This window comes from Anser brachyrhynchus (assembly GCF_964034855.1).
Source record: "Anser brachyrhynchus genome assembly, contig: SCAFFOLD_120, whole genome shotgun sequence".
Taxonomy (NCBI): Eukaryota; Metazoa; Chordata; class Aves; order Anseriformes; family Anatidae; genus Anser; species Anser brachyrhynchus.
Window position 1 is genome coordinate 260,067 of NW_027663910.1, and position 67,640 is coordinate 327,706.

Genomic DNA, 67,640 nt, shown 5'->3' on the forward strand with positions numbered 1-67,640 from the left:
GGAGCATGCTGAGGCCCCTCGGGACAGAAGGCTGCTGCGTTGGGTTGCAGAAGCAGCCACTTGTGTCAGCCTGGCCCCGTGTGGGGGCTCATCGTCCCAACCTCAGCAGGATGACTGCTCTGAGTAGAGTGCTCCTGCAGCTGAGGCAGCCCCGCGCTGGCTGGCCTGGGGCCTGGCATTGACCTCTACCTGGCACAGCAGGAGATGCCTTTGAGCGGACACCGGTGCCGCTCTCCTCGTGCTGCACAGTCCAGGGGCTGGCCAGAAGCGCTCAGGGGCCGATGAAGAAGGCAGTGAGAGCAGTGGAGCCACTACCGCCCCTCCCGATTCCTGGCAAAGTCCAAGCAAGCCTCTGCGGGCAACAGCGCCTGCAGGCCAGCCCCAGGTGGGTGCCGCCACTTGGCCCAGATGCCCCCACTCACTGTCTTGGGTCTCGTAGGCAGCACGACGACGCTTGTGACCGCCATCCTACGCAGCACCAAGGACTGACTGTGCATGTGTGACTGAAGAAGGGTCAGGATGCAGTCATCGATGTGCTGCTCAAAGTCTACGCAGTCCAGCAACTGAAAGACACTCAGCAGGCCCGTGAGAGCCTGGCCCAGCCGGCAGGACTCCTGGCAGTACGCTGAATCACCCCTCCCACACAGCTCGGGGCAAGGGCCCCGGAGCCAGTCACAGCTCTGCCTCGCGGCACGCAGCGCAGCTCCCTCGCCTGCTGCTTCTGCCCGCTGAACCACTTGCAGCCTTTTGCTCCCCGGACTTTCGGAAGAGGTTGTGTGCAGGGAGCTGCCCCCCAGGACGGACAAAATGCAAATGCTTCAGGCCCGGTCCCTCAGTGGAAAAGGCCCCAGTGACTGGGAGGAGAGCGCAGTCACCAGCCCAGCTCCATCAGACTGGCAATTTGGCCCCTCCCCTATCTGCCAGACAGCCCAGAGTTTCAAGACACCTTGGAGAGGCACCACTTGCCGCTAGGCCCTACCTCCGTGAAGACAGCCATGGCGACGATCTCCTTGTGCTTCCGTCTCTGGCAGAGACCCGTGACTGCCTCTTCAAACATCGAGGCACAGTAGAGTGGTGCTTTGCTTCGCAGAGCCCTGGCCAGGGGAAGAACGCATTGGTAGCACCAAGCTGGGCAAACGAACCTCCTTGGGACTGCGCTGCCAGCGCTAGCTGCTATCCCATGGGCCAGGCCAGGGCAAGGCTTGCATTTCTGCGCTCTGCTTCAGCAGCTGGTGCTATCCGCTTGAGGAGAGGCCGCCCGCCCTTCGCCATACACCTTGCCTTTGCAAGCATGGAGGGTGACGAGCATAGATGTGCTCGGTTTACTGAGAGACGCCCCGCCTACACGCAAGTTGTGGCCTTCCAACAGATGCCATTTCCTGACCGCTTTGGATCCCCAGGCCCCCGGGCCTTCCCATGCTCGCTGGCCACCCTTCCGGCTGCTCTGCCACACAGCTGCAGCGCAGGCTGCGGCACTGCCTGCAGAGCCAGCCCCAGCACTCTCCTGTCCCGCTGGTCTCCGAGGAAGGGGCGCTTTGGAAGGTGACACGTCCTGCGAGTCCTCCTCCTGCACCGGGCAACAGCAGCCCTTCTCCCAGGAACTCTCAGAGGCAGCGGCATGGAAATCACAGAATGGACCATAGAATGGCTCGGGTCGGAAGGGACCTTAAAGATCAAAGCGGCCACTCCCCCTGTCGGTCTCTTCTGAGATCCCTCCGTCACCAGCGCTCAGGGTCAGCGTTGTCCCTCGGACCCCTGGGCACACCCCAGCAGCCACGAGGAAGGGGATCACGTGGGGCCCTCCACCTCCGGGAGAAGAATGCCAGGGGAGACAAGGACAACTGATGAGGCGCTCACCTAGTCAGCACAGCGACACCTGTGTGGAAGGTCTCAGGGCTTAAAAGCATGTCCCAGCCACCCTGCGTCTGGATGTCTTCAACCAAAGCGGCACCCTTCAGGTGCTGGAAAAGCGCTCTCGTGGTCATCACAGCAGTCCTGCATGCAGAGCACAGCGTGCGTCACATGTGGAGCCCCGGCCCTGGCTCTGGCCTGGGGCACAGACCTGGCAGTGGGGATGGAGCACCTGAGAAAGCTGCCCGGGGGCCACATGCGCTCCCCCGTCTGACTGCTGCTCATGCTGAAGTCCTGCAGCGTGCACTCGTGGGTGAAGGAGATCTGGAAGAGCACGGCAACGTAGAACTTGTGGAACAGGGACTGCGCAACGCCTTTGCTGGAGGGCAGCTGGAAGATCTTGTGCATGGCACTGGTTACCTGCAGAAAACAGCCAGGCGCAGCTCTCAGTGCACGGATGTCCCTGCAGCACTGTCAGAGACACCAGGGCAGAGCCTGCTGCCTGGCTGCCTGGCCTGGGGCCCAGCCCCAGCGACTCTCTGGGGTCGGCTCTGCTTTGTGTCACGGGCAAGCCAGCTTTTCGTATCCAGAGCAAAGGCCCCAGCAGTCCCCGGGGGTCCTGCCAGCTGCCCTGGGCTCCCTGGGCCACACCTTGCAGCCTGCTTGGGCCAGGGAGCCGCCCGGCCCCGGGCTGCCCAGCAAGGCAGGAGCAGGTGGGGAGGGAGGAGGACGGAGAGTGGCAGCGCCGGGGCGGGCTCCGTGCCTGTGCGCAGTGGGGCCCCAGCAGTGCACGTGGCCCTGCTGGGCTCTGGCTCCCGGGCCTCCTGACTGGGGAGCCCCAGGGGAGGCTGTCGTTCGGGAACAGGGGAAGAGTGGAGGAGGGGACGGGGAGGGGAGTGCAGCCCCGCTGGGGGTGAGCGAGGCCTGCTCCAGGAACTCACAGCCCAGGAGCGGACGCAGCTGTGCTGTGGGCCGAAGCCATCGTGCTCAGGCCCTGTGTGTTGCATCAGCAGGCTTCTCAGCACGTCCTCTGCAACGCGGGGCTCGGAGACCATCGTCTGCCACATGGCCGTGGCAACCCTGCAGAGACAAAGCATGCTGTCGGTGGGGCCACCCCAGCCACCGCCCCTCGGCCTGTGCCGGCCCTGGGCGTCCTGAGCTGTGCCAGAGGTGGATGGGTGGGCCCCATACCCATCGCACCACGGGAAGGCCTCCAGCAGGCCCTGGACCGCATGCTCGGGGTCCAAGGAGGTGATCTGGAAAAGGGTCCTGTTCAGGCTGTCCAGGAGTGACTCCTTGCTGACCGACACCAGGCAGTCATGGATGATCTGCATGACCCATGGCACCTGGACGAGAGACGAGGGAGAATGGAGCAGAGCACAGCCATGGCCCCAGCTGCCACCAGCAAATGCTTCCCTCCTGTGGCTCTTTGCCAGCCCCACCTTAAATCCCCACCTGAGCCACACACTGGTTCTAGTCATGCAGGTAGAAGAAGAGGGGGAGGAGGGTGCTCTGCACTTGCTTCTTGCAAGGTACCGCAGGGCGGTACCATGGGGGCACTTGCCCCCGGTACCACAGGGCGCTGATCATGGCATCTGCCTGGGAGAGGAAATACCTGTACTCTGAGCTGGGGAAAAGAGCTGTGCTCCTCCCCGATCTCCGTCTTTCTGAGGACTTCATCTGGGACAACTTGGTCCCCAAGGTTATCGTGGAAGTGCTGTTCTTAGCGGATTTTGCAGGTGGGCTGGGCACGGTGGAGCCTCCACAGAAACGAGCCATTGGGGCACACCAGGCCCTCGGGAGCCCTGGCCCGTAGATGGCACAGCTATCTTGGCACCGTTGAGGACTCCTGCTGTGATGGCTAAAGAGAGCATGGGTTGGCTTCTCTTGCGATGCAGCGACTGACGGGCGCTTGGGCTTGGCAGAACGGGACTGGCTGCCAGGTCCTTTGGCCCACGTAGACATGTCCTGATCTCTGTGTGTCCTTCCTGCAGGTTTCACTGCGTTTTCAGAGAAGTGCGTCCAGCAGAGCGGCGCAGACAGAGGTGCTGACGAGCTGGCGCAAACGCTCAATGACTACAAGTGTGACGTTTTGGAGGGTAAGAGCCATGCTGCCAGGCTGTTGGACATCGTGCCCTGAGGCTGCTTGCCGAGGGCAGAGGCAGCCTTGCTGCTCCGCCTGCTCCTGCCTCCTTGGAAGGGCTGTGGAGCTCACTGCGGCCTGGGGGGACAGTGGGAGCCGTGGGGCTGCCGTGGCGAGGCAGGAGCGCAGCAGGTCTCTTCTGCTGCCCACTGTGACCAGGGAGGCCCAGCGGACTGGAGGCTGGCAGACGTGCCTCCAGGCGACAGGAAGGGCTGGAAGGACTTTCCAGGGAATTACAGACCTGTCAGTCTGACGTCGGTATCAGGGCAGGTTACGGAGCAGGTGATCCTGAGTGCTGTGACACGGCACGTGCGTGTGCCTCCAATGGAGGGATCAGAAGCAGCCGGCATGGGGTTTTGAAGGCTCGGTCCCTCCTGACTACCCTGATCAACTATGACAAGGTGACCCGCTTAGTAGAGGAGGGAGAGGCTCTGGACGTTGTCTGCCTGGCTTTTTATAAAGCGTTTCATACCGCTGCCCACAGTATTCTCCCGGAGAAACTGGCTGCTCATATATATGCTGCCTGGGCGTATGTACTGTTTGCTGAGTAAAGAAGTGGCTGGATGGCTGGGCTCAAAGAGTCCTAGCAAGTGGCATTCAATCCAGGTTCAATCCAGTTGGTGGCTGGACACCAGTGGCATTCTCCAGGGCTCTGTACCAGGGCCTTTTTTGTTTAACATTTTCATCAGTGACCAGGAGGGAGGAGGGGATTGAATGCACCCTCCATCAGTAAGTTTGCAGACGATTCCAAGTTAGGCACGATGGTTGACTGGCTTGAGGGTGGGAAGGCTTTGCCGAGGTGGGCTGGGCCAAGTCCAGCCACGTGCCACTGAACAAGGCTAAGTGCTGGGTCCTGTGCTTGGCTCACAGCAACCTAATGCAGCCGCATAGGCCTGGGGAAGGGTGGCTGGAAATGTGCCCAGTAGAAAAGGATGTGGGGTTGCTGGTCGGCGGCCAGCTGAACATGTGCCAGCAGCGTGCGCGGGTGTCTAGAAAGGCCGATGGCATCCCGGCCTGCATGAGAACTAGTGTGGCCAGCAGGGCTAGGGAAGTGATAGCTCTTGGACACGGCAGCGGTGAGCCCGCACCTCGAATACTGCGTTCAGTTTGGGGCCCCGACCGCAAGAAGGATGTTTGAGTCGCTTGCGTGTGTACAGAGAAGAGCATCAAAGCCGGTGAAGGGACTAGAAAACAGGAGTTACGAGGAGCGGCTGAGGGCATTGTGGTTGTTTAGTCTGGAGAAGAGGAGGCTGAGGGGAGACCTCACTGCGCTTTCCACCTCCTTGCAAGGAGGCTGCAGCGCGGAGGCAGTCGGTCTCTTTTCTCAGGTGAGAAGAGATAGGCCATTAGGAGAGGGTCTCAATTTGGGGCAGGTTGTGCTTGGGTCGGGTATTAGGAAGAATTTCTTCATGGAGGGTGTGGTCGAGCATTGGAACAGCCTGCCCAGTTAAGTGATGGAGTCCCAGTCCCTGCAGCTATTTAAGAGATGCGTGGACATGGCACTAAGGTACATGGTTTAGTGCTGGGGACTCAGTAGGCCAGGTGGATGGTCGGACTTGATGATCTCGAAGGCCTTTTCCAACCTAGATCGTTCTCTGATTGCATGAGCAAGGGGACACCCTCTTTCTCAGCATCTGCCTCTGTGCTTGCAGAGAGACAGTTCCAGTTCCACGATGGAACACCGCTTTGGTGCCATTAGGACCCCGGGCAGGCTGGGGGCATCCAGTGAGTGCCAGCGTGCCAGTGACCTAGGGATGCTGGCACTGACATCTGTGTGTGGCCCTCATGAGCCCCTTATCCTGGGGGATGTCTCTGACCGTGAGCATGTGGTGGCCACCACTTTGGCAGCATTTGCAAGTGTCCCCGCTCAGAGACCTTCACCAGGCATCTGGACGTGGCCCCAGGCAGGTGGCTCTGGGTGGCTCGGCTTGAGTGGAGACGGGGGTGCGGGACTGGAGCAGATAATCTCCAGAGGTGCCTTCCAGCTTGCAGCGTACTGTGCTTGTGTAGCATCCCACGGCACTGCCTCCCAGCTCGCTGTGCAGGGGCCAGGGCTGTGGCCACAGTGGCTTGCACCACGGCTTCCAGAAGAAGGCACCCCCATAACTCTGCCTTCCCTTCTCTTTCTCCGCAGATGTGCTGGATTTTGGAGGAGACATCCTGAAGTTTGGAGGTGTGTCCTTAGGAGGAGGCTGCCTCCGTGTCCTGCTGCTGTGCAGTGTTTCCCGCGGGAGCCGCTTGCTCTGTGCTCTGGCGTGATGGAGCAGCTCTCTGGCCGCTGCAGCTGCGGAGGAGTGCCGGGCAGAGGGTCCCCCCGCCACCCACCCTCTTCCTCTGCCGCCCTGGCTGGTGCTGTGGCTGGCCCGGCAGAGGGGAGGGGTCCCTGTGGCCAGGGTGCCGTCCCTCAGGAGGATGCCCTCCCACAAGCCCATCTTCCTCTGCACGCCGGCTGGCCGCTTGCTGCTGTCCCTCAGGAGAGCCTTCACCTTCCCCTCCCTTTCCCCAGGGGATGCTGTGCTGGTGCTGTGGAGAGCATCGGAAGCTCAGCTGCCTCAGACCATCGGCCTGGTGCTGCAGTGTTGCCAGCAAATCCAGAAGAAGCATGGCACTCGTGACACGCACGTGGGTGTGAAGCTCCAACTGAAGATAGGTATGGGCGCTGCTGGGTCAGCTGTGCCACGTGCACAGCCCTGGCACTCTCCAGTGCTGCTGGCTGCTTCTTGCCTCCAGAGCAAGGCCGGCACCTCTGCAGGGGCCAGCGCCAATGGAAAGCCTCCCCTGCCAGCATTCCACACCGAGTCCCTGCACAGGCACTTTTGCCCTGCCTGCCGCTTGGGTAAGGCACGCGTCGGCTCTGGGAAGCTGCCTCATGTTCCGGCAGCCAAGCAGCCAAGGGTTGGTGTTGCTGAGAAGGATTGTCGCAAATGAGCAGGCGACAGCAGCGGACTGCAGCCTTCCTTACATCACCTGTGTCTCCCTGCTTGCTTTTGTTCCACCTCTTCACCTCATCTTCACCTCAAGCTCCACCCTTCCCCACTATCTGAGAGCCTCCCATCTTTCCTCAAGCAGACAGCTACAACCTGCGTGCCATCAAAAAGAGCAGGCACTGATCAAACCTGCTGTTCTGCTGGGCTGGTGGCACAGGCAGCAGGGTGAGATGCCCGGCAGTGCCAACACATCGTCAGCGTCGACTTCTTTGGTGTCTTTGCAGACACCAATTCTAATTTACAGTAGAATATCTAATGTAAATCTCCTTCTTTTTAGTCTAAAACCATTACTCCTCCCCCCTCCCTAATGCCCGTCTCCAGGCTGGGTTTCAGCTGAGCTGCTGGCCAGCTGAGGTGCTGGGGGGCCATAGAGGTCAAAAGCTCCCCGGTGTCAGTGCTTCTTCTCGCTCTCTCCCCAGGGATCTCCGCAGGGCAAATGACCTTACTGACTGCCGGAGACAGGGAGCAGCATTACTTCATCTGCAGCCAGGCCCTGGATGAAGTTATGGAGGCCCAAAACCTTGCGGTTAAAAGTGAAGTGATCCTCTCACCCACCTGCTGGGAGCTGTGTGAGCAGGAACAGATCCAGACCAAGCTTCTTGGTGGCAAACGGTCTCTGAAGGTAGGTGGACGGGTTGGCCTCTAGAGCCTTTCTGAAGACCCGCACCCGGAAGGGAAGGAGGCAGGTGCTAGAAGGCTGAGGCGCTGGACGTGGAGAGAGTTGTAGCCGTAAGGGTTGGTGGAGAGCTGAAGCAGTTGCCCTTCCACCTCAGGGGTATCTCTGGGTTGTGTTTGCTTGGCGTGAGGGGCCGAGGGAAGCACGGGAAGGGTCTGGGCCCCACCAGCAATGTCCCCCGTGGGTCGCCGCAGCTGTCCTTGAGAGCTGGGGCATGCTTGGGTGATGCCTGCGTGGCTCTGGTCCTTCTGAGGAGGCACTTCTGTCCCAGCTGAAAATCCAGAGAAGTGGGCTTGCTGCACCAAGAGCTTCTGCCCTTCTCTGGAAAGTGAGAGTGGAGGGGCCGGCTGTGTCTCCTGGGGCTCCTTGGGGCGGCCAGTGGCAGTACTTTCCTTCTGCGTGTCTGCAGGTTCTGAGGATGGAGCACAGGTCTGGATCGGAACGCCAAGATGCTGCAGGCCGCTTTGACCAACACGCGAAGATGCGGCATTTGGAAAGGATAAGTGAGTCCCTGCTTCACCGTGTTCTGGGACTGGCGGGAAAAATGGGGCCTGCCTGCTTCAGAGTTCCAGGGAGGAACTCCCTCTGCCCTCTTCCACCTTTCAGTCGACGTTCGTGCCTTTGGCCCTCCTGTGCTTCAGCTGAGGCTGTCGCTGCCGCCCCCTCCTGCCAGGGGACGGCTCCGGCCGAGCAGCTGCAGAGGGGAGCAGGAGGAAACACCAAAGAATCTCTGCTCTGCTTTGCCCAGCGCCAGCCCCGTCTTTCAGCCCCCTTCTAGTCCCGTCCTGCCAGTGAAGGCCTGCGTTTGCTTCCCTTAGGGCAACGAAGGCCAGCTCTTATCATGTCCAGTGATCGAAAAGTGGCAGCAAGGCTGAAGAAGCACATACCGGCAGCCGCTCTCAGGAAGGTAAGGCCACCGCTGCTGGAGGCTGCATTTTGGGAGGGCAGAAGAAGGTGTGCATTGCAGGGGTGGAGCTCTCGTGAAAACAGACAAACGAAAGGAAAAGCAGCCTGAGGCGGGAACCCAGGGGAACTGACGCCAGGGCTAGTGGTGCTGCATGTGCCAGGAAACTGCCCGTTTTGTGCTGCTCCTCAAAGAGGCGCGGGTGGCGGGAGGTGGCCTTCCCTCTGCCTTTTCCACGACTCTTGTTCTGGACGTGCTGTGGGCACGAGGCGAGGACAAGCGGGCGAGTCTGCTCAAGTCCCTGGGACGTGCCAGAGGGTCGCCCCTCGCGGCCGTACTTGTCACAAGATGGGGTGTTGCTGGAACATTCCCCTCCTTTGTCGTTTGTGCTATGACTGTGCTATGACCTGCCTGCCGCGGGCTGGCCTGCGATTGGCACCGAGCAGAGGACTTACCCTTCCTCCAGTAGTACCTGGTATTGCGAGCACGCCTGCTCTCCCTTGGTGTATGGCACGGGCCCAGAGGAACCCCCGGGAGAACAGGCTGGCAAAGCTGTCGTGCTCTTCCCTTCCAGATGGATGAGGATGTGCCGCTGCACCTGTGGTCTGAGCTACGGCCAGTCACCAGCCTCTTTGTCCAGCTGCAGTTTTCTGCAGAGGCCAACTTACTGGATCTTAGGAGGGGCCTCTCTAATGCCAACAGGATCATTTCAGCAATCCTCAGTCCTCACAAGGGCGAAATCAACAAAAGCCTCCTGTTTGATAAGGTGAGCGTGGGGGAGCAACCCCACCCCCAGAGGGTGGCCCTTGTCTGTTTAGTGGAGAGGGACTGAGAAGCAGCTCTGCCTTGCCGGTGGGATCAGTCCTCTGTGGCTTTGTGTTGACCTGCAGCTGTGCTGGTCTCCCTGGCGACTGCAGCGGAACGACATTAGCTGCTGGCCATGGGCACTGTAACCAGATGTGTTGCATCCGTCCTCTGCAGGGCTGCACGTTCCTCTGTGTGTTGGGACTGTCTGGAGCAAAGCTGCAGCACGAGAGCATCCATGCCTTGGAAAGCGCTCTTCAGATCGTCAGCATGTGCTCCGCGTCGCTGAGGAAACTTGAGTGAGTGTGTGGCAGCGTTGCAGGGCGTGCGTGCTGCCTGGGACAGCGCAAGGGGGCTGACCAGCAAGAGACGTGGCCTCCTGGCTTGGCCTCCTTTGTCCCTGGCAGGATTGAGGCAGCACCCTGAGAGGCAGCAGGCGGCCCCTGGGCTTAGCTCAGGGCAGCCAGGCGCAGGCCCTCCAAGCAGAGCCTGCCAGTCGTGGTGCTGGAGCGAGCCCTCACCAGGGCACGAGGCTCCTTGGTGCCAGAGGCAGGCCCCTCTGGGCAACAGGGCCAGGAACAGGGCTCGGGCCCAGCCCCGTGATCTCAAGCCGCTGGCATTGTAGGTGCTCTGTGGGCAGCACCTGCTTTCCTCCACTAATGAGAGGGGCTGTGGCCTGCTGCAGGTCGCAGCCATCGTGCCTCAGGGGAAGGGTCCAAGCCATCTTGCGTGCACCCTCCCCGTGTCCCTTGTGAGCGGGGTGTGTTGCGCCCCGAGCTCTCCAAGTCCCCAAGACACGCACTGGCTGTGGGACAGCAGGTGGCCCTGGCTGGCGCCAAGGGGAGATGTGGGAAGGGGCGGAGCGGGGCGAGCAGGTCTGCGCCTGGGGCGCCACTGACTTTGCGCTTCTCTCCCCGTGTGCCAGGGCAGTGTCCGTTGGGGTCACCAGCGGGACGGTGTTCTGCGGCCTCTGTGGCCACCCTGAGAGGGCCGAACATACAGGTACCGCACCTTAGTCTGAAGAGTGGGAGGCTGGCGTGGGTGCGCTTAAGGATGTCAGTCATGAAGAGACGGGCAGGCTGGGGCAAGCACATATGCCACAGGCTGCCGGTGGCGGCCCAGATGGCACCGGTCTCCACCTGAGGTGGGAGAATGGGCTCAGAGACTTGTGGTTCCCGCTGGGTCCGCTTGCCCTGCCGCTGGGTTGACCTGTGCCTGAGGGTGTAGTCCCAAAGCTGGGGAAAAAAAAAACACAAGGAAACCTTGAGGAATATAGGGAGGCCCGCAGCTTGTGTAGTCTTTTCTATAGCTCGTATAGTCTTTTAGCTGAGAAAATAAGGGAGCAGAGAGACAGGCAGCCTTGAGCTAGCAGAAGCAAGGAAGATATGGGATAAAAGGTAAAAACAAGAAGGAGAACAACAGCTCCAGACTGACCTATAGTAACCTTTTGCTCATTAAGGGTCATAAACATATTAAAAAACATACCCATCAAAATGCTAATGTATGCTGATGTGGGATTTGGTGTCCCCTCCTCCCCCGCTCTTCCTCTGTAATGTGCAAACTCCGTAGACATAAGTTAGGTGAGCTGTAATAGCCAATCAAAAGTAGCCAAAGAGATAGCTTTCACAAGTTTGCTGTGTATAAATAACGGTGATTCAAGTCTGAAGTGTGCTGGCTTTGCAAAAGATCGCCAAGCACCTGACTCTGCAGAGTTATATAATTAGTTATTTAATTAAAAGACCTTCGTGTGGATTTCAGCTCTGTGTGCTTATTGGTGCAGTCCACTGGGCATGCACCTATGGACAACAAGGGGAAGTAGCCCTTGGCCTTGAAGGGTGGGGCAAGGCCGCTTTCCTAACCATGTCAACGTGTTCTCTCTCTGTGGCAGTGATTGGCCATAAGGTGAACTTGGCTGCACGCTTGATGGTGCACTACCCTAGGCTGGTGTCCTGTGATGAAGCCACCTCCGCAGCCTCTCGCCTGCCCGGTTGCTTCTTCAAGGAGTTGCCGGAGACAAAGCTGAAAGGCGTTACCAATCCCGGCCATATCTATCAATATGTGGGAATCGCCGAGAAGTGGTGAGTGTCTTCCGAGCCATCTGGATGGGGGCACAGGGACCCCAAGGGTGCAACCTTGGCCGGCAAAGAGGAGCTGTGCAGCAAGAGACCAGCCTGGTCTCCCGCAGACATCCCTTCCCCGTGGCCAGGAAGATTCAAAGGCCTGGCACGGGTCTGCTTTGTACCTCTCTGCCTTTCTGTCTCCTGCTGCTAAGAGAGCCGGGAGTGATGCCAGTGGGGTGGGGAAGGTTGTCCTGGCTTTGGAGACGCACGCTAGCCGTGCAGGCTTTGTCCAAGCGGCTTTCCGCTGGGCTCCCTGCGCTGTGCTTGCTCCACTACGTGCAAGGCTACGGCAGAGGTCATTCTGACGCAAGGAGGAATTTTTTCCCAGCTCCTTCTGCGCAGGAAGCTTTGGGTCAGTCATGTCGCCCTGGGGAAAGGTGGGCCACTGGGCCACTCTTCCTCCTGTCTGCCTGCTCAGTTCTCAGGTGTCCCTCTGGGCCATGGTTGGAGGACCTTTTGAATGTTAACGTTGCTGTCTCTTGAAAACTATCAAAAGACTTGAGCCAAAGGTGCCAGATGCTTGGTGTCCTGAGCCACTAAGTGACACAGGTCCTCCTTTCCAAGAGGCTTCTTTTGCTTGTCCAGGGTGGCAAAGCAGTCTACTAGCCTACAGCACACCCCGGCTTCTTTGCCCCATCTGGGTTTTCTTTGGTTTTGGCCTCTGGCGAGGCCTCTGGCCTCTGGCCTGACGTTCGTGGAAGACTGCGATGCCTCTGCCCTGTGCCTGGCCCTCCTCCCCCACCCCCGGGACTGCGCACCCTGCGTTCCTTTGCAGTAAGAACCAGGCGGCGTGAATCTCTAGCTCTCCTGTCTTGGCAGGCGTGGGCTACTGGGGGCCTTTTCTGCAGCTCAGGTGCCTTTTGCTTTTGCACCGCAGGGTTGTCACCGTGGAACTGACCGAGGCCAACGTGAGGCAGCCCTTCTCTGCCATCCGTATGCTGGTGGCCAGGGCTCTGGGCCTGCAGGCGGGTGAAACGTGCGAGGACAGGCAGCGCACCCTGCAGGCCAAGCTCCAAGGGGCGATAGAAGAGAGCAGATATTGCCTCCTCAATGACATTCTCCTCGTCAAGGTGGGAGCGAGAGGGTGAGACTGCCTCCTGAGGTAGTCTGGTTGTTGTCTGGGTGTTCCGCTGGGCAGGCTTAGCTCCGGGCTGGGAGCCGCGGGGCTCATAGCACCGCGTTCTGATTCCTGGGTCCGGGGAGGCTCCCTGTCTGTGGTGACTTCATGTCCTGCGCATGAGCCAGGTGTCTTGGTCAGCACCCTGGAAAGGCCAGTGAAGAGAGGCTCGTGTTGACCTCATGCAAAAGCAGAGGCGCTTTGTTCTGCCGTCGAGCTTGGTGGATAGGCATGCCTGGTCCCAGGATGATGTTTCTTTCTGACTCTGCTTTCCCGTCCAGTTTGCCGTCCCGGACAAGATTCGCAAGATGCATGACACTCCAAGGAAAAGGGAGTTGCACCTGACTTGTATGCAAGTGCTACAGAAGGTGAGCGTTCCTCCTTCCACCTGGGTCAGAGAAAGAAAACAACCCTGCCCGCTGCAGGCTCCACATCAGAGCGGCCTGAGTGGGCAGCAGGACGATGTGCCAGGGTCATCGCCCTTCAGGGCCCAGGAGCCCCTCCTCCCAGAAGCCCCTCTCGAGCCCTCCCCATATGCCTAGTAGCTCGCCTCCTGTTAAGTTGGAGGGTATGTGCCCTGGAGGAGGATTGACGCCTTCTGCGTTCCTTTGCCCAAGTTCCCTCCTTCAGAAGGGCAAGTGGTGCTTGAGGAGACCTTAAAGTCTCGCAGAAATGAACAGCCAGTAAGCTTCTGAAGAGGGAAGCGGCTGGGGAGAGACTTCTGAGTATTCTCCGTCTCCGGAGAGAGGGGCTACATTTCCTCCCCTAGAAGACGCTTGAGAATCCACCAGACCCCACACAGAACCGTCTGCTTTTTTCAGACCCTTGGAGGAGAATTCGGCATATTTGTCATCGACAACGCCCACTTCATCGACCCTGCCTCCTGGATTATCATGTGGCCCGTGCTCCAAAGCGTCACGCTCTTCATGGTCATGAGCTTAGCTCCTGGCCACGAGAGAACGGAGAGCTTTTTCAAAGCTGCAGCACAATGTCTGTGAGCACAATGTCCCAGAGAATCAGCTGTCTTCATCTGGAAGAGCTGAAACCTGCAGCTGTGGTGCAGAAAGCCTGCCAGGACCTTGGAGTGGTCAGCATCCCCAGGGATCTAGCAAGGTATGTTGCAGGCCAGGGAGTTCTTCCGGAGGGGCTGGACCTACGCTGCCCACGGAAGGAAGTCGCCCCGCAGGAAAGGAAGCACGGGGCCTTCTGGCAGCATCCTTGACTCCGGCAAGGACCTGGGTTTCTCCTTAAGACTCACCACAGCAGGCGGGAGCTAAGAATAGGCAGCTCCCAAGATGCAGCACGCGGGCAGTGACAGCCCTTTGCTGTTGCAGAGGAGGGAGGGCAAGGCAGGGAGGAAAGGGGAGAGAAGAGGAGAGAGGAGAGCAGAGGGAGGTGGGTGCCCAAGCCTTAGCGTGGCTGAGGCGTGCAAAAGGCTTTGACCTATGTGGCCAGGCTGCAGGAGGGATTCCCAGGAGCAGGGGTCCAGCCAGCTGCCAGAGCAGATCTGGGCTCCTGAGGACAGGGAAGGTCAGGCTTGCTGCGTTGTGCTTTGGACATTGTCCACGACCATTTCCCCACGGACTCCAGCAAACGGTGTAGGGTCAGGGGGTCCCAAACGCCCAAGCCAGTGGGAGGACCGCCCCCTTCTGAAGTGCGCCGTAGCTGTGACGAAGAGGCTGGTTACCCTGTGAGGCTGAGTGACTCGCCGCCCGCCCATCAGAACTGTGTCGCACCGTACTTCCCTGGTGTTGGTCACTGCTGGCTCTGCTCCTGCCCAGGTTCCTGATCCAAAGAAGCTCTGGCATCCCATATTACTGCGAGGAACTGCTGCGCTGCCTGCGTTGCAACAACATGCGCTTGTTCCGCACTGGGAGGCAGGACAAAAAAGCAGAGGACGACTGGGAGGGCTTGATCGGTAAGCACTCTTGTTGCGCACTGGCTAGATGCTGTTGCACCTCCCTCCCCCCCGCACGACCGTGTCCTGTGGCTCTCCAGTGAGTCTGGGCAGAGTCCGATCTGGCAGCAGGACAGAACTTGATCTGGCTGAGGCGTGGGCTCCCGCACACCTTGCTGTCACCTTGGCAAGCCACCAGCTCCCTTGAGAAGAAAGCCCTTCTGCAGGAGAGGGACAGACCTGGGAAACTGTAATCCAAAACCATAAATGCCCGCAAAGGCGCTGGGAACTGAGGAGCTTGGCAGTAATGCAAGAGCACTAATTGCAAGAGCAATGCCAAGCAGAGTGCTGTTGCCCTGGGGACAGCCTGCATGGGCTTTGCTTTTTGGATTATCACCGGCAATTTCCCTGGCTGTGGGAGGTAGCGCGGTCAAAGGCAGCAACTACTGCGTTCTGTCGCGGGACGTTCATTCAGTACAGCTGGGCAGCTGGTGTGAAGGCGGAAAAAGAGTTGCAAGGGCGATGCAAACAAAAACACTGCAGTGGAAACCGGTTTGCCCCGCTCACTGACCGCATTCGGTGCGGGCCATGAAGCGCACCCGACCGTGACAGGTTGGACTTGCCCCACCTTGTTCATGCGCTCCCTCTCTCTCTCTCCCCAGCTTCTGCAGTCGAGACTTCACACCTCGTCTCAGCCACCTCAAGCTCCAGTGCTGGGAATAACAGCGGCAGGGTCTGCACCATCAGACCAGACGTCAGCCTGGAGACCACCGTGCTGCCGGCCACCTTGAAAGGTGAGCGGCTGAGTTCGCGGCTGTGCTGGGGTCCTTTCCTGGGGTGCACATGAGAGAGGGGCTGGGCATCGGCATGCTGTGGAGTCACCCGCTCAGCCGGGGGGTCCGTGCCAGGAAAGCGACTCCGGTCTGAGCAGAAAGAGCTCTGTGCTTAAGGGCACAGATGTCCCCCTCCGGGCTGTGGACCAGCTGTGAGCCTACCTGTGAGGCGCACAGCAGTTGCGGGGAGCTCCAAGTCCAGCTCTGAGGTGGTGAAAGCGCTCTCTGTTCTCTGTGTGCACTGCTGGGCGTCAGCCTAGTTCAGCTCTGCTAGGTCGCATCGCGGGTCGCATGTACCCGCAGGATCGTGCCCTCCCCATCCTTGGTGGAGGAGCGCTTGTCTGGGTCTCTCTTATCCCTGGGCCTTGTGGCCTGTGGTTGCCGGAGGAGTGGAGCCATCCTGAAGACATTCCCCTGGGCTGCGATTGCCCAGCAGGTGCCATCTTGAGGAAGAGAGGCCAAAGTCTACCCTGTTTCCCGTGGTGGAACTGTCCAGCCTCTCCAAGCTCAGGCTCTGGGACACAAAAGAGAGAGACGTTTTGCTTCTTCTTGACAGAGATTGCGCTGGCTGAGCTGGACCGGATCACGCTGAAGAAGCAGATGGCTTTGAAGTTTGCGGCCATCACAGGGCCGGTGTTTACCACCCAGCTGCTGGCTCACATCCTGCCCACCTGCATCAGGCAGCAGATGAATTACTTGTTGGACGTGCTGGTGAGCGACAACATCATTAAGTGGCTGAAGGACACAGGGGTGCCCAGAGACGTCCAAGATGCTGGAGAGGAGCCGTCCACCTCTCAGCAGGCAGGGAGCGGTAAGTGGTGGCAGTAACGTAGACCCAGGAGCGCTGTAGCTGAAAGGGGCCTTCCCCCACCAGCTTTGCGCAGAGGGAAATTCCCAGCGGCTGTTGAGAATGCCTCTACCACTCTGTCTGAGGCCACGATCCATTGCCTTGCAGGGGCGGAGAGGCCGTCTATGAGCGAGGAGACCACAGAGTGGCGGGCTGGCGTCCTGGCCTTCTGTGCCCCGCTGCTGCGGGAGGCAGCCTACGAGCTGTGGCCCGAGAGACAGAGGGCCAACGCGCAGCGCAAGCGTGCTGCGTTCCTGGAGAAGCACGCGCACAAATGCCGGAGCTGCCACGGAGGGGACTTTGTGGCCTTCCACCGCTTTGCCGTCCCCAGTCCCCAGGATGGGGAAAACTGCCAGGGCTCTGCGGACGAGGATGACTGGCACAGCTGGGAGGCCTTGGTGCTCGCTGGAGAACAGCTGAAGAAGGACAGGAGTCACACCCCTGAGGGTAGGCTGTGTGCGTGCTGCGGAGCCCCCTCCCTCTGGAAGCCCAGGCCCATGTGCTGGGGACCTGGTGGGCCCCAGCTTGCCAGGGATGAGCCAGGGGACGAGGATGATCACCGCAGCTCTTGTGCCCTGGGTCTGCTCGGCAGGAGCCTTGCAAGCCCGCAGCTCTTAGCCCGGGCTACGTGGGGAGGTCCTTGACACGCTCTCTCTTCTTCCCAGGTAGTGCAAATGCCCTGCAGCAGCAGCAGGCTTTCTCGGAGGAGGAGTTGAGGTGAGGAGACAAGGTTCTGATGATTGTGGAAACCAGTGAGCTCCAGAGCAGACAGATGGAGCTCTGCCGTTTGGCTGCTGGCTGGGACTCCAGCTCTGGGACGAGGAGGCTGGCTGTGGGGTGGGAGCTGGGATGAGACAGCAGGAAACTGGGCTTTTGTTGCTACCTGTAGGGAGAGCAGGGTCATCTCAGGTGATGCTCATCCGCTCTTTGCTCTCTTCTTTTCCTGGCATCCTGCCGCTGACCAGAGCGTCAGAGCGGTTTCCACCAGCGGGCGAGTGGACAACTGCGCAGCCCAGCAGGACCGAAGAGAAGGACGGTGGCGAGTGTTCCTGCAAATGCGAAGCCATCATCGAATCAGTGCTTGTGCCTTTGGCTCGCCACTATGTGGCAATAGGCAACGCTTCCCAAGCCTTCTATTACCTGCTGGAGTGTGCGGCTGCCTACCTGCACGTCTCTAACAGCTACATGGTGAGTGGCCCTGCTTGCCAGCACGCACCGCACCTGGAGTCCACTGCAACAGGACACGCCGGCTAAGGGGCCTCCCAAAAGAAACAGCGGGGGCAGAGCCGGACTGTTTCCTGCGCTTTGCCTCTCCCGCAGCAAGAGACACGGGGCACTCAAGCAGGCCCGTCAGCACAAGCTGCATTACCTGGGAGGCGGTCTGAAGGCTCCCTTGGTGCCTGAGCTCCGAGCCCACGGGGCACTGTGCTAGGGCAGGGATCGCGTGGGGAGATGCGGGCCCTCCTAAGGCAGGTGCCACAGGAGGCAAGAGGGAAGGACGGAGCTGGCCAGGGGCTCTGCACCGATGCTCACCTGCTGCCTGTGTGCTTGCTCGAAGGCCCTTATGAAGCTGAACGAAGCGGAGGCCCTGAGGAACTCCATGGAGAAGACAGCAACTGCGTTAGACTGCTTTGAGGAGGCGACCTTCTTCAGCCTCAAAGGGGAGGTAAAGCGGCAGGGTGACGCAGAGGGGTGTCCTGGAGGATGGAGCCGGATGCTTTCCCTTCTTGCAGGGGGCGTCCCTGCTATAGGCAGCCCCTGGTACATTTCTGCAGCCTCTGCAGGAGGAGAGGCTTGGGAAAGCGGTCCGTGTCTGCCCGTCTCCCTCTTCCTGTGCAGGTCTGCTGTAATCTAGGATGCGTGAGGCTGGCCAAGAAAACGACCAGGCGGGCGCTGAGCCTTCTGAAAAAGCAATTCCCTCAGACGCGTGCCGGAGCCTTTGTCAAGTCTCTGTGGGAAAGGTTTCAGGGTGCTCTTTGTGCCCCAAACAGAAGAACACCCTCCCTTCCGCCAGAGGCTCGGTAAGCAGCAGAAGGGAGCACATGGGAAAGGAAGAGTATTCTGGTGCCAGGCATTCAGGCCCAGGCCTGCCTGGACTTCAGGCCATACCTACGCTGTCCCATAGCTCGTTAGCAGGACCGAGGCATTAAGGCACGACGTGTGAGTCAAACAGCGGGCAGTGCAGCCTCACGCTGCCCCCCTGTGCGGTCCCTGGGCCTTTGGGTAGAAAGCAGCTTGTGCCGAGGGATGCACCTGCTGGCACGTTTCGGATGAGGCCAGGGGTGCCTGGGAACAGAGAGATGTGAACAGGGAGGACGGGCTTAACAAGGGAAGGAAGGCAGTCTGGAGTGACCTCCAGGGACGGGATGGGGTTGGGTTAAGGTGTGCGTGCGGGGCGGGGAGCGTGATGATGAGGAGGCGCAGAGTTGCGATAGTCCTTCTCCTGCTGGTGCCTGGCATCACTTCCCCCCCCCCCCAGTCCCGTAGTGCCAGCACACCCTCTGTAGCGGTCGGCTGCCCCTGGCAGCACTTCTTCATTTGCGCACTTCCATGCCGGCAGCCCTTCCAGCACCAGCTCCCTTCCTCTGAGGAGGCGGACGTGTCTCAGCCGCCACCCCACTTTCCCCTGCCCAGCCTGACTTGGTGCTCTACAGCCGTGCCTCTGGGCTCAGCAGTTTCTCTTGTGTGCCAGGAGGAAGAAGCTCGCCTGGATGCTTCAGCAGACCCGCTGCCTCTCCTTACTGGGGCACCTCTACAGCCTGGAGGGCACATCAGGAGGACGGAGGTTCTCCCGCCTGGCAGCTCTCATGAAAGCCAACAGGGACGGGAGAATGGACTCCTCTCAGGAAGAAGACTCCCTCTCCGCCAACTGCCTTTGCGTCCCTCCTCTTCTTAGTGTGTCTTAATAAAACATCTGTTGTCTTACGGTGGTGGTTGTCGGGGCTCGCCAGGGGAGGTTCAGGTTGGAAATAAGAAGAAAGTTCTTCTCAGAAAGGGAGAGCTCGCTCCCACAGCGAGAGATGCGGGGCACTGAAGAAGGCCCGTCAGCACAAGCTGCATTGCCGGGGAGGCGGTCTGAAGGCTCCCTTGGGGCCCGTGTGGGCACCTGGAGGGAGACGGCATGGTCAGGGTGGGACACGGGCAGCTGCCAGGGGCTGGCACCGGTCTGCAGGGCAGGCAGAGCGCTGCTGCCACCGTGCCAGCATTGGCCTCAAGACCGGGGCGGGGAGCCACGGGCCAGGCTGCTCTGTGCCCACAGAGGCCCGTCCCACCCCCACTGGGGGGCACAGAACCCCCAGCGCTGTTGCGACCGCTGGGCTGGTGCCCGGGCAGCTCAGCCTTCCCCCCCTCCCCGCCCCACTGGGTGTCCCCTCGCCTTCTTCTCCGCTCCCAGTTTGCCATCGGGCAGGTGCCTCCCCTCCAGCCTTGCTCAGGGCAGGTATTTCCTCCCCGAGACGGCGTGGGGTGCGTTTTTCTGCCGTTTCCCTTTGTGGGTTTCCGGGAAAACGGTTTGGGAAGAGGGAGAGGCACAGGCACAGGGAGAGGAGAGGAACGGCACGGGGGGGCGTTCCGGAGTCCCCGCGGGGTCAGGTGGGCTGCTCCGTCCCGAGGCATGCTGGGAGCTGTAGTCCTGTCTGCAGCTCCCTTCCCAGGCTGGTGGGGCTGGAGGCCGTGCTGGCTCCTGCAAGCCCTGGCAGGGGCTGCACCCCTCTGCGTGGCCCAGGGCACTGTGCGGGCCAGGGTTTCTGCAGTGAGCACGCTGGCAGCTCCAGGGTGCTCATGCCCAAGAGAGCAAGGGAGCATTCAGCCTAGACATCTGGCGGGTCCCTGTGCGTAACATGGGGTCGACAACTGTTGGGCGCCACACCACTGGCCTCAGACACCTGCACGCACAGCTGGGATGCCCGTGAAAACTCTAGTGCCTAGGTATCCGTGGCTACGCACCACTGCTGAGCACTGCTGGGAGCAGGCAGGGCGGGCCTGGAAAACGCCCGTGCCCACCTTCTCGGCCCCTGACAGCTCTAGGGCTGCAGGAAGCCTCCCAGCGGGCTGTTCTGTGGAGGGCGGCGTGTGGGGCTGGATGTGGGGCAGGGAGAGGCCCCTCCGCTCTGGCCCTTTGTGTGGGTGGAGGCGCAGCAAGGGCAAAACGGCTGTGGTGGGCCTGGTGCACGCACGGAGGGGCTCCGCACCTTTCTTCTGGATTCAGGAGCTTCGGCCCCAGGGTGAGGCACGTTCAGAGGGAGCCTTGCTAACAGCCCGTGCCCCTGATGCGCAGGCCCTCCTGAGGGGTGTTGCCCCCTCAAGCGACCGCTCAGCTTAGAAATCCCCACCTGAGCCACACACTGGTTCTGGTCATGCAGGTGGAAGAAGAGGGGGAGGAGGGTGCTCTGCACTTGCTTCTTCATCTCCGTTTCATGGGTGCCCTCTGCCACCTCCATGGCATCCTTGCAGAGAAGGATGGAGAGCTCTCTCACGCAGCTGGACTCCTGGTGAGACAGAACAAGTGAGGACCTCAGTCCAGGCTCTTCCGAGCTCACAGTGAGCAAGGGGTCGGTGTGGCTGATAGGGAGACACGCTCCTGGCTCCCACTCTGCAGTGAGCTGTGGTAGGTAAGGCCGAGCGTGCAGGCAGTGCAAAATGGCTCAAGACGCAGGAAGGGCAAGGCAGTGGGTTGCAGATGCTCCACCCTGGGGCTGGCAAGGGGACACGTGGCAAGGGGAGAAGCTGCCACGGGCAGCGAGGGGCCGAGGAGAAGTTGCCGTTGTGGAGCACACGTCTGCAGGGCTCTGCACAGGGAGGGACTGCCCCAGCCGGAGAGCCCAAGAAGCACCAAGCAAAACGTTTCCAGCACGTGCCCAGGGGTCGTGGTGGGAGAAGAATTCGCAGGCCAGTGAGACATGCGGAGAGGGACGCACCACCCCCAGGCCACGTTCACGTGTCCCGTGGCCACGCTGGCCAAACCTCCGGCTTGCCCACCAGCCTTACGTTTTCAAAGAGGGGCAGGAGCCTCTCCGGCAGCTGCAGAGCGATGGGGCCAGCCACCTGCCCATCTGCCAGGCGGAGTGCGTTGCGGAGGACAGTCAGGGCCTTCATACTGATGGCGCCGTCGGCATCCTGCAGTTGCTGCATGACCTCTGGCAGCAGGCCTTGCAGAGTTACTGCCTGCATGAAACACAGCAGTTCTTTTTCAGGATCACCGAGGACCACTCCAGCAGAAGCCCTTTGCTTACAGCGGGCGCAGCCCAGGGCAGAGGTCTGTCTCCAGGCCAGCACGGAGCATGCTGAGGCCCCTCGGGACAGAAGGCTGCTGCGTTGGGTTGCAGAAGCAGCCACTTGTGTCAGCCTGGCCCCGTGTGGGGGCTCATCGTCCCAACCTCAGCAGGATGACTGCTCTGAGTAGAGTGCTCCTGCAGCTGAGGCAGCCCCGCGCTGGCTGGCCTGGGGCCTGGCATTGACCTCTTCCTGGCACAGCAGGAGGTGCCTTTGAGCGGACACCGGTGCCGCTCTCCTCGTGCTGCACAGTCCAGGGGCTGGCCAGAAGCGCTCAGGGGCCGATGAAGAAGGCAGTGAGAGCAGTGGAGCCACTACCGCCCCTCCCGATTCCTGGCAAAGTCCAAGCAAGCCTCTGCGGGCAACAGCGCCTGCAGGCCAGCCCCAGGTGGGTGCCGCCACTTGGCCCAGATGCCCCCACTCACTGTCTTGGGTCTCGTAGGCAGCACGACGACGCTTGTGACCGCCATCCTACGCAGCACCAAGGACTGACTGTGCATGTGTGACTGAAGAAGGGTCAGGATGCAGTCATCGATGTGCTGCTCAAAGTCTACGCAGTCCAGCAACTGAAAGACACTCAGCAGGCCCGTGAGAGCCTGGCCCAGCCGGCAGGACTCCTGGCAGTACGCTGAATCACCCCTCCCACACAGCTCGGGGCAAGGGCCCCGGAGCCAGTCACAGCTCTGCCTCGCGGCACGCAGCGCAGCTCCCTCGCCTGCTGCTTCTGCCCGCTGAACCACTTGCAGCCTTTTGCTCCCCGGACTTTCGGAAGAGGTTGTGTGCAGGGAGCTGCCCCCCAGGACGGACAAAATGCAAATGCTTCAGGCCCGGTCCCTCAGTGGAAAAGGCCCCAGTGACTGGGAGGAGAGCGCAGTCACCAGCCCAGCTCCATCAGACTGGCAACTTGGCCCCTCCCCTATCTGCCAGACAGCCCAGAGTTTCAAGACACCTTGGAGAGGCACCACTTGCTGCTAGGCCCTACCTCCGTGAAGACAGCCATGGCGACGATCTCCTTGTGCTTCTGTCTCTGGCAGAGACCCGTGACTGCCTCTTCAAACATCGAGGCACAGTAGAGTGGTGCTTTGCTTCGCAGAGCCCTGGCCAGGGGAAGAACGCATTGGTAGCACCAAGCTGGGCAAACGAACCTCCTTGGGACTGCGCTGCCAGCGCTAGCTGCTATCCCATGGGCCAGGCCAGGGCAAGGCTTGCATTTCTGCGCTCTGCTTCAGCAGCTGGTGCTATCCGCTTGAGGAGAGGCCGCCCGCCCTTCGCCATACACCTTGCCTTTGCAAGCATGGAGGGTGACGAGCATAGATGTGCTCGGTTTACTGAGAGACGCCCCGCCTACACACAAGTTGTGGCCTTCCAACAGATGCCATTTCCTGACCGCTTTGGATCCCCAGGCCCCCGGGCCTTCCCATGCTCGCTGGCCACCCTTCCGGCTGCTCTGCCACACAGCTGCAGCGCAGGCTGCGGCACTGCCTGCAGAGCCAGCCCCAGCACTCTCCTGTCCCGCTGGTCTCCGAGGAAGGGGCGCTTTGGAAGGTGACACGTCCTGCGAGTCCTCCTCCTGCACCGGGCAACAGCAGCCCTTCTCCCAGGAACTCTCAGAGGCAGCGGCATGGAAATCACAGAATGGACCATAGAATGGCTCGGGTCGGAAGGGACCTTAAAGATCAAAGCGGCCACTCCCCCTGTCGGTCTCTTCTGAGATCCCTCCGTCACCAGCGCTCAGGGTCAGCGTTGTCCCTCGGACCCCTGGGCACACCCCAGCAGCCACGAGGAAGGGGATCACGTGGGGCCCTCCACCTCCGGGAGAAGAATGCCAGGGGAGACAAGGACAACTGATGAGGCGCTCACCTAGTCAGCACAGCGACACCTGTGTGGAAGGTCTCAGGGCTTAAAAGCATGTCCCAGCCACCCTGCGTCTGGATGTCTTCAACCAAAGCGGCACCCTTCAGGTGCTGGAAAAGCGCTCTCATGGTCATCACAGCAGTCCTGCATGCAGAGCACAGCGTGCGTCACATGTGGAGCCCCGGCCCTGGCTCTGGCCTGGGGCACAGACCTGGCAGTGGGGATGGAGCACCTGAGAAAGCTGCCCGGGGGCCACATGCGCTCCCCCGTCTGACTGCTGCTCATGCTGAAGTCCTGCAGCGTGCACTCGTGGGTGAAGGAGATCTGGAAGAGCACGGCAACGTAGAACTTGTGGAACAGGGACTGCGCAACGCCTTTGCTGGAGGGCAGCTGGAAGATCTTGTGCATGGCACTGGTTACCTGCAGAAAACAGCCAGGCGCAGCTCTCAGTGCACGGATGTCCCTGCAGCACTGTCAGAGACACCAGGGCAGAGCCTGCTGCCTGGCTGCCTGGCCTGGGGCCCAGCCCCAGCGACTCTCTGGGGTCGGCTCTGCTTTGTGTCACGGGCAAGCCAGCTTTTCGTATCCAGAGCAAAGGCCCCAGCAGTCCCCGGGGGTCCTGCCAGCTGCCCTGGGCTCCCTGGGCCACACCTTGCAGCCTGCTTGGGCCAGGGAGCCGCCCGGCCCCGGGCTGCCCAGCAAGGCAGGAGCAGGTGGGGAGGGAGGAGGACGGAGAGTGGCAGCGCCGGGGCGGGCTCCGTGCCTGTGCGCAGTGGGGCCCCAGCAGTGCACGTGGCCCTGCTGGGCTCTGGCTCCCGGGCCTCCTGACTGGGGAGCCCCAGGGGAGGCTGTCGTTCGGGAACAGGGGAAGAGTGGAGGAGGGGACGGGGAGGGGAGTGCAGCCCCGCTGGGGGTGAGCGAGGCCTGCTCCAGGAACTCACAGCCCAGGAGCGGACGCAGCTGTGCTGTGGGCCGAAGCCATCGTGCTCAGGCCCTGTGTGTTGCATCAGCAGGCTTCTCAGCACGTCCTCTGCAACGCGGGGCTCGGAGACCATCGTCTGCCACATGGCCGTGGCAACCCTGCAGAGACAAAGCATGCTGTCGGTGGGGCCACCCCAGCCACCGCCCCTCGGCCTGTGCCGGCCCTGGGCGTCCTGAGCTGTGCCAGAGGTGGATGGGTGGGCCCCATACCCATCGCACCACGGGAAGGCCTCCAGCAGGCCCTGGACCGCATGCTCGGGGTCCAAGGAGGTGATCTGGAAAAGGGTCCTGTTCAGGCTGTCCAGGAGTGACTCCTTGCTGACCGACACCAGGCAGTCATGGATGATCTGCATGACCCATGGCACCTGGACGAGAGACGAGGGAGAATGGAGCAGAGCACAGCCATGGCCCCAGCTGCCACCAGCAAATGCTTCCCTCCTGTGGCTCTTTGCCAGCCCCACCTTAAATCCCCACCTGAGCCACACACTGGTTCTAGTCATGCAGGTAGAAGAAGAGGGGGAGGAGGGTGCTCTGCACTTGCTTCTTGCAAGGTACCGCAGGGCGGTACCATGGGGGCACTTGCCCCCGGTACCACAGGGCGCTGATCATGGCATCTGCCTGGGAGAGGAAATACCTGTACTCTGAGCTGGGGAAAAGAGCTGTGCTCCTCCCCGATCTCCGTCTTTCTGAGGACTTCATCTGGGACAACTTGGTCCCCAAGGTTATCGTGGAAGTGCTGTTCTTAGCGGATTTTGCAGGTGGGCTGGGCACGGTGGAGCCTCCACAGAAACGAGCCATTGGGGCACACCAGGCCCTCGGGAGCCCTGGCCCGTAGATGGCACAGCTATCTTGGCACCGTTGAGGACTCCTGCTGTGATGGCTAAAGAGAGCATGGGTTGGCTTCTCTTGCGATGCAGCGACTGACGGGCGCTTGGGCTTGGCAGAACGGGACTGGCTGCCAGGTCCTTTGGCCCACGTAGACATGTCCTGATCTCTGTGTGTCCTTCCTGCAGGTTTCACTGCGTTTTCAGAGAAGTGCGTCCAGCAGAGCGGCGCAGACAGAGGTGCTGACGAGCTGGCGCAAACGCTCAATGACTACAAGTGTGACGTTTTGGAGGGTAAGAGCCATGCTGCCAGGCTGTTGGACATCGTGCCCTGAGGCTGCTTGCCGAGGGCAGAGGCAGCCTTGCTGCTCCGCCTGCTCCTGCCTCCTTGGAAGGGCTGTGGAGCTCACTGCGGCCTGGGGGGACAGTGGGAGCCGTGGGGCTGCCGTGGCGAGGCAGGAGCGCAGCAGGTCTCTTCTGCTGCCCACTGTGACCAGGGAGGCCCAGCGGACTGGAGGCTGGCAGACGTGCCTCCAGGCGACAGGAAGGGCTGGAAGGACTTTCCAGGGAATTACAGGCCTGTCAGTCTGACGTCGGTATCAGGGCAGGTTACGGAGCAGGTGATCCTGAGTGCTGTGACACGGCACGTGCGTGTGCCTCCAATGGAGGGATCAGAAGCAGCCGGCATGGGGTTTTGAAGGCTCGGTCCCTCCTGACTACCCTGATCAACTATGACAAGGTGACCCGCTTAGTAGAGGAGGGAGAGGCTCTGGACGTTGTCTGCCTGGCTTTTTATAAAGCGTTTCATACCGCTGCCCACAGTATTCTCCCGGAGAAACTGGCTGCTCATATATATGCTGCCTGGGCGTATGTACTGTTTGCTGAGTAAAGAAGTGGCTGGATGGCTGGGCTCAAAGAGTCCTAGCAAGTGGCATTCAATCCAGGTTCAATCCAGTTGGTGGCTGGACACCAGTGGCATTCTCCAGGGCTCTGTACCAGGGCCTTTTTTGTTTAACATTTTCATCAGTGACCAGGAGGGAGGAGGGGATTGAATGCACCCTCCATCAGTAAGTTTGCAGACGATTCCAAGTTAGGCACGATGGTTGACTGGCTTGAGGGTGGGAAGGCTTTGCCGAGGTGGGCTGGGCCAAGTCCAGCCACGTGCCACTGAACAAGGCTAAGTGCTGGGTCCTGTGCTTGGCTCACAGCAACCTAATGCAGCCGCATAGGCCTGGGGAAGGGTGGCTGGAAATGTGCCCAGTAGAAAAGGATGTGGGGTTGCTGGTCGGCGGCCAGCTGAACATGTGCCAGCAGCGTGCGCGGGTGTCTAGAAAGGCCGATGGCATCCCGGCCTGCATGAGAACTAGTGTGGCCAGCAGGGCTAGGGAAGTGATAGCTCTTGGACACGGCAGCGGTGAGCCCGCACCTCGAATACTGCGTTCAGTTTGGGGCCCCGACCGCAAGAAGGATGTTTGAGTCGCTTGCGTGTGTACAGAGAAGAGCATCAAAGCCGGTGAAGGGACTAGAAAACAGGAGTTACGAGGAGCGGCTGAGGGCATTGTGGTTGTTTAGTCTGGAGAAGAGGAGGCTGAGGGGAGACCTCACTGCGCTTTCCACCTCCTTGCAAGGAGGCTGCAGCGCGGAGGCAGTCGGTCTCTTTTCTCAGGTGAGAAGAGATAGGCCATTAGGAGAGGGTCTCAATTTGGGGCAGGTTGTGCTTGGGTCGGGTATTAGGAAGAATTTCTTCATGGAGGGTGTGGTCGAGCATTGGAACAGCCTGCCCAGTTAAGTGATGGAGTCCCAGTCCCTGCAGCTATTTAAGAGATGCGTGGACATGGCACTAAGGTACATGGTTTAGTGCTGGGGACTCAGTAGGCCAGGTGGATGGTCGGACTTGATGATCTCGAAGGCCTTTTCCAACCTAGATCGTTCTCTGATTGCATGAGCAAGGGGACACCCTCTTTCTCAGCATCTGCCTCTGTGCTTGCAGAGAGACAGTTCCAGTTCCACGATGGAACACCGCTTTGGTGCCATTAGGACCCCGGGCAGGCTGGGGGCATCCAGTGAGTGCCAGTGTGCCAGTGACCTAGGGATGCTGGCACTGACATCTGTGTGTGGCCCTCATGAGCCCCTTATCCTGGGGGATGTCTCTGACCGTGAGCATGTGGTGGCCACCACTTTGGCAGCATTTGCAAGTGTCCCCGCTCAGAGACCTTCACCAGGCATCTGGACGTGGCCCCAGGCAGGTGGCTCTGGGTGGCTCGGCTTGAGTGGAGACGGGGGTGCGGGACTGGAGCAGATAATCTCCAGAGGTGCCTTCCAGCTTGCAGCGTACTGTGCTTGTGTAGCATCCCACGGCACTGCCTCCCAGCTCGCTGTGCAGGGGCCAGGGCTGTGGCCACAGTGGCTTGCCCCACGGCTTCCAGAAGAAGGCACCCCCATAACTCTGCCTTCCCTTCTCTTTCTCCGCAGATGTGCTGGATTTTGGAGGAGACATCCTGAAGTTTGGAGGTGTGTCCTTAGGAGGAGGCTGCCTCCGTGTCCTGCTGCTGTGCAGTGTTTCCCGCGGGAGCCGCTTGCTCTGTGCTCTGGCGTGATGGAGCAGCTCTCTGGCCGCTGCAGCTGCGGAGGAGTGCCGGGCAGAGGGTCCCCCCGCCACCCACCCTCTTCCTCTGCCGCCCTGGCTGGTGCTGTGGCTGGCCCGGCAGAGGGGAGGGGTCCCTGTGGCCAGGGTGCCGTCCCTCAGGAGGATGCCCTCCCACAAGCCCATCTTCCTCTGCACGCCGGCTGGCCGCTTGCTGCTGTCCCTCAGGAGAGCCTTCACCTTCCCCTCCCTTTCCCCAGGGGATGCTGTGCTGGTGCTGTGGAGAGCATCGGAAGCTCAGCTGCCTCAGACCATCGGCCTGGTGCTGCAGTGTTGCCAGCAAATCCAGAAGAAGCATGGCACTCGTGACACGCACGTGGGTGTGAAGCTCCAGCTGAAGATAGGTATGGGCGCTGCTGGGTCAGCTGTGCCACGTGCACAGCCCTGGCACTCTCCAGTGCTGCTGGCTGCTTCTTGCCTCCAGAGCAAGGCCGGCACCTCTGCAGGGGCCAGCGCCAATGGAAAGCCTCCCCTGCCAGCATTCCACACCGAGTCCCTGCACAGGCACTTTTGCCCTGCCTGCCGCTTGGGTAAGGCACGCGTCGGCTCTGGGAAGCTGCCTCATGTTCCGGCAGCCAAGCAGCCAAGGGTTGGTGTTGCTGAGAAGGATTGTCGCAAATGAGCAGGCGACAGCAGCGGACTGCAGCCTTCCTTACATCACCTGTGTCTCCCTGCTTGCTTTTGTTCCACCTCTTCACCTCATCTTCACCTCAAGCTCCACCCTTCCCCACTATCTGAGAGCCTCCCATCTTTCCTCAAGCAGACAGCTACAACCTGCGTGCCATCAAAAAGAGCAGGCACTGATCAAACCTGCTGTTCTGCTGGGCTGGTGGCACAGGCAGCAGGGTGAGATGCCCGGCAGTGCCAACACATCGTCAGCGTCGACTTCTTTGGTGTCTTTGCAGACACCAATTCTAATTTACAGTAGAATATCTAATGTAAATCTCCTTCTTTTTAGTCTAAAACCATTACTCCTCCCCCCTCCCTAATGCCCGTCTCCAGGCTGGGTTTCAGCTGAGCTGCTGGCCAGCTGAGGTGCTGGGGGGCCATAGAGGTCAAAAGCTCCCCGGTGTCAGTGCTTCTTCTCGCTCTCTCCCCAGGGATCTCCGCAGGGCAAATGACCTTACTGACTGCCGGAGACAGGGAGCAGCATTACTTCATCTGCAGCCAGGCCCTGGATGAAGTTATGGAGGCCCAAAACCTTGCGGTTAAAAGTGAAGTGATCCTCTCACCCACCTGCTGGGAGCTGTGTGAGCAGGAACAGATCCAGACCAAGCTTCTTGGTGGCAAACGGTCTCTGAAGGTAGGTGGACGGGTTGGCCTCTAGAGCCTTTCTGAAGACCCGCACCCGGAAGGGAAGGAGGCAGGTGCTAGAAGGCTGAGGCGCTGGACGTGGAGAGAGTTGTAGCCGTAAGGGTTGGTGGAGAGCTGAAGCAGTTGCCCTTCCACCTCAGGGGTATCTCTGGGTTGTGTTTGCTTGGCGTGAGGGGCCGAGGGAAGCACGGGAAGGGTCTGGGCCCCACCAGCAATGTCCCCCGTGGGTCGCCGCAGCTGTCCTTGAGAGCTGGGGCATGCTTGGGTGATGCCTGCGTGGCTCTGGTCCTTCTGAGGAGGCACTTCTGTCCCAGCTGAAAATCCAGAGAAGTGGGCTTGCTGCACCAAGAGCTTCTGCCCTTCTCTGGAAAGTGAGAGTGGAGGGGCCGGCTGTGTCTCCTGGGGCTCCTTGGGGCGGCCAGTGGCAGTACTTTCCTTCTGCGTGTCTGCAGGTTCTGAGGATGGAGCACAGGTCTGGATCGGAACGCCAAGATGCTGCAGGCCGCTTTGACCAACACGCGAAGATGCGGCATTTGGAAAGGATAAGTGAGTCCCTGCTTCACCGTGTTCTGGGACTGGCGGGAAAAATGGGGCCTGCCTGCTTCAGAGTTCCAGGGAGGAACTCCCTCTGCCCTCTTCCACCTTTCAGTCGACGTTCGTGCCTTTGGCCCTCCTGTGCTTCAGCTGAGGCTGTCGCTGCCGCCCCCTCCTGCCAGGGGACGGCTCCGGCCGAGCAGCTGCAGAGGGGAGCAGGAGGAAACACCAAAGAATCTCTGCTCTGCTTTGCCCAGCGCCAGCCCCGTCTTTCAGCCCCCTTCTAGTCCCGTCCTGCCAGTGAAGGCCTGCGTTTGCTTCCCTTAGGGCAACGAAGGCCAGCTCTTATCATGTCCAGTGATCGAAAAGTGGCAGCAAGGCTGAAGAAGCACATACCGGCAGCCGCTCTCAGGAAGGTAAGGCCACCGCTGCTGGAGGCTGCATTTTGGGAGGGCAGAAGAAGGTGTGCATTGCAGGGGTGGAGCTCTCGTGAAAACAGACAAACGAAAGGAAAAGCAGCCTGAGGCGGGAACCCAGGGGAACTGACGCCAGGGCTAGTGGTGCTGCATGTGCCAGGAAACTGCCCGTTTTGTGCTGCTCCTCAAAGAGGCGCGGGTGGCGGGAGGTGGCCTTCCCTCTGCCTTTTCCACGACTCTTGTTCTGGACGTGCTGTGGGCACGAGGCGAGGACAAGCGGGCGAGTCTGCTCAAGTCCCTGGGACGTGCCAGAGGGTCGCCCCTCGCGGCCGTACTTGTCACAAGATGGGGTGTTGCTGGAACATTCCCCTCCTTTGTCGTTTGTGCTATGACTGTGCTATGACCTGCCTGCCGCGGGCTGGCCTGCGATTGGCACCGAGCAGAGGACTTACCCTTCCTCCAGTAGTACCTGGTATTGCGAGCACGCCTGCTCTCCCTTGGTGTATGGCACGGGCCCAGAGGAACCCCCGGGAGAACAGGCTGGCAAAGCTGTCGTGCTCTTCCCTTCCAGATGGATGAGGATGTGCCGCTGCACCTGTGGTCTGAGCTACGGCCAGTCACCAGCCTCTTTGTCCAGCTGCAGTTTTCTGCAGAGGCCAGCTTACTGGATCTTAGGAGGGGCCTCTCTAACGCCAACAGGATCATTTCAGCAATCCTCAGTCCTCACAAGGGCGAAATCAACAAAAGCCTCCTGTTTGATAAGGTGAGCGTGGGGGAGCAATCCCACCCCCAGAGGGTGGCCCTTGTCTGTTTAGTGGAGAGGGACTGAGAAGCAGCTCTGCCTTGCCGGTGGGATCAGTCCTCTGTGGCTTTGTGTTGACCTGCAGCTGTGCTGGTCTCCCTGGCGACTGCAGCGGAACGACATTAGCTGCTGGCCATGGGCACTGTAACCAGATGTGTTGCATCCGTCCTCTGCAGGGCTGCACGTTCCTCTGTGTGTTGGGACTGTCTGGAGCAAAGCTGCAGCACGAGAGCATCCATGCCTTGGAAAGCGCTCTTCAGATCGTCAGCATGTGCTCCGCGTCGCTGAGGAAACTTGAGTGAGTGTGTGGCAGCGTTGCAGGGCGTGCGTGCTGCCTGGGACAGCGCAAGGGGGCTGACCAGCAAGAGACGTGGCCTCCTGGCTTGGCCTCCTTTGTCCCTGGCAGGATTGAGGCAGCACCCTGAGAGGCAGCAGGCGGCCCCTGGGCTTAGCTCAGGGCAGCCAGGCGCAGGCCCTCCAAGCAGAGCCTGCCAGTCGTGGTGCTGGAGCGAGCCCTCACCAGGGCACGAGGCTCCTTGGTGCCAGAGGCAGGCCCCTCTGGGCAACAGGGCCAGGAACAGGGCTCGGGCCCAGCCCCGTGATCTCAAGCCGCTGGCATTGTAGGTGCTCTGTGGGCAGCACCTGCTTTCCTCCACTAATGAGAGGGGCTGTGGCCTGCTGCAGGTCGCAGCCATCGTGCCTCAGGGGAAGGGTCCAAGCCATCTTGCGTGCGCCCTCCCCGTGTCCCTTGTGAGCGGGGTGTGTTGCGCCCCGAGCTCTCCAAGTCCCCAAGACACGCACTGGCTGTGGGACAGCAGGTGGCCCTGGCTGGCGCCAAGGGGAGATGTGGGAAGGGGCGGAGCGGGGCGAGCAGGTCTGCGCCTGGGGCGCCACTGACTTTGCGCTTCTCTCCCCGTGTGCCAGGGCAGTGTCCGTTGGGGTCACCAGCGGGACGGTGTTCTGCGGCCTCTGTGGCCACCCTGAGAGGGCCGAACATACAGGTACCGCACCTTAGTCTGAAGAGTGGGAGGCTGGCGTGGGTGCGCTTAAGGATGTCAGTCATGAAGAGACGGGCAGGCTGGGGCAAGCACATATGCCACAGGCTGCTGGTGGCGGCCCAGATGGCACCGGTCTCCACCTGAGGTGGGAGAATGGGCTCAGAGACTTGTGGTTCCCGCTGGGTCCGCTTGCCCTGCCGCTGGGTTGACCTGTGCCTGAGGGTGTAGTCCCAAAGCTGGGGAAAAAAAAAACACAAGGAAACCTTGAGGAATATAGGGAGGCCTTGAGCTAGCAGAAGCAAGGAAGATATGGGATAAAAGGTAAAAACAAGAAGGAGAACAACAGCTCCAGACTGACCTATAGTAACCTTTTGCTCATTAAGGGTCATAAACATATTAAAAAACATACCCATCAAAATGCTAATGTATGCTGATGTGGGATTTGGTGTCCCCTCCTCCCCCGCTCTTCCTCTGTAATGTGCAAACTCCGTAGACATAAGTTAGGTGAGCTGTAATAGCCAATCAAAAGTAGCCAAAGAGATAGCTTTCACAAGTTTGCTGTGTATAAATAACGGTGATTCAAGTCTGAAGTGTGCTGGCTTTGCAAAAGATCGCCAAGCACCTGACTCTGCAGAGTTATATAATTAGTTATTTAATTAAAAGACCTTCGTGTGGATTTCAGCTCTGTGTGCTTATTGGTGCAGTCCACTGGGCATGCACCTATGGACAACAAGGGGAAGTAGCCCTTGGCCTTGAAGGGTGGGGCAAGGCCGCTTTCCTAACCATGTCAACGTGTTCTCTCTCTGTGGCAGTGATTGGCCATAAGGTGAACTTGGCTGCACGCTTGATGGTGCACTACCCTAGGCTGGTGTCCTGTGATGAAGCCACCTCCGCAGCCTCTCGCCTGCCCGGTTGCTTCTTCAAGGAGTTGCCGGAGACAAAGCTGAAAGGCGTTACCAATCCCGGCCATATCTATCAATATGTGGGAATCGCCGAGAAGTGGTGAGTGTCTTCCGAGCCATCTGGATGGGGGCACAGGGACCCCAAGGGTGCAACCTTGGCCGGCAAAGAGGAGCTGTGCAGCAAGAGACCAGCCTGGTCTCCCGCAGACATCCCTTCCCCGTGGCCAGGAAGATTCAAAGGCCTGGCACGGGTCTGCTTTGTACCTCTCTGCCTTTCTGTCTCCTGCTGCTAAGAGAGCCGGGAGTGATGCCAGTGGGGTGGGGAAGGTTGTCCTGGCTTTGGAGACGCACGCTAGCCGTGCAGGCTTTGTCCAAGCGGCTTTCCGCTGGGCTCCCTGCGCTGTGCTTGCTCCACTACGTGCAAGGCTACGGCAGAGGTCATTCTGACGCAAGGAGGAATTTTTTCCCAGCTCCTTCTGCGCAGGAAGCTTTGGGTCAGTCATGTCGCCCTGGGGAAAGGTGGGCCACTGGGCCACTCTTCCTCCTGTCTGCCTGCTCAGTTCTCAGGTGTCCCTCTGGGCCATGGTTGGAGGACCTTTTGAATGTTAACGTTGCTGTCTCTTGAAAACTATCAAAAGACTTGAGCCAAAGGTGCCAGATGCTTGGTGTCCTGAGCCACTAAGTGACACAGGTCCTCCTTTCCAAGAGGCTTCTTTTGCTTGTCCAGGGTGGCAAAGCAGTCTACTAGCCTACAGCACACCCCGGCTTCTTTGCCCCATCTGGGTTTTCTTTGGTTTTGGCCTCTGGCGAGGCCTCTGGCCTCTGGCCTGACGTTCGTGGAAGACTGCGATGCCTCTGCCCTGTGCCTGGCCCTCCTCCCCCACCCCCGGGACTGCGCACCCTGCGTTCCTTTGCAGTAAGAACCAGGCGGCGTGAATCTCTAGCTCTCCTGTCTTGGCAGGCGTGGGCTACTGGGGGCCTTTTCTGCAGCTCAGGTGCCTTTTGCTTTTGCACCGCAGGGTTGTCACCGTGGAACTGACCGAGGCCAACGTGAGGCAGCCCTTCTCTGCCATCCGTATGCTGGTGGCCAGGGCTCTGGGCCTGCAGGCGGGTGAAACGTGCGAGGACAGGCAGCGCACCCTGCAGGCCAAGCTCCAAGGGGCGATAGAAGAGAGCAGATATTGCCTCCTCAATGACATTCTCCTCGTCAAGGTGGGAGCGAGAGGGTGAGACTGCCTCCTGAGGTAGTCTGGTTGTTGTCTGGGTGTTCCGCTGGGCAGGCTTAGCTCCGGGCTGGGAGCCGCGGGGCTCATAGCACCGCGTTCTGATTCCTGGGTCCGGGGAGGCTCCCTGTCTGTGGTGACTTCATGTCCTGCGCATGAGCCAGGTGTCTTGGTCAGCACCCTGGAAAGGCCAGTGAAGAGAGGCTCGTGTTGACCTCATGCAAAAGCAGAGGCGCTTTGTTCTGCCGTCGAGCTTGGTGGATAGGCATGCCTGGTCCCAGGATGATGTTTCTTTCTGACTCTGCTTTCCCGTCCAGTTTGCCGTCCCGGACAAGATTCGCAAGATGCATGACACTCCAAGGAAAAGGGAGTTGCACCTGACTTGTATGCAAGTGCTACAGAAGGTGAGCGTTCCTCCTTCCACCTGGGTCAGAGAAAGAAAACAACCCTGCCCGCTGCAGGCTCCACATCAGAGCGGCCTGAGTGGGCAGCAGGACGATGTGCCAGGGTCATCGCCCTTCAGGGCCCAGGAGCCCCTCCTCCCAGAAGCCCCTCTCGAGCCCTCCCCATATGCCTAGTAGCTCGCCTCCTGTTAAGTTGGAGGGTATGTGCCCTGGAGGAGGATTGACGCCTTCTGCGTTCCTTTGCCCAAGTTCCCTCCTTCAGAAGGGCAAGTGGTGCTTGAGGAGACCTTAAAGTCTCGCAGAAATGAACAGCCAGTAAGCTTCTGAAGAGGGAAGCGGCTGGGGAGAGACTTCTGAGTATTCTCCGTCTCCGGAGAGAGGGGCTACATTTCCTCCCCTAGAAGACGCTTGAGAATCCACCAGACCCCACACAGAACCGTCTGCTTTTTTCAGACCCTTGGAGGAGAATTCGGCATATTTGTCATCGACAACGCCCACTTCATCGACCCTGCCTCCTGGATTATCATGTGGCCCGTGCTCCAAAGCGTCACGCTCTTCATGGTCATGAGCTTAGCTCCTGGCCACGAGAGAACGGAGAGCTTTTTCAAAGCTGCAGCACAATGTCTGTGAGCACAATGTCCCAGAGAATCAGCTGTCTTCATCTGGAAGAGCTGAAACCTGCAGCTGTGGTGCAGAAAGCCTGCCAGGACCTTGGAGTGGTCAGCATCCCCAGGGATCTAGCAAGGTATGTTGCAGGCCAGGGAGTTCTTCCGGAGGGGCTGGACCTACGCCGCCCACGGAAGGAAGTCGCCCCGCAGGAAAGGAAGCACGGGGCCTTCTGGCAGCATCCTTGACTCCAGCAAGGACCTGGGTTTCTCCTTAAGACTCACCACAGCAGGCGGGAGCTAAGAATAGGCAGCTCCCAAGATGCAGCACGCGGGCAGTGACAGCCCTTTGCTGTTGCAGAGGAGGGAGGGCAAGGCAGGGAGGAAAGGGGAGAGAAGAGGAGAGAGGAGAGCAGAGGGAGGTGGGTGCCCAAGCCTTAGCGTGGCTGAGGCGTGCAAAAGGCTTTGACCTATGTGGCCAGGCTGCAGGAGGGATTCCCAGGAGCAGGGGTCCAGCCAGCTGCCAGAGCAGATCTGGGCTCCTGAGGACAGGGAAGGTCAGGCTTGCTGCGTTGTGCTTTGGACATTGTCCACGACCATTTCCCCACGGACTCCAGCAAACGGTGTAGGGTCAGGGGGTCCCAAACGCCCAAGCCAGTGGGAGGACCGCCCCCTTCTGAAGTGCGCCGTAGCTGTGACGAAGAGGCTGGTTACCCTGTGAGGCTGAGTGACTCGCCGCCCGCCCATCAGAACTGTGTCGCACCGTACTTCCCTGGTGTTGGTCACTGCTGGCTCTGCTCCTGCCCAGGTTCCTGATCCAAAGAAGCTCTGGCATCCCATATTACTGCGAGGAACTGCTGCGCTGCCTGCGTTGCAACAACATGCGCTTGTTCCGCACTGGGAGGCAGGACAAAAAAGCAGAGGACGACTGGGAGGGCTTGATCGGTAAGCACTCTTGTTGCGCACTGGCTAGATGCTGTTGCACCTCCCTCCCCCCCGCACGACCGTGTCCTGTGGCTCTCCAGTGAGTCTGGGCAGAGTCCGATCTGGCAGCAGGACAGAACTTGATCTGGCTGAGGCGTGGGCTCCCGCACACCTTGCTGTCACCTTGGCAAGCCACCAGCTCCCTTGAGAAGAAAGCCCTTCTGCAGGAGAGGGACAGACCTGGGAAACTGTAATCCAAAACCATAAATGCCCGCAAAGGCGCTGGGAACTGAGGAGCTTGGCAGTAATGCAAGAGCACTAATTGCAAGAGCAATGCCAAGCAGAGTGCTGTTGCCCTGGGGACAGCCTGCATGGGCTTTGCTTTTTGGATTATCACCGGCAATTTCCCTGGCTGTGGGAGGTAGCGCGGTCAAAGGCAGCAACTACTGCGTTCTGTCGCGGGACGTTCATTCAGTACAGCTGGGCAGCTGGTGTGAAGGCGGAAAAAGAGTTGCAAGGGCGATGCAGACAAAAACACTGCAGTGGAAACCGGTTTGCCCCGCTCACTGACCGCATTCGGTGCGGGCCATGAAGCGCACCCGACCGTGACAGGTTGGACTTGCCCCACCTTGTTCATGCGCTCCCTCTCTCTCTCTCCCCAGCTTCTGCAGTCGAGACTTCACACCTCGTCTCAGCCACCTCAAGCTCCAGTGCTGGGAATAACAGCGGCAGGGTCTGCACCATCAGACCAGACGTCAGCCTGGAGACCACCGTGCTGCCGGCCACCTTGAAAGGTGAGCGGCTGAGTTCGCGGCTGTGCTGGGGTCCTTTCCTGGGGTGCACATGAGAGAGGGGCTGGGCATCGGCATGCTGCGGAGTCACCCGCTCAGCCGGGGGGTCCGTGCCAGGAAAGCGACTCCGGTCTGAGCAGAAAGAGCTCTGTGCTTAAGGGCACAGATGTCCCCCTCCGGGCTGTGGACCAGCTGTGAGCCTACCTGTGAGGCGCACAGCAGTTGCGGGGAGCTCCAAGTCCAGCTCTGAGGTGGTGAAAGCGCTCTCTGTTCTCTGTGTGCACTGCTGGGCGTCAGCCTAGTTCAGCTCTGCTAGGTCGCATCGCGGGTCGCATGTACCCGCAGGATCGTGCCCTCCCCATCCTTGGTGGAGGAGCGCTTGTCTGGGTCTCTCTTATCCCTGGGCCTTGTGGCCTGTGGTTGCCGGAGGAGTGGAGCCATCCTGAAGACATTCCCCTGGGCTGCGATTGCCCAGCAGGTGCCATCTTGAGGAAGAGAGGCCAAAGTCTACCCTGTTTCCCGTGGTGGAACTGTCCAGCCTCTCCAAGCTCAGGCTCTGGGACACAAAAGAGAGAGACGTTTTGCTTCTTCTTGACAGAGATTGCGCTGGCTGAGCTGGACCGGATCACGCTGAAGAAGCAGATGGCTTTGAAGTTTGCGGCCATCACAGGGCCGGTGTTTACCACCCAGCTGCTGGCTCACATCCTGCCCACCTGCATCAGGCAGCAGATGAATTACTTGTTGGACGTGCTGGTGAGCGACAACATCATTAAGTGGCTGAAGGACACAGGGGTGCCCAGAGACGTCCAAGATGCTGGAGAGGAGCCGTCCACCTCTCAGCAGGCAGGGAGCGGTAAGTGGTGGCAGTAACGTAGACCCAGGAGCGCTGTAGCTGAAAGGGGCCTTCCCCCACCAGCTTTGCGCAGAGGGAAATTCCCAGCGGCTGTTGAGAATGCCTCTACCACTCTGTCTGAGGCCACGATCCATTGCCTTGCAGGGGCGGAGAGGCCGTCTATGAGCGAGGAGACCACAGAGTGGCGGGCTGGCGTCCTGGCCTTCTGTGCCCCGCTGCTGCGGGAGGCAGCCTACGAGCTGTGGCCCGAGAGACAGAGGGCCAACGCGCAGCGCAAGCGTGCTGCGTTCCTGGAGAAGCACGCGCACAAATGCCGGAGCTGCCACGGAGGGGACTTTGTGGCCTTCCACCGCTTTGCCGTCCCCAGTCCCCAGGATGGGGAAAACTGCCAGGGCTCTGCGGACGAGGATGACTGGCACAGCTGGGAGGCCTTGGTGCTCGCTGGAGAACAGCTGAAGAAGGACAGGAGTCACACCCCTGAGGGTAGGCTGTGTGCGTGCTGCGGAGCCCCCTCCCTCTGGAAGCCCAGGCCCATGTGCTGGGGACCTGGTGGGCCCCAGCTTGCCAGGGATGAGCCAGGGGACGAGGATGATCACCGCAGCTCTTGTGCCCTGGGTCTGCTCGGCAGGAGCCTTGCAAGCCCGCAGCTCTTAGCCCGGGCTACGTGGGGAGGTCCTTGACACGCTCTCTCTTCTTCCCAGGTAGTGCAAATGCCCTGCAGCAGCAGCAGGCTTTCTCGGAGGAGGAGTTGAGGTGAGGAGACAAGGTTCTGATGATTGTGGAAACCAGTGAGCTCCAGAGCAGACAGATGGAGCTCTGCCGTTTGGCTGCTGGCTGGGACTCCAGCTCTGGGACGAGGAGGCTGGCTGTGGGGTGGGAGCTGGGATGAGACAGCAGGAAACTGGGCTTTTGTTGCTACCTGTAGGGAGAGCAGGGTCATCTCAGGTGATGCTCATCCGCTCTTTGCTCTCTTCTTTTCCTGGCATCCTGCCGCTGACCAGAGCGTCAGAGCGGTTTCCACCAGCGGGCGAGTGGACAACTGCGCAGCCCAGCAGGACCGAAGAGAAGGACGGTGGCGAGTGTTCCTGCAAATGCGAAGCCATCATCGAATCAGTGCTTGTGCCTTTGGCTCGCCACTATGTGGCAATAGGCAACGCTCCCCGAGCCTTCTATTACCTGCTGGAGTGTGCGGCTGCCTACCTGCACGTCTCCAACAGCTACATGGTGAGTGGCCCTGCTTGCCAGCACGCACCGCACCTGGAGTCCACTGCAACAGGACACGCCGGCTAAGGGGCCTCCCAAAAGAAACAGCAGGGGCAGAGCCGGACTGTTTCCTGCGCTTTGCCTCTCCCGCAGCAAGAGACACGGGGCACTCAAGCAGGCCCGTCAGCACAAGCTGCTTTACCTGGGAGGCGGTCTGAAGGCTCCCTTGGTGCCTGAGCTCCGAGCCCACGGGGCACTGTGCTAGGGCAGGGATCGCGTGGGGAGATGCGGGCCCTCCTAAGGCAGGTGCTACAGGAGGCAAGAGGGAAGGACGGAACTGGCCAGGGGCTCTGCACCGATGCTCACCTGCTGCCTGTGTGCTTGCTCAAAGGCCCTTATGAAGCTGAACGAAGCGGAGGCCCTGAGGAACTCCATGGAGAAGACAGCAACTGCGTTAGACTGCCTTGAAGAGGCGACCTTCTTCAGCCTCAAAGGGGAGGTAAAGCGGCAGGGTGACGCAGAGGGGTGTCCTGGAGGATGGAGCCGGATGCTTTCCCTTCTTGCAGGGGGCGTCCCTGCTATAGGCAGCCCCTGGTACATTTCTGCAGCCTCTGCAGGAGGAGAGGCTTGGGAAAGCGGTCCGTGTCTGCCCGTCTCCCTCTTCCTGTGCAGGTCTGCTGTAATCTAGGATGCGTGAGGCTGGCCAAGAAAACGACCAGGCGGGCGCTGAGCCTTCTGAAAAAGCAATTCCCTCAGACGCGCGCCGGAGCCTTTGTCAAGTCTCTGTGGGAAAGGTTTCAGGGTGCTCTTTGTGCCCCAAACAGAAGAACACCCTCCCTTCCGCCAGAGGCTCGGTAAGCAGCAGAAGGGAGCACATGGGAAAGGAAGAGTATTCTGGTGCCAGGCATTCAGGCCCAGGCCTGCCTGGACTTCAGGCCATACCTACGCTGTCCCATAGCTCATTAGCAGGACCGAGGCATTAAGGCACGACGTGTGAGTCAAACAGCGGGCAGTGCAGCCTCACGCTGCCCCCCTGTGCGGTCCCTGGGCCGTTGGGTAGAAAGCAGCTTGTGCCGAGGGATGCACCTGCTGGCACGTTTCGGATGAGGCCAGGGGTGCCTGGGAACAGAGAGATGTGAACAGGGAGGACGGGCTTAACAAGGGAAGGAAGGCAGTCTGGAGTGACCTCCAGGGACGGGATGGGGTTGGGTTAAGGTGTGCGTGCGGGGCGGGGAGCGTGATGATGAGGAGGCGCAGAGTTGCGATAGTCCTTCTCCTGCTGGTGCCTGGCATCACTTCCCCCCCCCTCGGTGCCGTAGTGCCAGCACACCCTCTGTAGCGGTCGGCTGCCCCTGGCAGCACTTCTTCATTTGCGCACTTCCATGCCGGCAGCCCTTCCAGCACCAGCTCCCTTCCTCTGAGGAGGCGGACGTGTCTCAGCCGCCACCCCACTTTCCCCTGCCCAGCCTGACTTGGTGCTCTACAGCCGTGCCTCTGGGCTCAGCAGTTTCTCTTGTGTGCCAGGAGGAAGAAGCTCGCCTGGATGCTTCAGCAGACCCGCTGCCTCTCCTTACTGGGGCACCTCTACAGCCTGGAGGGCACATCAGGAGGACGGAGGTTCTCCCGCCTGGCAGCTCTCATGAAAGCCAACAGGGACGGGAGAATGGACTCCTCTCAGGAAGAAGACTCCCTCTCCGCCAACTGCCTTTGCGTCCCTCCTCTTCTTAGTGTGTCTTAATAAAACATCTGTTGTCTTACGGTGGTGGTTGTCGGGGCTCGCCAGGGGAGGTTCAGGTTGGAAATAAGAAGAAAGTTCTTCTCAGAAAGGGAGAGCTCGCTCCCACAGCGAGAGATGCGGGGCACTGAAGAAGGCCCGTCAGCACAAGCTGCATTGCCGGGGAGGCGGTCTGAAGGCTCCCTTGGGGCCCGTGTGGGCACCTGGAGGGAGACGGCATGGTCAGGGTGGGACACGGGCAGCTGCCAGGGGCTGGCACCGGTCTGCAGGGCAGGCAGAGCGCTGCTGCCACCGTGCCAGCATTGGCCTCAAGACCGGGGCGGGGAGCCACGGGCCAGGCTGCTCTGTGCCCACAGAGGCCCGTCCCACCCCCACTGGGGGGCACAGAACCCCCAGCGCTGTTGCGACCGCTGGGCTGGTGCCCGGGCAGCTCAGCCTTCCCCCCCTCCCCGCCCCACTGGGTGTCCCCTCGCCTTCTTCTCCGCTCCCAGTTTGCCATCGGGCAGGTGCCTCCCCTCCAGCCTTGCTCAGGGCAGGTATTTCCTCCCCGAGACGGCGTGGGGTGCGTTTTTCTGCCGTTTCCCTTTGTGGGTTTCCGGGAAAACGGTTTGGGAAGAGGGAGAGGCACAGGCACAGGGAGAGGAGAGGAACGGCACGGGGGGGCGTTCCGGAGTCCCCGCGGGGTCAGGTGGGCTGCTCCGTCCCGAGGCATGCTGGGAGCTGTAGTCCTGTCTGCAGCTCCCTTCCCAGGCTGGTGGGGCTGGAGGCCGTGCTGGCTCCTGCAAGCCCTGGCAGGGGCTGCACCCCTCTGCGTGGCCCAGGGCACTGTGCGGGCCAGGGTTTCTGCAGTGAGCACGCTGGCAGCTCCAGGGTGCTCATGCCCAAGAGAGCAAGGGAGCATTCAGCCTAGACATCTGGCGGGTCCCTGTGCGTAACATGGGGTCGACAACTGTTGGGCGCCACACCACTGGCCTCAGACACCTGCACGCACAGCTGGGATGCCCGTGAAAACTCTAGTGCCTAGGTATCCGTGGCTACGCACCACTGCTGAGCACTGCTGGGAGCAGGCAGGGCGGGCCTGGAAAACGCCCGTGCCCACCTTCTCGGCCCCTGACAGCTCTAGGGCTGCAGGAAGCCTCCCAGCGGGCTGTTCTGTGGAGGGCGGCGTGTGGGGCTGGATGTGGGGCAGGGAGAGGCCCCTCCGCTCTGGCCCTTTGTGTGGGTGGAGGCGCAGCAAGGGCAAAACGGCTGTGGTGGGCCTGGTGCACGCACGGAGGGGCTCCGCACCTTTCTTCTGGATTCAGGAGCTTCGGCCCCAGGGTGAGGCACGTTCAGAGGGAGCCTTGCTAACAGCCCGTGCCCCTGATGCGCAGGCCCTCCTGAGGGGTGTTGCCCCCTCAAGCGACCGCTCAGCTTAGAAATCCCCACCTGAGCCACACACTGGTTCTGGTCATGCAGGTGGAAGAAGAGCGGGAGGAGGGTGCTCTGCACTTGCTTCTTCATCTCCGTTTCATGGGTGCCCTCTGCCACCTCCATGGCATCCTTGCAGAGAAGGATGGAGAGCTCTCTCACGCAGCTGGACTCCTGGTGAGACAGAACAAGTGAGGACCTCAGTCCAGGCTCTTCCGAGCTCACAGTGAGCAAGGGGTCGGTGTGGCTGATAGGGAGACACGCTCCTGGCTCCCACTCTGCAGTGAGCTGTGGTAGGTAAGGCCGAGCGTGCAGGCAGTGCAAAATGGCTCAAGACGCAGGAAGGGCAAGGCAGTGGGTTGCAGATGCTCCACCCTGGGGCTGGCAAGGGGACACGTGGCAAGGGGAGAAGCTGCCACGGGCAGCGAGGGGCCGAGGAGAAGTTGCCGTTGTGGAGCACACGTCTGCAGGGCTCTGCACAGGGAGGGACTGCCCCAGCCGGAGAGCCCAAGAAGCACCAAGCAAAACGTTTCCAGCACGTGCCCAGGGGTCGTGGTGGGAGAAGAATTCGCAGGCCAGTGAGACATGCGGAGAGGGACGCACCACCCCCAGGCCACGTTCACGTGTCCCGTGGCCACGCTGGCCAAACCTCCGGCTTGCCCACCAGCCTTACGTTTTCAAAGAGGGGCAGGAGCCTCTCCGGCAGCTGCAGAGCGATGGGGCCAGCCACCTGCCCATCTGCCAGGCGGAGTGCGTTGCGGAGGACAGTCAGGGCCTTCATACTGATGGCGCCGTCGGCATCCTGCAGTTGCTGCATGACCTCTGGCAGCAGGCCTTGCAGAGTTACTGCCTGCATGAAACACAGCAGTTCTTTTTCAGGATCACCGAGGACCACTCCAGCAGAAGCCCTTTGCTTACAGCGGGCGCAGCCCAGGGCAGAGGTCTGTCTCCAGGCCAGCACGGAGCATGCTGAGGCCCCTCGGGACAGAAGGCTGCTGCGTTGGGTTGCAGAAGCAGCCACTTGTGTCAGCCTGGCCCCGTGTGGGGGCTCATCGTCCCAACCTCAGCAGGATGACTGCTCTGGGTAGAGTGCTCCTGCAGCTGAGGCAGCCCCGCGCTGGCTGGCCTGGGGCCTGGCATTGACCTCTACCTGGCACAGCAGGAGATGCCTTTGAGCGGACACCGGTGCCGCTCTCCTCGTGCTGCACAGTCCAGGGGCTGGCCAGAAGCGCTCAGGGGCCGATGAAGAAGGCAGTGAGAGCAGTGGAGCCACTACCGCCCCTCCCGATTCCTGGCAAAGTCCAAACAAGCCTCTGCGGGCAACAGCGCCTGCAGGCCAGCCCCAGGTGGGTGCCGCCACTTGGCCCAGATGCCCCCACTCACTGTCTTGGGTCTCGTAGGCAGCACGACGACGCTTGTGACCGCCATCCTACGCAGCACCAAGGACTGACTGTGCATGTGTGACTGAAGAAGGGTCAGGATGCAGTCATCGATGTGCTGCTCAAAGTCTACGCAGTCCAGCAACTGAAAGACACTCAGCAGGCCCGTGAGAGCCTGGCCCAGCCGGCAGGACTCCTGGCAGTACGCTGAATCACCCCTCCCACACAGCTCGGGGCAAGGGCCCCGGAGCCAGTCACAGCTCTGCCTCGCGGCACGTAGCGCAGCTCCCTCGCCTGCTGCTTCTGCCCGCTGAACCACTTGCAGCCTTTTGCTCCCCGGACTTTCGGAAGAGGTTGTGTGCAGGGAGCTGCCCCCCAGGACGGACAAAATGCAAATGCTTCAGGCCCGGTCCCTCAGTGGAAAAGGCCCCAGTGACTGGGAGGAGAGTGCAGTCACCAGCCCAGCTCCATCAGACTGGCAATTTGGCCCCTCCCCTATCTGCCAGACAGCCCAGAGTTTCAAGACACCTTGGAGAGGCACCACTTGCCGCTAGGCCCTACCTCCGTGAAGACAGCCATGGCGACGATCTCCTTGTGCTTCCGTCTCTGGCAGAGACCCGTGACTGCCTCTTCAAACATCGAGGCACAGTAGAGTGGTGCTTTGCTTCGCAGAGCCCTGGCCAGGGGAAGAACGCATTGGTAGCACCAAGCTGGGCAAACGAACCTCCTTGGGACTGCGCTGCCAGCGCTAGCTGCTATCCCATGGGCCAGGCCAGGGCAAGGCTTGCATTTCTGCGCTCTGCTTCAGCAGCTGGTGCTATCCGCTTGAGGAGAGGCCGCCCGCCCTTCGCCATACACCTTGCCTTTGCAAGCATGGAGGGTGACGAGCATAGATGTGCTCGGTTTACTGAGAGACGCCCCGCCTACACGCAAGTTGTGGCCTTCCAACAGATGCCATTTCCTGACCGCTTTGGATCCCCAGGCCCCCGGGCCTTCCCATGCTCGCTGGCCACCCTTCCGGCTGCTCTGCCACACAGCTGCAGCGCAGGCTGCGGCACTGCCTGCAGAGCCAGCCCCAGCACTCTCCTGTCCCGCTGGTCTCCGAGGAAGGGGCGCTTTGGAAGGTGACACGTCCTGCGAGTCCTCCTCCTGCACCGGGCAACAGCAGCCCTTCTCCCAGGAACTCTCAGAGGCAGCGGCATGGAAATCACAGAATGGACCATAGAATGGCTCGGGTCGGAAGGGACCTTAAAGATCAAAGCGGCCACTCCCCCTGTCGGTCTCTTCTGAGATCCCTCCGTCACCAGCGCTCAGGGTCAGCGTTGTCCCTCGGACCCCTGGGCACACCCCAGCAGCCACGAGGAAGGGGATCACGTGGGGCCCTCCACCTCCGGGAGAAGAATGCCAGGGGAGACAAGGACAACTGATGAGGCGCTCACCTAGTCAGCACAGCGACACCTGTGTGGAAGGTCTCAGGGCTTAAAAGCATGTCCCAGCCACCCTGCGTCTGGATGTCTTCAACCAAAGCGGCACCCTTCAGGTGCTGGAAAAGCGCTCTCATGGTCATCACAGCAGTCCTGCATGCAGAGCACAGCGTGCGTCACATGTGGAGCCCCGGCCCTGGCTCTGGCCTGGGGCACAGACCTGGCAGTGGGGATGGAGCACCTGAGAAAGCTGCCCGGGGGCCACATGCGCTCCCCCGTCTGACTGCTGCTCATGCTGAAGTCCTGCAGCGTGCACTCGTGGGTGAAGGAGATCTGGAAGAGCACGGCAACGTAGAACTTGTGGAACAGGGACTGCGCAACGCCTTTGCTGGAGGGCAGCTGGAAGATCTTGTGCATGGCACTGGTTACCTGCAGAAAACAGCCAGGCGCAGCTCTCAGTGCACGGATGTCCCTGCAGCACTGTCAGAGACACCAGGGCAGAGCCTGCTGCCTGGCTGCCTGGCCTGGGGCCCAGCCCCAGCGACTCTCTGGGGTCGGCTCTGCTTTGTGTCACGGGCAAGCCAGCTTTTCGTATCCAGAGCAAAGGCCCCAGCAGTCCCCGGGGGTCCTGCCAGCTGCCCTGGGCTCCCTGGGCCACACCTTGCAGCCTGCTTGGGCCAGGGAGCCGCCCGGCCCCGGGCTGCCCAGCAAGGCAGGAGCAGGTGGGGAGGGAGGAGGACGGAGAGTGGCAGCGCCGGGGCGGGCTCCGTGCCTGTGCGCAGTGGGGCCCCAGCAGTGCACGTGGCCCTGCTGGGCTCTGGCTCCCGGGCCTCCTGACTGGGGAGCCCCAGGGGAGGCTGTCGTTCGGGAACAGGGGAAGAGTGGAGGAGGGGACGGGGAGGGGAGTGCAGCCCCGCTGGGGGTGAGCGAGGCCTGCTCCAGGAACTCACAGCCCAGGAGCGGACGCAGCTGTGCTGTGGGCCGAAGCCATCGTGCTCAGGCCCTGTGTGTTGCATCAGCAGGCTTCTCAGCACGTCCTCTGCAACGCGGGGCTCGGAGACCATCGTCTGCCACATGGCCGTGGCAACCCTGCAGAGACAAAGCATGCTGTCGGTGGGGCCACCCCAGCCACCGCCCCTCGGCCTGTGCCGGCCCTGGGCGTCCTGAGCTGTGCCAGAGGTGGATGGGTGGGCCCCATACCCATCGCACCACGGGAAGGCCTCCAGCAGGCCCTGGACCGCATGCTCGGGGTCCAAGGAGGTGATCTGGAAAAGGGTCCTGTTCAGGCTGTCCAGGAGTGACTCCTTGCTGACCGACACCAGGCAGTCGTGGATGATCTGCATGACCCATGGCACCTGGACGAGAGACGAGGGAGAATGGAGCAGAGCACAGCCATGGCCCCAGCTGCCACCAGCAAATGCTTCCCTCCTGTGGCTCTTTGCCAGCCCCACCTTAAATCCCCACCTGAGCCACACACTGGTTCTAGTCATGCAGGTAGAAGAAGAGGGGGAGGAGGGTGCTCTGCACTTGCTTCTTGCAAGGTACCGCAGGGCGGTACCATGGGGGCACTTGCCCCCGGTACCACAGGGCGCTGATCATGGCATCTGCCTGGGAGAGGAAATACCTGTACTCTGAGCTGGGGAAAAGAGCTGTGCTCCTCCCCGATCTCCGTCTTTCTGAGGACTTCATCTGGGACAACTTGGTCCCCAAGGTTATCGTGGAAGTGCTGTTCTTAGCGGATTTTGCAGGTGGGCTGGGCACGGTGGAGCCTCCACAGAAACGAGCCATTGGGGCACACCAGGCCCTCGGGAGCCCTGGCCCGTAGATGGCACAGCTATCTTGGCACCGTTGAGGACTCCTGCTGTGATGGCTAAAGAGAGCATGGGTTGGCTTCTCTTGCGATGCAGCGACTGACGGGCGCTTGGGCTTGGCAGAACGGGACTGGCTGCCAGGTCCTTTGGCCCACGTAGACATGTCCTGATCTCTGTGTGTCCTTCCTGCAGGTTTCACTGCGTTTTCAGAGAAGTGCGTCCAGCAGAGCGGCGCAGACAGAGGTGCTGACGAGCTGGCGCAAACGCTCAATGACTACAAGTGTGACGTTTTGGAGGGTAAGAGCCATGCTGCCAGGCTGTTGGACATCGTGCCCTGAGGCTGCTTGCCGAGGGCAGAGGCAGCCTTGCTGCTCCGCCTGCTCCTGCCTCCTTGGAAGGGCTGTGGAGCTCACTGCGGCCTGGGGGGACAGTGGGAGCCGTGGGGCTGCCGTGGCGAGGCAGGAGCGCAGCAGGTCTCTTCTGCTGCCCACTGTGACCAGGGAGGCCCAGCGGACTGGAGGCTGGCAGACGTGCCTCCAGGCGACAGGAAGGGCTGGAAGGACTTTCCAGGGAATTACAGACCTGTCAGTCTGACGTCGGTATCAGGGCAGGTTACGGAGCAGGTGATCCTGAGTGCTGTGACACGGCACGTGCGTGTGCCTCCAATGGAGGGATCAGAAGCAGCCGGCATGGGGTTTTGAAGGCTCGGTCCCTCCTGACTACCCTGATCAACTATGACAAGGTGACCCGCTTAGTAGAGGAGGGAGAGGCTCTGGACGTTGTCTGCCTGGCTTTTTATAAAGCGTTTCATACCGCTGCCCACAGTATTCTCCCGGAGAAACTGGCTGCTCATATATATGCTGCCTGGGCGTATGTACTGTTTGCTGAGTAAAGAAGTGGCTGGATGGCTGGGCTCAAAGAGTCCTAGCAAGTGGCATTCAATCCAGGTTCAATCCAGTTGGTGGCTGGACACCAGTGGCATTCTCCAGGGCTCTGTACCAGGGCCTTTTTTGTTTAACATTTTCATCAGTGACCAGGAGGGAGGAGGGGATTGAATGCACCCTCCATCAGTAAGTTTGCAGACGATTCCAAGTTAGGCACGATGGTTGACTGGCTTGAGGGTGGGAAGGCTTTGCCGAGGTGGGCTGGGCCAAGTCCAGCCACGTGCCACTGAACAAGGCTAAGTGCTGGGTCCTGTGCTTGGCTCACAGCAACCTAATGCAGCCGCATAGGCCTGGGGAAGGGTGGCTGGAAATGTGCCCAGTAGAAAAGGATGTGGGGTTGCTGGTCAGCAGCCAGCTGAACATGTGCCAGCAGCGTGCGCGGGTGTCTAGAAAGGCCGATGGCATCCCGGCCTGCATGAGAACTAGTGTGGCCAGCAGGGCTAGGGAAGTGATAGCTCTTGGACACGGCAGCGGTGAGCCCGCACCTCGAATACTGCGTTCAGTTTGGGGCCCCGACCGCAAGAAGGATGTTTGAGTCGCTTGCGTGTGTACAGAGAAGAGCATCAAAGCCGGTGAAGGGACTAGAAAACAGGAGTTACGAGGAGCGGCTGAGGGCATTGTGGTTGTTTAGTCTGGAGAAGAGGAGGCTGAGGGGAGACCTCACTGCGCTTTCCACCTCCTTGCAAGGAGGCTGCAGCGCGGAGGCAGTCGGTCTCTTTTCTCAGGTGAGAAGAGATAGGCCATTAGGAGAGGGTCTCAATTTGGGGCAGGTTGTGCTTGGGTCGGGTATTAGGAAGAATTTCTTCATGGAGGGTGTGGTCGAGCATTGGAACAGCCTGCCCAGTTAAGTGATGGAGTCCCAGTCCCTGCAGCTATTTAAGAGATGCGTGGACATGGCACTAAGGTACATGGTTTAGTGCTGGGGACTCAGTAGGCCAGGTGGATGGTCGGACTTGATGATCTCGAAGGCCTTTTCCAACCTAGATCGTTCTCTGATTGCATGAGCAAGGGGACACCCTCTTTCTCAGCATCTGCCTCTGTGCTTGCAGAGAGACAGTTCCAGTTCCACGATGGAACACCGCTTTGGTGCCATTAGGACCCCGGGCAGGCTGGGGGCATCCAGTGAGTGCCAGCGTGCCAGTGACCTAGGGATGCTGGCACTGACATCTGTGTGTGGCCCTCATGAGCCCCTTATCCTGGGGGATGTCTCTGACCGTGAGCATGTGGTGGCCACCACTTTGGCAGCATTTGCAAGTGTCCCCGCTCAGAGACCTTCACCAGGCATCTGGACGTGGCCCCAGGCAGGTGGCTCTGGGTGGCTCGGCTTGAGTGGAGACGGGGGTGCGGGACTGGAGCAGATAATCTCCAGAGGTGCCTTCCAGCTTGCAGCGTACTGTGCTTGTGTAGCATCCCACGGCACTGCCTCCCAGCTCGCTGTGCAGGGGCCAGGGCTGTGGCCACAGTGGCTTGCCCCACGGCTTCCAGAAGAAGGCACCCCCATAACTCTGCCTTCCCTTCTCTTTCTCCGCAGATGTGCTGGATTTTGGAGGAGACATCCTGAAGTTTGGAGGTGTGTCCTTAGGAGGAGGCTGCCTCCGTGTCCTGCTGCTGTGCAGTGTTTCCCGCGGGAGCCGCTTGCTCTGTGCTCTGGCGTGATGGAGCAGCTCTCTGGCCGCTGCAGCTGCGGAGGAGTGCCGGGCAGAGGGTCCCCCCGCCACCCACCCTCTTCCTCTGCCGCCCTGGCTGGTGCTGTGGCTGGCCCGGCAGAGGGGAGGGGTCCCTGTGGCCAGGGTGCCGTCCCTCAGGAGGATGCCCTCCCACAAGCCCATCTTCCTCTGCACGCCGGCTGGCCGCTTGCTGCTGTCCCTCAGGAGAGCCTTCACCTTCCCCTCCCTTTCCCCAGGGGATGCTGTGCTGGTGCTGTGGAGAGCATCGGAAGCTCAGCTGCCTCAGACCATTGGCCTGGTGCTGCAGTGTTGCCAGCAAATCCAGAAGAAGCATGGCACTCGTGACACGCACGTGGGTGTGAAGCTCCAGCTGAAGATAGGTATGGGCGCTGCTGGGTCAGCTGTGCCACGTGCACAGCCCTGGCACTCTCCAGTGCTGCTGGCTGCTTCTTGCCTCCAGAGCAAGGCCGGCACCTCTGCAGGGGCCAGCGCCAATGGAAAGCCTCCCCTGCCAGCATTCCACACCGAGTCCCTGCACAGGCACTTTTGCCCTGCCTGCCGCTTGGGTAAGGCACGTGTCGGCTCTGGGAAGCTGCCTCATGTTCCGGCAGCCAAGCAGCCAAGGGTTGGTGTTGCTGAGAAGGATTGTCGCAAATGAGCAGGCGACAGCAGCGGACTGCAGCCTTCCTTACATCACCTGTGTCTCCCTGCTTGCTTTTGTTCCACCTCTTCACCTCATCTTCACCTCAAGCTCCACCCTTCCCCACTATCTGAGAGCCTCCCATCTTTCCTCAAGCAGACAGCTACAACCTGCGTGCCATCAAAAAGAGCAGGCACTGATCAAACCTGCTGTTCTGCTGGGCTGGTGGCACAGGCAGCAGGGTGAGATGCCCGGCAGTGCCAACACATCGTCAGCGTCGACTTCTTTGGTGTCTTTGCAGACACCAATTCTAATTTACAGTAGAATATCTAATGTAAATCTCCTTCTTTTTAGTCTAAAACCATTACTCCTCCCCCCTCCCTAATGCCCGTCTCCAGGCTGGGTTTCAGCTGAGCTGCTGGCCAGCTGAGGTGCTGGGGGGCCATAGAGGTCAAAAGCTCCCCGGTGTCAGTGCTTCTTCTCGCTCTCTCCCCAGGGATCTCCGCAGGGCAAATGACCTTACTGACTGCCGGAGACAGGGAGCAGCATTACTTCATCTGCAGCCAGGCCCTGGATGAAGTTATGGAGGCCCAAAACCTTGCGGTTAAAAGTGAAGTGATCCTCTCACCCACCTGCTGGGAGCTGTGTGAGCAGGAACAGATCCAGACCAAGCTTCTTGGTGGCAAACGGTCTCTGAAGGTAGGTGGACGGGTTGGCCTCTAGAGCCTTTCTGAAGACCCGCACCCGGAAGGGAAGGAGGCAGGTGCTAGAAGGCTGAGGCGCTGGACGTGGAGAGAGTTGTAGCCGTAAGGGTTGGTGGAGAGCTGAAGCAGTTGCCCTTCCACCTCAGGGGTAACTCTGGGTTGTGTTTGCTTGGCGTGAGGGGCCGAGGGAAGCACGGGAAGGGTCTGGGCCCCACCAGCAATGTCCCCCGTGGGTCGCCGCAGCTGTCCTTGAGAGCTGGGGCATGCTTGGGTGATGCCTGCGTGGCTCTGGTCCTTCTGAGGAGGCACTTCTGTCCCAGCTGAAAATCCAGAGAAGTGGGCTTGCTGCACCAAGAGCTTCTGCCCTTCTCTGGAAAGTGAGAGTGGAGGGGCCGGCTGTGTCTCCTGGGGCTCCTTGGGGCGGCCAGTGGCAGTACTTTCCTTCTGCGTGTCTGCAGGTTCTGAGGATGGAGCACAGGTCTGGATCGGAACGCCAAGATGCTGCAGGCCGCTTTGACCAACACGCGAAGATGCGGCATTTGGAAAGGATAAGTGAGTCCCTGCTTCACCGTGTTCTGGGACTGGCGGGAAAAATGGGGCCTGCCTGCTTCAGAGTTCCAGGGAGGAACTCCCTCTGCCCTCTTCCACCTTTCAGTCGACGTTCGTGCCTTTGGCCCTCCTGTGCTTCAGCTGAGGCTGTCGCTGCCGCCCCCTCCTGCCAGGGGACGGCTCCGGCCGAGCAGCTGCAGAGGGGAGCAGGAGGAAACACCAAAGAATCTCTGCTCTGCTTTGCCCAGCGCCAGCCCCGTCTTTCAGCCCCCTTCTAGTCCCGTCCTGCCAGTGAAGGCCTGCGTTTGCTTCCCTTAGGGCAACGAAGGCCAGCTCTTATCATGTCCAGTGATCGAAAAGTGGCAGCAAGGCTGAAGAAGCACATACCGGCAGCCGCTCTCAGGAAGGTAAGGCCACCGCTGCTGGAGGCTGCATTTTGGGAGGGCAGAAGAAGGTGTGCATTGCAGGGGTGGAGCTCTCGTGAAAACAGACAAACGAAAGGAAAAGCAGCCTGAGGCGGGAACCCAGGGGAACTGACGCCAGGGCTAGTGGTGCTGCATGTGCCAGGAAACTGCCCGTTTTGTGCTGCTCCTCAAAGAGGCGCGGGTGGCGGGAGGTGGCCTTCCCTCTGCCTTTTCCACGACTCTTGTTCTGGACGTGCTGTGGGCACGAGGCGAGGACAAGCGGGCGAGTCTGCTCAAGTCCCTGGGACGTGCCAGAGGGTCGCCCCTCGCGGCCGTACTTGTCACAAGATGGGGTGTTGCTGGAACATTCCCCTCCTTTGTCGTTTGTGCTATGACTGTGCTATGACCTGCCTGCCGCGGGCTGGCCTGCGATTGGCACCGAGCAGAGGACTTACCCTTCCTCCAGTAGTACCTGGTATTGCGAGCACGCCTGCTCTCCCTTGGTGTATGGCACGGGCCCAGAGGAACCCCCGGGAGAACAGGCTGGCAAAGCTGTCGTGCTCTTCCCTTCCAGATGGATGAGGATGTGCCGCTGCACCTGTGGTCTGAGCTACGGCCAGTCACCAGCCTCTTTGTCCAGCTGCAGTTTTCTGCAGAGGCCAACTTACTGGATCTTAGGAGGGGCCTCTCTAACGCCAACAGGATCATTTCAGCAATCCTCAGTCCTCACAAGGGCGAAAACAACAAAAGCCTCCTGTTTGATAAGGTGAGCGTGGGGGAGCAACCCCACCCCCAGAGGGTGGCCCTTGTCTGTTTAGTGGAGAGGGACTGAGAAGCAGCTCTGCCTTGCCGGTGGGATCAGTCCTCTGTGGCTTTGTGTTGACCTGCAGCTGTGCTGGTCTCCCTGGCGACTGCAGCGGAACGACATTAGCTGCTGGCCATGGGCACTGTAACCAGATGTGTTGCATCCGTCCTCTGCAGGGCTGCACGTTCCTCTGTGTGTTGGGACTGTCTGGAGCAAAGCTGCAGCACGAGAGCATCCATGCCTTGGAAAGCGCTCTTCAGATCGTCAGCATGTGCTCCGCGTCGCTGAGGAAACTTGAGTGAGTGTGTGGCAGCGTTGCAGGGCGTGCGTGCTGCCTGGGACAGCGCAAGGGGGCTGACCAGCAAGAGACGTGGCCTCCTGGCTTGGCCTCCTTTGTCCCTGGCAGGATTGAGGCAGCACCCTGAGAGGCAGCAGGCGGCCCCTGGGCTTAGCTCAGGGCAGCCAGGCGCAGGCCCTCCAAGCAGAGCCTGCCAGTCGTGGTGCTGGAGCGAGCCCTCACCAGGGCACGAGGCTCCTTGGTGCCAGAGGCAGGCCCCTCTGGGCAACAGGGCCAGGAACAGGGCTCGGGCCCAGCCCCGTGATCTCAAGCCGCTGGCATTGTAGGTGCTCTGTGGGCAGCACCTGCTTTCCTCCACTAATGAGAGGGGCTGTGGCCTGCTGCAGGTCGCAGCCATCGTGCCTCAGGGGAAGGGTCCAAGCCATCTTGCGTGCGCCCTCCCCGTGTCCCTTGTGAGCGGGGTGTGTTGCGCCCCGAGCTCTCCAAGTCCCCAAGACACGCACTGGCTGTGGGACAGCAGGTGGCCCTGGCTGGCGCCAAGGGGAGATGTGGGAAGGGGCGGAGCGGGGCGAGCAGGTCTGCGCCTGGGGCGCCACTGACTTTGCGCTTCTCTCCCCGTGTGCCAGGGCAGTGTCCGTTGGGGTCACCAGCGGGACGGTGTTCTGCGGCCTCTGTGGCCACCCTGAGAGGGCCGAACATACAGGTACCGCACCTTAGTCTGAAGAGTGGGAGGCTGGCGTGGGTGCGCTTAAGGATGTCAGTCATGAAGAGACGGGCAGGCTGGGGCAAGCACATATGCCACAGGCTGCTGGTGGCGGCCCAGATGGCACCGGTCTCCACCTGAGGTGGGAGAATGGGCTCAGAGACTTGTGGTTCCCGCTGGGTCCGCTTGCCCTGCCGCTGGGTTGACCTGTGCCTGAGGGTGTAGTCCCAAAGCTGGGGAAAAAAAAAACACAAGGAAACCTTGAGGAATATAGGGAGGCCCGCAGCTTGTGTAGTCTTTTCTATAGCTCGTATAGTCTTTTAGCTGAGAAAATAAGGGAGCAGAGAGACAGGCAGCCTTGAGCTAGCAGAAGCAAGGAAGATATGGGATAAAAGGTAAAAACAAGAAGGAGAACAACAGCTCCAGACTGACCTATAGTAACCTTTTGCTCATTAAGGGTCATAAACATATTAAAAAACATACCCATCAAAATGCTAATGTATGCTGATGTGGGATTTGGTGTCCCCTCCTCCCCCGCTCTTCCTCTGTAATGTGCAAACTCCGTAGACATAAGTTAGGTGAGCTGTAATAGCCAATCAAAAGTAGCCAAAGAGATAGCTTTCACAAGTTTGCTGTGTATAAATAACGGTGATTCAAGTCTGAAGTGTGCTGGCTTTGCAAAAGATCGCCAAGCACCTGACTCTGCAGAGTTATATAATTAGTTATTTAATTAAAAGACCTTCGTGTGGATTTCAGCTCTGTGTGCTTATTGGTGCAGTCCACTGGGCATGCACCTATGGACAACAAGGGGAAGTAGCCCTTGGCCTTGAAGGGTGGGGCAAGGCCGCTTTCCTAACCATGTCAACGTGTTCTCTCTCTGTGGCAGTGATTGGCCATAAGGTGAACTTGGCTGCACGCTTGATGGTGCACTACCCTAGGCTGGTGTCCTGTGATGAAGCCACCTCCGCAGCCTCTCGCCTGCCCGGTTGCTTCTTCAAGGAGTTGCCGGAGACAAAGCTGAAAGGCGTTACCAATCCCGGCCATATCTATCAATATGTGGGAATCGCCGAGAAGTGGTGAGTGTCTTCCGAGCCATCTGGATGGGGGCACAGGGACCCCAAGGGTGCAACCTTGGCCGGCAAAGAGGAGCTGTGCAGCAAGAGACCAGCCTGGTCTCCCGCAGACATCCCTTCCCCGTGGCCAGGAAGATTCAAAGGCCTGGCACGGGTCTGCTTTGTACCTCTCTGCCTTTCTGTCTCCTGCTGCTAAGAGAGCCGGGAGTGATGCCAGTGGGGTGGGGAAGGTTGTCCTGGCTTTGGAGACGCACGCTAGCCGTGCAGGCTTTGTCCAAGCGGCTTTCCGCTGGGCTCCCTGCGCTGTGCTTGCTCCACTACGTGCAAGGCTACGGCAGAGGTCATTCTGACGCAAGGAGGAATTTTTTCCCAGCTCCTTCTGCGCAGGAAGCTTTGGGTCAGTCATGTCGCCCTGGGGAAAGGTGGGCCACTGGGCCACTCTTCCTCCTGTCTGCCTGCTCAGTTCTCAGGTGTCCCTCTGGGCCATGGTTGGAGGACCTTTTGAATGTTAACGTTGCTGTCTCTTGAAAACTATCAAAAGACTTGAGCCAAAGGTGCCAGATGCTTGGTGTCCTGAGCCACTAAGTGACACAGGTCCTCCTTTCCAAGAGGCTTCTTTTGCTTGTCCAGGGTGGCAAAGCAGTCTACTAGCCTACAGCACACCCCGGCTTCTTTGCCCCATCTGGGTTTTCTTTGGTTTTGGCCTCTGGCGAGGCCTCTGGCCTCTGGCCTGACGTTCGTGGAAGACTGCGATGCCTCTGCCCTGTGCCTGGCCCTCCTCCCCCACCCCCGGGACTGCGCACCCTGCGTTCCTTTGCAGTAAGAACCAGGCGGCGTGAATCTCTAGCTCTCCTGTCTTGGCAGGCGTGGGCTACTGGGGGCCTTTTCTGCAGCTCAGGTGCCTTTTGCTTTTGCACCGCAGGGTTGTCACCGTGGAACTGACCGAGGCCAACGTGAGGCAGCCCTTCTCTGCCATCCGTATGCTGGTGGCCAGGGCTCTGGGCCTGCAGGCGGGTGAAACGTGCGAGGACAGGCAGCGCACCCTGCAGGCCAAGCTCCAAGGGGCGATAGAAGAGAGCAGATATTGCCTCCTCAATGACATTCTCCTCGTCAAGGTGGGAGCGAGAGGGTGAGACTGCCTCCTGAGGTAGTCTGGTTGTTGTCTGGGTGTTCCGCTGGGCAGGCTTAGCTCCGGGCTGGGAGCCGCGGGGCTCATAGCACCGCGTTCTGATTCCTGGGTCCGGGGAGGCTCCCTGTCTGTGGTGACTTCATGTCCTGCGCATGAGCCAGGTGTCTTGGTCAGCACCCTGGAAAGGCCAGTGAAGAGAGGCTCGTGTTGACCTCATGCAAAAGCAGAGGCGCTTTGTTCTGCCGTCGAGCTTGGTGGATAGGCATGCCTGGTCCCAGGATGATGTTTCTTTCTGACTCTGCTTTCCCGTCCAGTTTGCCGTCCCGGACAAGATTCGCAAGATGCATGACACTCCAAGGAAAAGGGAGTTGCACCTGACTTGTATGCAAGTGCTACAGAAGGTGAGCGTTCCTCCTTCCACCTGGGTCAGAGAAAGAAAACAACCCTGCCCGCTGCAGGCTCCACATCAGAGCGGCCTGAGTGGGCAGCAGGACGATGTGCCAGGGTCATCGCCCTTCAGGGCCCAGGAGCCCCTCCTCCCAGAAGCCCCTCTCGAGCCCTCCCCATATGCCTAGTAGCTCGCCTCCTGTTAAGTTGGAGGGTATGTGCCCTGGAGGAGGATTGACGCCTTCTGCGTTCCTTTGCCCAAGTTCCCTCCTTCAGAAGGGCAAGTGGTGCTTGAGGAGACCTTAAAGTCTCGCAGAAATGAACAGCCAGTAAGCTTCTGAAGAGGGAAGCGGCTGGGGAGAGACTTCTGAGTATTCTCCGTCTCCGGAGAGAGGGGCTACATTTCCTCCCCTAGAAGACGCTTGAGAATCCACCAGACCCCACACAGAACCGTCTGCTTTTTTCAGACCCTTGGAGGAGAATTCGGCATATTTGTCATCGACAACGCCCACTTCATCGACCCTGCCTCCTGGATTATCATGTGGCCCGTGCTCCAAAGCGTCACGCTCTTCATGGTCATGAGCTTAGCTCCTGGCCACGAGAGAACGGAGAGCTTTTTCAAAGCTGCAGCACAATGTCTGTGAGCACAATGTCCCAGAGAATCAGCTGTCTTCATCTGGAAGAGCTGAAACCTGCAGCTGTGGTGCAGAAAGCCTGCCAGGACCTTGGAGTGGTCAGCATCCCCAGGGATCTAGCAAGGTATGTTGCAGGCCAGGGAGTTCTTCCGGAGGGGCTGGACCTACGCCGCCCACGGAAGGAAGTCGCCCCGCAGGAAAGGAAGCACGGGGCCTTCTGGCAGCATCCTTGACTCCAGCAAGGACCTGGGTTTCTCCTTAAGACTCACCACAGCAGGCGGGAGCTAAGAATAGGCAGCTCCCAAGATGCAGCACGCGGGCAGTGACAGCCCTTTGCTGTTGCAGAGGAGGGAGGGCAAGGCAGGGAGGAAAGGGGAGAGAAGAGGAGAGAGGAGAGCAGAGGGAGGTGGGTGCCCAAGCCTTAGCGTGGCTGAGGCGTGCAAAAGGCTTTGACCTATGTGGCCAGGCTGCAGGAGGGATTCCCAGGAGCAGGGGTCCAGCCAGCTGCCAGAGCAGATCTGGGCTCCTGAGGACAGGGAAGGTCAGGCTTGCTGCGTTGTGCTTTGGACATTGTCCACGACCATTTCCCCACGGACTCCAGCAAACGGTGTAGGGTCAGGGGGTCCCAAACGCCCAAGCCAGTGGGAGGACCGCCCCCTTCTGAAGTGCGCCGTAGCTGTGACGAAGAGGCTGGTTACCCTGTGAGGCTGAGTGACTCGCCGCCCGCCCATCAGAACTGTGTCGCACCGTACTTCCCTGGTGTTGGTCACTGCTGGCTCTGCTCCTGCCCAGGTTCCTGATCCAAAGAAGCTCTGGCATCCCATATTACTGCGAGGAACTGCTGCGCTGCCTGCGTTGCAACAACATGCGCTTGTTCCGCACTGGGAGGCAGGACAAAAAAGCAGAGGACGACTGGGAGGGCTTGATCGGTAAGCACTCTTGTTGCGCACTGGCTAGATGCTGTTGCACCTCCCTCCCCCCCGCACGACCGTGTCCTGTGGCTCTCCAGTGAGTCTGGGCAGAGTCCGATCTGGCAGCAGGACAGAACTTGATCTGGCTGAGGCGTGGGCTCCCGCACACCTTGCTGTCACCTTGGCAAGCCACCAGCTCCCTTGAGAAGAAAGCCCTTCTGCAGGAGAGGGACAGACCTGGGAAACTGTAATCCAAAACCATAAATGCCCGCAAAGGCGCTGGGAACTGAGGAGCTTGGCAGTAATGCAAGAGCACTAATTGCAAGAGCAATGCCAAGCAGAGTGCTGTTGCCCTGGGGACAGCCTGCATGGGCTTTGCTTTTTGGATTATCACCGGCAATTTCCCTGGCTGTGGGAGGTAGCGCGGTCAAAGGCAGCAACTACTGCGTTCTGTCGCGGGACGTTCATTCAGTACAGCTGGGCAGCTGGTGTGAAGGCGGAAAAAGAGTTGCAAGGGCGATGCAAACAAAAACACTGCAGTGGAAACCGGTTTGCCCCGCTCACTGACCGCATTCGGTGCGGGCCATGAAGCGCACCCGACCGTGACAGGTTGGACTTGCCCCACCTTGTTCATGCGCTCCCTCTCTCTCTCTCCCCAGCTTCTGCAGTCGAGACTTCACACCTCGTCTCAGCCACCTCAAGCTCCAGTGCTGGGAATAACAGCGGCAGGGTCTGCACCATCAGACCAGACGTCAGCCTGGAGACCACCGTGCTGCCGGCCACCTTGAAAGGTGAGCGGCTGAGTTCGCGGCTGTGCTGGGGTCCTTTCCTGGGGTGCACATGAGAGAGGGGCTGGGCATCGGCATGCTGCGGAGTCACCCGCTCAGCCGGGGGGTCCGTGCCAGGAAAGCGACTCCGGTCTGAGCAGAAAGAGCTCTGTGCTTAAGGGCACAAATGTCCCCCTCCGGGCTGTGGACCAGCTGTGAGCCTACCTGTGAGGCGCACAGCAGTTGCGGGGAGCTCCAAGTCCAGCTCTGAGGTGGTGAAAGCGCTCTCTGTTCTCTGTGTGCACTGCTGGGCGTCAGCCTAGTTCAGCTCTGCTAGGTCGCATCGCGGGTCGCATGTACCCGCAGGATCGTGCCCTCCCCATCCTTGGTGGAGGAGCGCTTGTCTGGGTCTCTCTTATCCCTGGGCCTTGTGGCCTGTGGTTGCCGGAGGAGTGGAGCCATCCTGAAGACATTCCCCTGGGCTGCGATTGCCCAGCAGGTGCCATCTTGAGGAAGAGAGGCCAAAGTCTACCCTGTTTCCCGTGGTGGAACTGTCCAGCCTCTCCAAGCTCAGGCTCTGGGACACAAAAGAGAGAGACGTTTTGCTTCTTCTTGACAGAGATTGCGCTGGCTGAGCTGGACCGGATCACGCTGAAGAAGCAGATGGCTTTGAAGTTTGCGGCCATCACAGGGCCGGTGTTTACCACCCAGCTGCTGGCTCACATCCTGCCCACCTGCATCAGGCAGCAGATGAATTACTTGTTGGACGTGCTGGTGAGCGACAACATCATTAAGTGGCTGAAGGACACAGGGGTGCCCAGAGACGTCCAAGATGCTGGAGAGGAGCCGTCCACCTCTCAGCAGGCAGGGAGCGGTAAGTGGTGGCAGTAACGTAGACCCAGGAGCGCTGTAGCTGAAAGGGGCCTTCCCCCACCAGCTTTGCGCAGAGGGAAATTCCCAGCGGCTGTTGAGAATGCCTCTACCACTCTGTCTGAGGCCACGATCCATTGCCTTGCAGGGGCGGAGAGGCCGTCTATGAGCGAGGAGACCACAGAGTGGCGGGCTGGCGTCCTGGCCTTCTGTGCCCCGCTGCTGCGGGAGGCAGCCTACGAGCTGTGGCCCGAGAGACAGAGGGCCAACGCGCAGCGCAAGCGTGCTGCGTTCCTGGAGAAGCACGCGCACAAATGCCGGAGCTGCCACGGAGGGGACTTTGTGGCCTTCCACCGCTTTGCCGTCCCCAGTCCCCAGGATGGGGAAAACTGCCAGGGCTCTGCGGACGAGGATGACTGGCACAGCTGGGAGGCCTTGGTGCTCGCTGGAGAACAGCTGAAGAAGGACAGGAGTCACACCCCTGAGGGTAGGCTGTGTGCGTGCTGCGGAGCCCCCTCCCTCTGGAAGCCCAGGCCCATGTGCTGGGGACCTGGTGGGCCCCAGCTTGCCAGGGATGAGCCAGGGGACGAGGATGATCACCGCAGCTCTTGTGCCCTGGGTCTGCTCGGCAGGAGCCTTGCAAGCCCGCAGCTCTTAGCCCGGGCTACGTGGGGAGGTCCTTGACACGCTCTCTCTTCTTCCCAGGTAGTGCAAATGCCCTGCAGCAGCAGCAGGCTTTCTCGGAGGAGGAGTTGAGGTGAGGAGACAAGGTTCTGATGATTGTGGAAACCAGTGAGCTCCAGAGCAGACAGATGGAGCTCTGCCGTTTGGCTGCTGGCTGGGACTCCAGCTCTGGGACGAGGAGGCTGGCTGTGGGGTGGGAGCTGGGATGAGACAGCAGGAAACTGGGCTTTTGTTGCTACCTGTAGGGAGAGCAGGGTCATCTCAGGTGATGCTCATCCGCTCTTTGCTCTCTTCTTTTCCTGGCATCCTGCCGCTGACCAGAGCGTCAGAGCGGTTTCCACCAGCGGGCGAGTGGACAACTGCGCAGCCCAGCAGGACCGAAGAGAAGGACGGTGGCGAGTGTTCCTGCAAATGCGAAGCCATCATCGAATCAGTGCTTGTGCCTTTGGCTCGCCACTATGTGGCAATAGGCAACGCTCCCCGAGCCTTCTATTACCTGCTGGAGTGTGCGGCTGCCTACCTGCACGTCTCCAACAGCTACATGGTGAGTGGCCCTGCTTGCCAGCACGCACCGCACCTGGAGTCCACTGCAACAGGACACGCCGGCTAAGGGGCCTCCCAAAAGAAACAGCGGGGGCAGAGCCGGACTGTTTCCTGCGCTTTGCCTCTCCCGCAGCAAGAGACACGGGGCACTCAAGCAGGCCCGTCAGCACAAGCTGCATTACCTGGGAGGCGGTCTGAAGGCTCCCTTGGTGCCTGAGCTCCGAGCCCACGGGGCACTGTGCTAGGGCAGGGATCGCGTGGGGAGATGCGGGCCCTCCTAAGGCAGGTGCCACAGGAGGCAAGAGGGAAGGACGGAGCTGGCCAGGGGCTCTGCACCGATGCTCACCTGCTGCCTGTGTGCTTGCTCGAAGGCCCTTATGAAGCTGAACGAAGCGGAGGCCCTGAGGAACTCCATGGAGAAGACAGCAACTGCGTTAGACTGCTTTGAGGAGGCGACCTTCTTCAGCCTCAAAGGGGAGGTAAAGCGGCAGGGTGACGCAGAGGGGTGTCCTGGAGGATGGAGCCGGATGCTTTCCCTTCTTGCAGGGGGCGTCCCTGCTATAGGCAGCCCCTGGTACATTTCTGCAGCCTCTGCAGGAGGAGAGGCTTGGGAAAGCGGTCCGTGTCTGCCCGTCTCCCTCTTCCTGTGCAGGTCTGCTGTAATCTAGGATGCGTGAGGCTGGCCAAGAAAACGACCAGGCGGGCGCTGAGCCTTCTGAAAAAGCAATTCCCTCAGACGCGCGCCGGAGCCTTTGTCAAGTCTCTGTGGGAAAGGTTTCAGGGTGCTCTTTGTGCCCCAAACAGAAGAACACCCTCCCTTCCGCCAGAGGCTCGGTAAGCAGCAGAAGGGAGCACATGGGAAAGGAAGAGTATTCTGGTGCCAGGCATTCAGGCCCAGGCCTGCCTGGACTTCAGGCCATACCTACGCTGTCCCATAGCTCGTTAGCAGGACCGAGGCATTAAGGCACGACGTGTGAGTCAAACAGCGGGCAGTGCAGCCTCACGCTGCCCCCCTGTGCGGTCCCTGGGCCTTTGGGTAGAAAGCAGCTTGTGCCGAGGGATGCACCTGCTGGCACGTTTCGGATGAGGCCAGGGGTGCCTGGGAACAGAGAGATGTGAACAGGGAGGACGGGCTTAACAAGGGAAGGAAGGCAGTCTGGAGTGACCTCCAGGGACGGGATGGGGTTGGGTTAAGGTGTGCGTGCGGGGCGGGGAGCGTGATGATGAGGAGGCGCAGAGTTGCGATAGTCCTTCTCCTGCTGGTGCCTGGCATCACTTCCCCCCCCCTCGGTGCCGTAGTGCCAGCACACCCTCTGTAGCGGTCGGCTGCCCCTGGCAGCACTTCTTCATTTGCGCACTTCCATGCCGGCAGCCCTTCCAGCACCAGCTCCCTTCCTCTGAGGAGGCGGACGTGTCTCAGCCGCCACCCCACTTTCCCCTGCCCAGCCTGACTTGGTGCTCTACAGCCGTGCCTCTGGGCTCAGCAGTTTCTCTTGTGTGCCAGGAGGAAGAAGCTCGCCTGGATGCTTCAGCAGACCCGCTGCCTCTCCTTACTGGGGCACCTCTACAGCCTGGAGGGCACATCAGGAGGACGGAGGTTCTCCCGCCTGGCAGCTCTCATGAAAGCCAACAGGGACGGGAGAATGGACTCCTCTCAGGAAGAAGACTCCCTCTCCGCCAACTGCCTTTGCGTCCCTCCTCTTCTTAGTGTGTCTTAATAAAACATCTGTTGTCTTACGGTGGTGGTTGTCGGGGCTCGCCAGGGGAGGTTCAGGTTGGAAATAAGAAGAAAGTTCTTCTCAGAAAGGGAGAGCTCGCTCCCACAGCGAGAGATGCGGGGCACTGAAGAAGGCCCGTCAGCACAAGCTGCATTGCCGGGGAGGCGGTCTGAAGGCTCCCTTGGGGCCCGTGTGGGCACCTGGAGGGAGACGGCATGGTCAGGGTGGGACACGGGCAGCTGCCAGGGGCTGGCACCGGTCTGCAGGGCAGGCAGAGCGCTGCTGCCACCGTGCCAGCATTGGCCTCAAGACCGGGGCGGGGAGCCACGGGCCAGGCTGCTCTGTGCCCACAGAGGCCCGTCCCACCCCCACTGGGGGGCACAGAACCCCCAGCGCTGTTGCGACCGCTGGGCTGGTGCCCGGGCAGCTCAGCCTTCCCCCCCTCCCCGCCCCACTGGGTGTCCCCTCGCCTTCTTCTCCGCTCCCAGTTTGCCATCGGGCAGGTGCCTCCCCTCCAGCCTTGCTCAGGGCAGGTATTTCCTCCCCGAGACGGCGTGGGGTGCGTTTTTCTGCCGTTTCCCTTTGTGGGTTTCCGGGAAAACGGTTTGGGAAGAGGGAGAGGCACAGGCACAGGGAGAGGAGAGGAACGGCACGGGGGGGCGTTCCGGAGTCCCCGCGGGGTCAGGTGGGCTGCTCCGTCCCGAGGCATGCTGGGAGCTGTAGTCCTGTCTGCAGCTCCCTTCCCAGGCTGGTGGGGCTGGAGGCCGTGCTGGCTCCTGCAAGCCCTGGCAGGGGCTGCACCCCTCTGCGTGGCCCAGGGCACTGTGCGGGCCAGGGTTTCTGCAGTGAGCACGCTGGCAGCTCCAGGGTGCTCATGCCCAAGAGAGCAAGGGAGCATTCAGCCTAGACATCTGGCGGGTCCCTGTGCGTAACATGGGGTCGACAACTGTTGGGCGCCACACCACTGGCCTCAGACACCTGCACGCACAGCTGGGATGCCCGTGAAAACTCTAGTGCCTAGGTATCCGTGGCTACGCACCACTGCTGAGCACTGCTGGGAGCAGGCAGGGCGGGCCTGGAAAACGCCCGTGCCCACCTTCTCGGCCCCTGACAGCTCTAGGGCTGCAGGAAGCCTCCCAGCGGGCTGTTCTGTGGAGGGCGGCGTGTGGGGCTGGATGTGGGGCAGGGAGAGGCCCCTCCGCTCTGGCCCTTTGTGTGGGTGGAGGCGCAGCAAGGGCAAAACGGCTGTGGTGGGCCTGGTGCACGCACGGAGGGGCTCCGCACCTTTCTTCTGGATTCAGGAGCTTCGGCCCCAGGGTGAGGCACGTTCAGAGGGAGCCTTGCTAACAGCCCGTGCCCCTGATGCGCAGGCCCTCCTGAGGGGTGTTGCCCCCTCAAGCGACCGCTCAGCTTAGAAATCCCCACCTGAGCCACACACTGGTTCTGGTCATGCAGGTGGAAGAAGAGGGGGAGGAGGGTGCTCTGCACTTGCTTCTTCATCTCCGTTTCATGGGTGCCCTCTGCCACCTCCATGGCATCCTTGCAGAGAAGGATGGAGAGCTCTCTCACGCAGCTGGACTCCTGGTGAGACAGAACAAGTGAGGACCTCAGTCCAGGCTCTTCCGAGCTCACAGTGAGCAAGGGGTCGGTGTGGCTGATAGGGAGACACGCTCCTGGCTCCCACTCTGCAGTGAGCTGTGGTAGGTAAGGCCGAGCGTGCAGGCAGTGCAAAATGGCTCAAGACGCAGGAAGGGCAAGGCAGTGGGTTGCAGATGCTCCACCCTGGGGCTGGCAAGGGGACACGTGGCAAGGGGAGAAGCTGCCACGGGCAGCGAGGGGCCGAGGAGAAGTTGCCGTTGTGGAGCACACGTCTGCAGGGCTCTGCACAGGGAGGGACTGCCCCAGCCGGAGAGCCCAAGAAGCACCAAGCAAAACGTTTCCAGCACGTGCCCAGGGGTCGTGGTGGGAGAAGAATTCGCAGGCCAGTGAGACATGCGGAGAGGGACGCACCACCCCCAGGCCACGTTCACGTGTCCCGTGGCCACGCTGGCCAAACCTCCGGCTTGCCCACCAGCCTTACGTTTTCAAAGAGGGGCAGGAGCCTCTCCGGCAGCTGCAGAGCGATGGGGCCAGCCACCTGCCCATCTGCCAGGCGGAGTGCGTTGCGGAGGACAGTCAGGGCCTTCATACTGATGGCGCCGTCGGCATCCTGCAGTTGCTGCATGACCTCTGGCAGCAGGCCTTGCAGAGTTACTGCCTGCATGAAACACAGCAGTTCTTTTTCAGGATCACCGAGGACCACTCCAGCAGAAGCCCTTTGCTTACAGCGGGCGCAGCCCAGGGCAGAGGTCTGTCTCCAGGCCAGCACGGAGCATGCTGAGGCCCCTCGGGACAGAAGGCTGCTGCGTTGGGTTGCAGAAGCAGCCACTTGTGTCAGCCTGGCCCCGTGTGGGGGCTCATCGTCCCAACCTCAGCAGGATGACTGCTCTGAGTAGAGTGCTCCTGCAGCTGAGGCAGCCCCGCGCTGGCTGGCCTGGGGCCTGGCATTGACCTCTACCTGGCACAGCAGGAGATGCCTTTGAGCGGACACCGGTGCCGCTCTCCTCGTGCTGCACAGTCCAGGGGCTGGCCAGAAGCGCTCAGGGGCCGATGAAGAAGGCAGTGAGAGCAGTGGAGCCACTACCGCCCCTCCCGATTCCTGGCAAAGTCCAAGCAAGCCTCTGCGGGCAACAGCGCCTGCAGGCCAGCCCCAGGTGGGTGCCGCCACTTGGCCCAGATGCCCCCACTCACTGTCTTGGGTCTCGTAGGCAGCACGACGACGCTTGTGACCGCCATCCTACGCAGCACCAAGGACTGACTGTGCATGTGTGACTGAAGAAGGGTCAGGATGCAGTCATCGATGTGCTGCTCAAAGTCTACGCAGTCCAGCAACTGAAAGACACTCAGCAGGCCCGTGAGAGCCTGGCCCAGCCGGCAGGACTCCTGGCAGTACGCTGAATCACCCCTCCCACACAGCTCGGGGCAAGGGCCCCGGAGCCAGTCACAGCTCTGCCTCGCGGCACGCAGCGCAGCTCCCTCGCCTGCTGCTTCTGCCCGCTGAACCACTTGCAGCCTTTTGCTCCCCGGACTTTCGGAAGAGGTTGTGTGCAGGGAGCTGCCCCCCAGGACGGACAAAATGCAAATGCTTCAGGCCCGGTCCCTCAGTGGAAAAGGCCCCAGTGACTGGGAGGAGAGCGCAGTCACCAGCCCAGCTCCATCAGACTGGCAACTTGGCCCCTCCCCTATCTGCCAGACAGCCCAGAGTTTCAAGACACCTTGGAGAGGCACCACTTGCCGCTAGGCCCTACCTCCGTGAAGACAGCCATGGCGACGATCTCCTTGTGCTTCCGTCTCTGGCAGAGACCCGTGACTGCCTCTTCAAACATCGAGGCACAGTAGAGTGGTGCTTTGCTTCGCAGAGCCCTGGCCAGGGGAAGAACGCATTGGTAGCACCAAGCTGGGCAAACGAACCTCCTTGGGACTGCGCTGCCAGCGCTAGCTGCTATCCCATGGGCCAGGCCAGGGCAAGGCTTGCATTTCTGCGCTCTGCTTCAGCAGCTGGTGCTATCCGCTTGAGGAGAGGCCGCCCGCCCTTCGCCATACACCTTGCCTTTGCAAGCATGGAGGGTGACGAGCATAGATGTGCTCGGTTTACTGAGAGACGCCCCGCCTACACACAAGTTGTGGCCTTCCAACAGATGTCATTTCCTGACCGCTTTGGATCCCCAGGCCCCCGGGCCTTCCCATGCTCGCTGGACACCCTTCCGGCTGCTCTGCCACACAGCTGCAGCGCAGGCTGCGGCACTGCCTGCAGAGCCAGCCCCAGCACTCTCCTGTCCCGCTGGTCTCCGAGGAAGGGGCGCTTTGGAAGGTGACACGTCCTGCGAGTCCTCCTCCTGCACCGGGCAACAGCAGCCCTTCTCCCAGGAACTCTCAGAGGCAGCGGCATGGAAATCACAGAATGGACCATAGAATGGCTCGGGTCGGAAGGGACCTTAAAGATCAAAGCGGCCACTCCCCCTGTCGGTCTCTTCTGAGATCCCTCCGTCACCAGCACTCAGGGTCAGCGTTGTCCCTCGGACCCCTGGGCACACCCCAGCAGCCACGAGGAAGGGGATCACGTGGGGCCCTCCACCTCCGGGAGAAGAATGCCAGGGGAGACAAGGACAACTGATGAGGCGCTCACCTAGTCAGCACAGCGACACCTGTGTGGAAGGTCTCAGGGCTTAAAAGCATGTCCCAGCCACCCTGCGTCTGGATGTCTTCAACCAAAGCGGCACCCTTCAGGTGCTGGAAAAGCGCTCTCATGGTCATCACAGCAGTCCTGCATGCAGAGCACAGCGTGCGTCACATGTGGAGCCCCGGCCCTGGCTCTGGCCTGGGGCACAGACCTGGCAGTGGGGATGGAGCACCTGAGAAAGCTGCCCGGGGGCCACATGCGCTCCCCCGTCTGACTGCTGCTCATGCTGAAGTCCTGCAGCGTGCACTCGTGGGTGAAGGAGATCTGGAAGAGCACGGCAACGTAGAACTTGTGGAACAGGGACTGCGCAACGCCTTTGCTGGAGGGCAGCTGGAAGATCTTGTGCATGGCACTGGTTACCTGCAGAAAACAGCCAGGCGCAGCTCTCAGTGCACGGATGTCCCTGCAGCACTGTCAGAGACACCAGGGCAGAGCCTGCTGCCTGGCTGCCTGGCCTGGGGCCCAGCCCCAGCGACTCTCTGGGGTCGGCTCTGCTTTGTGTCACGGGCAAGCCAGCTTTTCGTATCCAGAGCAAAGGCCCCAGCAGTCCCCGGGGGTCCTGCCAGCTGCCCTGGGCTCCCTGGGCCACACCTTGCAGCCTGCTTGGGCCAGGGAGCCGCCCGGCCCCGGGCTGCCCAGCAAGGCAGGAGCAGGTGGGGAGGGAGGAGGACGGAGAGTGGCAGCGCCGGGGCGGGCTCCGTGCCTGTGCGCAGTGGGGCCCCAGCAGTGCACGTGGCCCTGCTGGGCTCTGGCTCCCGGGCCTCCTGACTGGGGAGCCCCAGGGGAGGCTGTCGTTCGGGAACAGGGGAAGAGTGGAGGAGGGGACGGGGAGGGGAGTGCAGCCCCGCTGGGGGTGAGCGAGGCCTGCTCCAGGAACTCACAGCCCAGGAGCGGACGCAGCTGTGCTGTGGGCCGAAGCCATCGTGCTCAGGCCCTGTGTGTTGCATCAGCAGGCTTCTCAGCACGTCCTCTGCAACGCGGGGCTCGGAGACCATCGTCTGCCACATGGCCGTGGCAACCCTGCAGAGACAAAGCATGCTGTCGGTGGGGCCACCCCAGCCACCGCCCCTCGGCCTGTGCCGGCCCTGGGCGTCCTGAGCTGTGCCAGAGGTGGATGGGTGGGCCCCATACCCATCGCACCACGGGAAGGCCTCCAGCAGGCCCTGGACCGCATGCTCGGGGTCCAAGGAGGTGATCTGGAAAAGGGTCCTGTTCAGGCTGTCCAGGAGTGACTCCTTGCTGACCGACACCAGGCAGTCATGGATGATCTGCATGACCCATGGCACCTGGACGAGAGACGAGGGAGAATGGAGCAGAGCACAGCCATGGCCCCAGCTGCCACCAGCAAATGCTTCCCTCCTGTGGCTCTTTGCCAGCCCCACCTTAAATCCCCACCTGAGCCACACACTGGTTCTAGTCATGCAGGTAGAAGAAGAGGGGGAGGAGGGT

The 67,640-nt window shown here is 60.5% G+C and overlaps 3 protein-coding genes across 3 annotated transcripts; all 3 read left to right on the top strand.

Moving 5' to 3' along the window:
* Positions 1–8,138: 8,138 nt before the first annotated feature.
* Positions 8,139–18,258, top strand: LOC308186666 (adenylate cyclase type 10-like; the record flags this gene model as incomplete). The annotated part of the gene is given in 18 exon segments (XM_080608786.1): positions 8,139–8,160; positions 8,476–8,564; positions 9,136–9,327; positions 9,543–9,664; positions 10,291–10,367; positions 11,254–11,443; positions 12,363–12,555; positions 12,884–12,970; positions 13,424–13,585; positions 13,588–13,715; positions 14,384–14,520; positions 15,162–15,293; positions 15,889–16,143; positions 16,288–16,626; positions 16,845–16,896; positions 17,145–17,367; positions 17,738–17,845; positions 18,019–18,258. Coding segments are annotated over 18 exon segments (2,694 nt in total). The 3' UTR covers positions 18,205–18,258.
* A 6,634-nt stretch (positions 18,259–24,892) lies between these two features.
* On the top strand, positions 24,893–40,460 carry LOC308186667 (adenylate cyclase type 10-like; the record flags this gene model as incomplete). Its single annotated transcript, XM_080608787.1, has 23 exons — positions 24,893–25,043; positions 25,299–25,403; positions 27,582–27,620; positions 27,954–28,097; positions 28,854–29,056; positions 29,520–29,613; positions 29,929–30,017; positions 30,589–30,780; positions 30,996–31,117; positions 31,744–31,820; positions 32,630–32,819; positions 33,739–33,931; positions 34,260–34,346; positions 34,800–34,972; positions 35,760–35,896; positions 36,538–36,669; positions 37,265–37,519; positions 37,664–38,002; positions 38,221–38,272; positions 38,521–38,743; positions 39,114–39,221; positions 39,395–39,507; positions 40,247–40,460. 23 exons carry the CDS (start codon positions 24,893–24,895, stop codon positions 40,458–40,460), a joined length of 3,432 nt encoding a protein of 1,143 aa, XP_080464913.1.
* Positions 40,461–46,267: 5,807 nt separating this feature from the next.
* LOC308186668 (adenylate cyclase type 10-like) lies at positions 46,268–61,086 on the top strand (the record flags this gene model as incomplete). Its single annotated transcript, XM_080608788.1, is given in 23 exon segments — positions 46,268–46,418; positions 46,674–46,778; positions 48,957–48,995; positions 49,329–49,472; positions 50,229–50,431; positions 50,895–50,988; positions 51,304–51,392; positions 51,964–52,155; positions 52,371–52,492; positions 53,119–53,195; positions 54,082–54,271; positions 55,191–55,383; positions 55,712–55,798; positions 56,252–56,413; positions 56,416–56,543; positions 57,212–57,348; positions 57,990–58,121; positions 58,717–58,971; positions 59,116–59,454; positions 59,673–59,724; positions 59,973–60,195; positions 60,566–60,673; positions 60,847–61,086. Coding segments are annotated over 23 exon segments (3,408 nt in total). The 3' UTR covers positions 61,033–61,086.
* Positions 61,087–67,640: the final 6,554 nt, after the last annotated feature.